Consider the following 63272-nt stretch of genomic DNA (forward strand, 5'->3'; position numbering starts at 1 on the left):
GAAACACGATGACCTGAAACATTTTGTAAAATGTGTGTGTGTGTGTGTGTGTGTGTGTGTCAGTGCAGCTCTGTCCTCGCTCTCAGACGTGTGCTTGCCTGGGTGCTGCCCTGTAACCGGTCCCCACAGAGACAGCAAGACAAGCGTCTTTAAGTTCAGACGTGTGTGCTCGGGCACCAACGTGGGCTCCGGGTTTCTTGGCTTGTCTGAGGCGTCACGAGCGCAAGCAGGAAAATCTGACTCTGATGTGAGGATAACGAGGAGGAGGCACTACCCGGCACGCTTGGCCCGGGGAGGCGCGTTATTTCTGAAGCCACTAATCGAGTTCACTTTACGAGCTTTCCATTCACTAAAAGCAGCTCGCTCAGGTGCTCTGCAGACCTCCAAACTCCTGAAGCCACAAACGGAAAAAACACACAGAGTTCAGCAAGAACAAAACATCTGAGCTTCACTTTCTCATGGTCACATGTCTCATGTTGGAAGTGTTGAACATGCTGTGCAGCTTCTGCTCAAGTCTTTGGTAGGACTTCACTCGCTTGGACCACATCCTCATTTTAGATTTGACAGCGTTTCTCGGAGATAATGAAGCATGAATTCAGGCAGTGGTTTGGGGAAGGCCTCAGAGAGGACTGGCTCCCAAGCCAAATCCCCACGCACTAATAACAAGTGAACGAGGGGGGGTCCCAATAAAGACAGAGAACTGTAAGGGCACATATGGAGGTGTGGTCCCACCCATGAAACTCGTATAAATTAAAAATCGCATGAAAAAAAGCAACAATAGCTAAGATACTGCTACATGTGCACAGTGATTTATTTATTAGTGCATCAATTTGAAATCTTAAAAATTCAGTTAAGAATTTTTTCACCACGTCAGTTCAAATACTCGAATACTAATAACGCTAATAAAATACATGCTTGAGACCTTGAAACCAACCTTTATGAATCTGCCAATAAAAGCAGGAGTCGGCCCGTCAGAGTGTCGACAGTCGCCACATGTTGTCGGTTTGTCTGTTAATCCTCTGTTTTCATCTGTACACATAATCCTCAGGAAAACCAGATTACAGGCTGCGGCTCGCCCAGCAGGAGACAGGTGAGGACACAACGACCACATAACACATGGTGTTTGATGAAGACTCAGTCGCACACATGCTCAGTGTTAACCTTTAAATCCAGACAGCAGCAAACACTCAGGTTGTCTTAAAGCAGTCCTGCTGTCATCATCAGGTGACGTCTTCAGTGTCAGCTGAAGTGTCACCTGAACTCTGCAGGACTCTGCAGAGGTTGATGTTCTCGGGTGGACTCGGATGGTCTGAGGACATCGTGGTAATGAAGATGTGCAGCAGACTCTGACGTAAAGCAGGATGAAGATTGATGGAATCAGAAAGAGGTGGAAACAGAGAAAAGGAGGAAATGGAATAATGAAAGGTTGTGGACAGACAGCGAGACGCCGGCCACCTGCTCCCAGCATGCATCAGGCCAAGGTTCATAGAATAGAATAGAATAGAATAGAATAGAATAGCCCCTTATTGTCATTGTACGTGTACAGCGTAATTGTGAGCACACCACAAAAACTGCCAGAATAAAATAGAATTAGTAGACTTATAGAAAATAAGAGAGAGGCACACATCAGGAGAGCAACTGAGGGGAATTCAGACCACATGAAGCCTCTCAGTGATTTACATTTATTTGTGTTTACACTTCAGCACTAAATCTTCATTAGAGATTAAATTTTATTTTGCTGCTTGTAACGTTGGGATGATTTGAATGAGTGCAGTCTTTATTGCTTCCACTGAGTCTCTAATTATTAAATTATATGCAGTACAAACGCTTTTTTGATGTGATTGTACAGTTTGGCTCCTCTGAAGAGATTTACAGCCCGACATGAAGCGCTCTTTGTGCTGCTGCCGTGTGTGCTATCACACTCGTCTCAGACTCTGTTTCTGTCTCGAGGTCACGCTGAGACAGAAAAACTGAACCTCCACCAGAATCCAGGACCAACTCGTAGTGCTAGCTCTGGGAGGTCTTCTGTTCATTTTCATGGTGGGAGTAAACCAGTTGTTTTATGATTCATGCAGCAACTTCTCAATCTGATTACCTCAGAAAACACGGAGCACAGCAGCAGCTTGTGTTCATGATTAAATCAGCACTAACAAGAGCTTATTAAATTGATGCGTTAGGCTCCACGGTGGCGTTCCTCTTCCTCTGTGCTGGCTAATGGGGGTTTCCACTCTGACTGTCCATCAGGGCCGCTTCCTGTTTCGGTCACACCTTAAGCACCTGGTCCCAGGCTCAGGAGTGAAGCGCTTTGAATGGAGTCTAGTTGTGTCTTTGTTCAGGTGTGACCCCGCAGAGGTCTGAGGATGATGACTCAGCACGTGCTAAAGCAGCTTTGTGAGTCGCTGTGAAGCACCTGCAGATTTCCAGGACATGCACAGTTATTCATCAGGCTGGTCTCGTGGTGACTGATGCGTGTCCACAGTACTCAGTCTTTGCTCTCTTGGAGTTAGGCACAGCTAAAAGTTTTTACTGTGACGAGTCACAGGGATCCAACTGTGTTGCTAACATTCACAGCCAAACCCACTCACGCACAGTAAACATAAGCACAGACAAACAGCATAAATGTAATATTTAAGTTCAACCATCCAGCATTAACAGTGGTTTGTAGCACAGAGTTCACCCTCTAACACAGATCTGAATGTAAAACAGCAGCATGCTGGGTTGCCTAGCAACATGTATTGTTTACACACATTTCACAACAGTGTGCCTGATGGATAAACTGATAAACACATGGAGTTTTTAAAGATGAATGCTGATGGGCTGTTGAGCCGGGTCAGAGGGCGCACGGAGCAGAGAGTGCGGAGTGTGGAGAACCAATCAGAGCAAATAAAGACAGAAAGGAGAGCAGGACAGCCAATCAGATGCACAGAGCAGAGCTGAGGAGCAGCAGAGTGGACAGTATCTTTGCAATAATTATTTTGTTTCAGCTGTGAGTTCAGTGTTAAAACGCAGACAGTGAGCTATTCACTCAGTTTTTATATCTTCTTTATTTTACTTTCACTAAAACTCATCTTTAGCCTCTCTGTAATGTTCTTTCTGCTGCTTACATTATTCAGATGTGTTACTGTATCATTTCTTTTAACTTTAAACTATTTTAACTTTACGATCTGTGATGTAATGATCTCAATTATTTGTGAAACGAATAAAACTTTGTATTAAATCTTAAATATAATCATTTGAAAACTCATTTTGGTCATTTGTCTCTATTGTATTTAAGGCTCATTACAGCTAGCCCAAGACGGTTTTGCTTCATCTGTCCACAGAGACTCAGAGTTTTACAGGAAGTTGGCTTTGAGCAGTGGTGCTGTTCTGACCCACTCTGCTACGCTGCAGGCATCAGCTGCTGCTCAAATTGACCTGAATCTGCTGATGATTGAGCAGTTTACAGTCTGAGTCCTCAGTGTTGGAGCTCCAGGAACTCGCTCTTTCTTTTCTCCACTGTTGCTGAGGCCGTGCAGGTCTGCTGTAACATCGCCAACAGCAGCAGATTCATCTTCCTCCTGACAATGAAAAGCTGCAGGCGGTCATAAAGGACCCGCAGGGCTGTGGAGGTCCAGAGGTGCACTCGGAGAAGAGGAGACCAGCTCGGGTTTTGGATTTTTCTGCACGCATTCCAAAGTTTGGGATTTTGTTTTGTGTTCTGGTTCCTGTTTTATTTTGGAATTCCCGTTTGTCTGCACCTCAGTTTCCTGCAGGTGTGGCCCTGCCTCTGGTCGTGTCCAAATTCATGGGCTGCATCCTCCTGAGGCCGCATTTGTAGACCGATTACGTCACAGCGACGCGCCGAAGGCTGTCCAAATTCATAGACTCCTCCGAATGCAGCCGACAAATGCGTCCTCCTTTTCCCCGAATTTGAAGGATGGGTCGGGTGTGTCCTTCTTGGCCCACCATATCCCAGAATTCATAGCGCGGCCCAGCCAAGCTCCAGTTTCCGGCAATGGCGGCCGCTACTAAGTTTTAAAATTACTCTTATTAATCTTTCTGGGCCACAAAATAAACTTTAAACATATTTTCAGGCGAGAATGTGGGTTAGCTCGTTGATAATTAAAAATGAACACAAAAACCGGAGAAAGATTTCGGGGTCCATTTTCGTGCCGTGGCGCTGACAACCGGAAATACTCTGAATTAAGGGCGGGATTAGATCGAGAAGGCTAGACCGTCCAATTCCATAGCCGTTTACTTCCGGCCTACCCGACCTCCTGAGGACCCGGCCCACGTAGACCGCGAAGGCCGGGTCCTCAGGAGGATACAGCCCATGAATTTGGACACGACCACAGTCAGGTGTTCAGCTGCTGTTCCTTGGCTGTGTCCCAATTCAGGGTCTGCACGCTTGAAGTATGCGCGCTACGCGTATTACGTACGGTGCGTACTATAAGTACGAGAATTGAGGAAGTGAGAGGCTTGTGAAATGGGACTGTCTAGCCTTCGTCGCGCTGTTCAGGTTGCCTAGCAACCATGATACTAACCGCGAGAAACGTTACATACAGCTTTATTTGACAGAAATGAAGGAGAAAAATGTTTTGTTGGTCAATCATTTTTGTCATGACACCACTGTGATTAGTTGAGTATCTGAGGCTGAGACCAAGGGACAGTAAAACATGATTGTTGGGCATTTCTGTACTGAACAGTCATTTCAAGAGTAGTTAGTAACTAACAATTAGCTCTTGTTGTTCATGAGACTAAAGTCTGTGGTAATGTAAATATAATATGGCCAATATTATAGTTATTGTCAGATTATTATGATATATAATATATATATATAAATATATATATATATATATATAATGTCACATAACTTTGCTGGCCACATGTCCGGCAATGTTTTGATTTTCTTCGTTATTAAACATTCACACATGAATAAGTGACATCATATTCAGTACTTACTTTTGACAGTTACTCTTCGGCCGCTCCCTTCTGCCGTATTTTGCGGCAAAATTATCCACACCCACCGCCGCGCTATGAATTGTGGGATATATGGGACCACGAAGCGTGCACCGGACCACGCTTGATATTTGGGGAAATCGACGGCGCATTTGGAGCATGCATTTGAAGTACACTTCGAATTGGGACAGCCGTCGTCGCGTGGCGGTGACGTAATCGCACTTGAAATGCGTACTTCAAGCGTGCAGACCCTGAATTGGGACACAGCCCTTGTGTCTCCTCTCAGATCTCAATGCCTTCTCTGTGACCTCAGCCTGGATCACAGATTTGGCCTTCCTGACTCCTGAGTTTCCTTTTAGAGTCAGGGTCAACTCACCCAGAAGAAACATCATGTTTGCCACTTACCTGTGAAGGTTTCCATCAGGCAGATGAGAGCAGATCACAAACACATGGTTCATAGTGCAGAAATTTTTATTTTTCACATAATTCAATCAAAGGGGCCTCGTTGGCTCGTGTTAATCGTGGTTAATTGAAGCGTCTTTCCATGTCAGCTTCCCGTTTGATCAGGAACGATGCAGAAATACAAACCACATGATCGAGCTGTTTTCTGTTGCCGGAGGGAAACAGTTTGTTCTTTCTGTCCCAGTTTGGCTCCACGCTGGGGTTTTCCTACCTGGCATCCCCACAGATCCCACACAGAGTCACAGCAGGTGAAACCAGGCCGGCGGGAGGCCGGCTGCCCTCCGTGTCCACGCTCTGTTTGAAGGTTAGTGTGAGTCGCAGTGAAACTAATTGTTCTGGCACTTCCTCCACATTTTCTCGTGCTTTTTTCACAGCTTTTTAGGCGCTCTTGTTGTTGTTTGCTTTGGTCCCGTGAGGAGTTCATGTTCAGGATTTTAACCCTCAGAGGGAGATTAACTGTTTCTGGTTCAGGGTTCAGGCATTAAACAGTAGAGGTCCGATACTGCTGGAATCTCTGAGGTCAGATGAGCCCATCGGAGGTCATCGTCCTCATCACGAAGAGCCCGTCCTTTGTTCCACTCACTATTTATCGTTTCATTCATCGTGTATGACCAGAGGCGCTCCAGAATTAGCAGAGCTGTGTGTATCTGTCATGTTCAGTCACTAAAGACCAGATGCCTTCTGAATCAGAGATCCCTGAGGCCAGGCGCAGTCCCAGTCCTGAGCCGAACAAAAGAGCGTCTGTTGGCAGTGTCCCCGCGTCCAGGAATGGCCGCGGGTCGCAGTAGTACTCTCCATTAGCATATCGACTCGGCTTTGGGGGGTTTCGCAAATCTGTAAACAAAGTTTGCAGCGGGAGCAGAAATAAAGTGTCCACTGTACGGCAAAGACGGGGAGCCACTCACAGGAATGTCTGAGCTCACAAAGGCCTCTTCTTCTGCATCTGCAGGTCCCTCGTGGTTTTACACCGGCTATCAGGAGTCATGTGACTGCAGGTGTGTCTCACGGTCACACGAGGTGTGACGTGTTCACAGCAGTTGGAGGTGGTTTCTCCTCCTCCTGCCTGTGAACCCGCGCTGATCTGAGAGCTGCAGGGTGACGTCTCCTGATAGAGGAGACACTGGAGCTCTTTCCTCCTTCAGGAGCACTCAGGGAGCCCTTCATGCTTGTTTCTGGATCCTCCTGATGTTTGGATTTGATTCAGTCCGTTATGCTCTCAGGTCCATGCAGCAGGACCGAGGGCCTCACAGACAAAGGTCCTCACAGGTTTAACCTGCAGGGGCTCATTAGGACAGCCTCACGCCAGCCTGCTCTCTGTGGGGGGTCAACGTGATGGCTGTTCTTTCAGCTAACGTGCCCGTGATGTGCGTCCTGTGTGTGCCTGATGTGGGATTCAGGTTCACAGGAGTGTGACGTGGAAATCTGATTCTTGGGCCTGATTTTGTCTCTGACGGATGTCGACGAGTGAAAACGCAGTCACAGCGTCTCAACTGCTGCTCAGCTTGAAGGAGCGACGGCTCTTCATGTCGTAATGTGTAACGCCGTCACATGAGCGGTCCTGTGACTGCTCCATCACGGCTGCACTGTTCCTCACCGCCGCGATGACAGTCATGCTAATTAGTGGTTTTGGTGCAGAGCACGAAGCCCCAGGAGGAAAGGTTACACACAGAGGAGTGTTGTTCCTGCTCTGCAATGGACACACACACACCCACACACACACACACACACACACACACACACAGTTAGTTACTCGCACTAAAGGAGTCTAAAGAGCTGCAGCCTGAAAAGATTTAACCCTGATGTGTTTGTGTGTCTGTTTGTTTGTGAGTTTGTTTGAGTGTTTACTTGTGTTAGTCTGTTTGTGGTTCAGACTAAGCGTCAGTTTGTGTGTCTGTGATCATGTAATCGTGTCCATTGTGAAGTCTTCTGTCTGTTATTTCCTGTTTTATTGTGTGGGTCAGTCTTCTTTCCTGTCTGTTTTTATTTGTTGCCAAGATCACTCGAGGCGTTACCATGACAACCATAAAACGAGAGTGTCTGATTTTTCATCTCAGACATGCGTAACGTTTGAGTCGCGCTGTGAAACACGTTCTCTGATGTTCTCTTGTCCTCTAACACATCTGCAAACATCTGCAGCTGAGAGGGCCAGTGAGCACAAACCGCTCATCAGACAACGCTTACCGAGGAGAGGAAGAGCTCCTCCTGCTTCCATCACTGACCAGACCCACTGTGTGTGACGGGTTTCTGGACCTGCTGCAGGCTCTGGGTCAACCTCAGATCGGACTGGAGCAGAGACCATGTGAGCAGCTGTTTGCGTGCTGCGGCTGCTTCCTTTCTGTTTGATTTGTGTTGGTTAAAATAAAGAAAACCCCGATTATTGATTATCAGTGATCAGCTGCTCATCTGATCACTGATAGTCTGCTGAGTCAGATATTCAATGAATTACTTTGCGGGTTTCATTTGCAGACTTCATATGAAAACTGCAGGTTTTCACAGTAGACTGACCGATCGCTGAATAATCATTGATCAAACTGATGATCAGCTGCATCTTTAAAGATAAAAACTCCTTTACTGTCACTGAAATTCTGCTCAAACCCCATTGTAGGTGACCTGGACCCCCCACCCCCACCCCCCGGTCTGGTCCTGTGGTGCACTCTACCCCCACCCGCCGGTCAGGTTCTCTGCCCCCGGTTTGGTTAATGATGGTCGATGATGGGGCCTGGGGCAGATCTCTGACTGCAGCACAATAAAGAGTCAGTGGTGGTTGTAGGGGTGGGGGCTGTGAGTGGGGGGGGGCTGGATGGCTGTGGATGCATGAAGTCCACATTGTGCAGCTCCCACAATGGCCACACTGTTGACAACATGTGTCTAATTCAATTAGCCGGGAGACGGTGCATAAATTCCGCAGAATTCCTCTGATGAACCACTGTTAGCCTCCGGGGAGGGGAAGGGCGGTCTGAGCGTGCTCAGTAACAGCCAGTCAGTCCGAGGACCTGAGCCCCGTCCCGCCGGGAGGAGTTCAGAGGTCAGAGAGGGGGATCTCCTCACACGGTCCAAACATCACTGAGCTCTGAGCGGCTGATCGCCTCTGAGCAGGAGGAAGATTATAATGAGATATCAGTGCAGACGTGATTTAGGCCAGCGCTCTCACGCGCCACAGACACGTCACGCTCTCTAACCTTTTTCTGCTGGGAACAGCTTCAAACATGTTTCATGAGAAAGATTCCACTCATCTTTATCCTGACTGACATCAACATCAGCACTTTAAAGCTGTCCAGATGTTGACGAATGAACGATTCTAACCGTACGTTCAGACTCGCAGGTGGGCGCTGAGATAACGGACTCCCTGACAGTGGCGAACACAGTCTGAGGGTGATGGTGCAGTTTGTAAGATGTTCTTCTCCAATACATAATATAAGAGAACAGTTTTATCCAACTCATACCAACATGGTGTTGTACACTTGAATTTTCTACAATAAACAATGTGTTTAAAATAAACTGGATCAAACGTTTCTCAGGAACACAACAAGGAACCAATTTGTTGAACTTTATTCCCAATTATATATTTTTTTAAAGTTGGTGGTCTTAAGTTAGTTTTACTTTGTAATTACAATGTTGATAAAATTCCCGTAAAACTGTTCAACTTTCCTAGACATAAGCTTTTTGGATCAACACAGACATTTTATACAAACACAAATCTTTATTTTTAGGTGACTGGTTTGTTCGTGGGATTCATCTTATCGTGTAACTTCTTAATCCAAATGGATGTTTATTTTCTTACTCTGAATGTTTGAGTATATATGGGCTTCCTGTCCCAGTGAAGGAGTATGCCATAGTGTTTGATACTGTCCTTCCTGGTGTTTCAAACTGCACAGAAACTGTTGTTAATGATCTGACCACCACTGGATCCTGCTGCTTCCTGTGTTGGACAGATCTGTTTCCCCTCTGTAAAGAAGAAAAACACCCGTGACATACGTACGACAGAACTGCTTACTGGAATACTTTATACCGGGACCTGGAGTGGAAGAAAATTTGGAACTTGCCATCGAAATTCCTGCTAACCATCAAAATACAGGAAATATATTTGATAAACATTCATCGTTTTTACCCCACCAGAACGTTCATTTTGTAACTGTCAGAAGGAGTTTCACTTATCTTAGTCCTGCTTACGTACTTTACGTACTCTGACTTCTCTCTGTGTTATGGAAAAATATTGTTTGGCTGTTTTGATTCCCCTGCAAACAGGGCAAACAAATTTTATTTGATTCATTTACTAATTTCACTTGCTAATTTTCATAGACATAAATCCAATGTTCTAACACCAAACTGTCTTTTTGATGTTTTATAAATGAAACCAGACAATATTTTTAACCATACAACATTCAAATAATGTAAAAGCAGGTAAAACTATAAGCTTATGCTTCTTTTGACCCCTAGTGTCATGGTCCAGAGTCGGGTGACTCTGTTCTGGGATTTTTGTGGGCTTTTCATGGTTTATTCTTTTATATTTCGTTAGTTATTCTTTAGCACCTCATGTAGTTGTTCACATGAAACCTCTGAAATTGTCTTTTGTTCATTTAATTCTGTAATTTAGGGGCCAGAGCAGACGAGGAAAATTTAAAACTGCTGGCTAAGGGTAAACGTAAATACAGTAAAATCATAATTCACGTCGGCAGTAATGACACCCGGTTACGCCAATCGGAGGTCACTAAAATCAATATTGAATCGGTGTGCAACTTTGCCAAAACAATGTCGGACTCTGTAGTTTTCTCTGGTCCCCTCCCCAATCAGACCAGGAGTGACATGTTTAGCCGCATGTTCTCCTTAAATTGCTGGCTGTCTGAGTGGTGTCCCAGAAATGATGTGGGCTTCATAGATAATTGGCAAACCTTCTGGAGGAAACCTGGTCTTGTTAGGAGAGATGGCATCCATCCCACTTTGGATGGAGCAGCTCTCATTTCTAGAAATATGGACAAATTTATTAAACCCCCCAAAATATGACTATCCAGAGTTGGGACCAGGAAGCAGAGTTGCAGTCTTACACGCCTCTCTGCAGCTTCTCTCCTCCTGCTACCCCCCCAAAAGCCCATCTCCATAGAGACTGTGTCAGCTCCCAAACGGACAAAAAACTAAATAAACCCACACACACACACACACACGCACACAGAGAGTCTGGTTGGACTGTAATCTGTGGCACACTCTGTTAGCGTTAGCGTAGCTACCTGCAGGCTCCTGGCACTCTGCCAGCTGCACTTCACTCCTCGCCCCATAAACCCGTCAGGGCGCTTGTACCTACCTCGACCCCTGACACCATTAAAGTCACATTATTTCCCTGTTTAACACACACACGCGCACACACGCTCTGCTGTCGTCAGCCATGATGGTTTGCTGTGGTTCTGAATCCTGTCAGAAGCTCGTCGTTCAGTTTCAATCACATTTATTTAAAAAATGAGAGGATGTGAGCCATCAGAAAAACGTAACCAGAACGATCCGATCCTGCCAAAAGTACTGAAAACATCGAAACAACCAAAGGAAAGTGAAGCAAACACTAAAGCCCTCAAAGCTAAAGAGAAGCGGCTGTTATTCACTCATTTGTGTCACTAACTTTCTGTCAGCAGAACATTATATGGTGGAGAAAGATTACCTCTACGCTCCTCTTCTGTAGCGCCAGCTCGTAGCTGACTACGACATACGGACACCTGCTCTCACTTTAACCCCCGGGCATAAACACTATTGATCAACCTGAAAGAACAAGTCTGCTTGGAAAATGTTAGGAATTGAACTATTGTGTTATAATTTAGGGACTAAAAGTAAAAATAAATGCTTAAGTAAGGTACAGATTCCTGAAAATTCTGCTTCAGGACAGTAACGAAGCAGTTACACTTAGTTATTGTACTGAAGGTAAGTCCAGGCACGTTTCTGTTTTTGGCTGATGAACCAATCACATTTCCCTGAGCCTGGATCTGCTGGAGGTTTCTTCCTGTTTAAAGGGAGTTTTTCCTTCCCACTGTCACCAAGCACTCACTGATAAGGGGCCATATGATTGTTGTGTTTTTTCTGTATTATTGTTTGGTCTCTACAATAAAAGCACCTCGAGGTGACTGTTGTTGTGATTTGGTGCTATATTAATGACACTGAAATGAATGTAACTGTGAGTGTATTTGTAAAGCAGGGCTGGAGGTTGTGGGGGGTGTGAGGTGCAGCCAGAGGTGGGGTTGAAGTCCAGCTGGGTGAGCCGTCTGTCCTGAGCAGCAGGTTTCTGTCTGGCGTCCAGAAGATTTTCAGCCTCTGTGTTTGTGCAGGAATCAGAGTCGGGTCCGGATGCCCGGGCAGCTTCGCGTTCGACCCCCTGACATGTTGTTTTAGCAGCGTTATTGAGCACGTGTCCGGGTCCCCAAGGACTGAACATGAACCATGAGAAATGAAGCGTCCACACATGCAGTGTGAAATCTGATCTGAAGCAGGGAGACTGAAAGCATGGAGTTACACAAAGTTCCAAAAGCCTTCCTCTTGTTTGTCGAAGCGCCCGTGGTGGTTCTTTCTCCACATGAAACACGTCCGCCCACATGCCGCTGTGGAAACAGTCTGCTGCAGACAATGAGGACATCCTACGTGCTGCATAAGCCTGTCAGCCTGTGGATGGAGGAAGAAAAGGAAAAGGGCTGCGTGTGACGAGGCTCCACACAAACCCAACTTACTGTAAGAGTTAATGCAGCAGAAGAAGAAGGTCCGCCCTCACGTTTACATGGCGTCACAGGATCTGTGTTTAAATCTGTGCGTGGGCACAAACAAAGGTTCACAAAGGTGGATTACCCCCAAGCAGAGCTGAGACAGAAAACCTCCCTGAATGACCCGCACACAACACACCAGCACCACCAACCTGCACATCTGATCATCTGAGCTGCAGCTCGCGCTACAAATGACCACACCTGGTGTTCCAGATGTTTCTGGGGTGATGGTCTGGCTGATTCAGGTCAGAGTCTGATCGTCCTGCACCTTTCACAGCCCTTTGCTGCTCCTGGAAACGTCACAGAGCCAGTCACGCGTCACATGGTAAATATCAGAGTCTGTGTCTGAGATGTGACCCGTGGAGTCCTCGGGGACAGACTGGATCAGAGGGGAGCAGCTGATATTTTTACTGCAGTGCTGAGTTTCTGTTGTTTTTGGAGTAAGGAGTGTTTTCCTGGATTTAGACTCACTGTGAGGGCGTCTGCACTCCTGATGATGTCACAGCGAGCTGCTCTGTGGTGTGAGAAGATCAGCTCGACAACCTGGTGTCAACAAAGCCCAAACGAAAGGGGGGGGGGGGGGGGGGGGTGCACACTCACACTCAGACACATACACTGTAAGTATTCCTGTGTGGGATCTGCTGTTTGCTGTGTTGAGTTGGAGGTCAGGTGGAGGCAGTGCCTAATTTGATCCTGTTAGAATCACAGAAGATTGTGGGTGGGGCTTCCTGTGATTGACAGGCCATCGCTGGATGATTTGGCTCAGAGCACCAACATGGTGACATCACAACCTTTGAGAGAGGACAAACACAACATCTTCAATGTTCTTCACAAATTAATTTCAAACAAACAAACAAACTGCAGGCTCTTCGGCCGAGATGGCTCTTTACCTCCTCCTCCTCCTCCTCCTCACAGTCATCTCTCTGGTGAAATCTATTGTATCTATCTATTTGAAATCTATACGAAATCTATTGTATTGTATTGTAGTGTATTTACTTCGTTTTTTTCATTCGGGTCCAAACTGAGCTCGAGGTAAACCAACCCCACAGGAGGCCAGCGGCGAGCTCTCCTCTTTGCTGCAGGTCGGTTCTGGTTCAGGTTCACGTGTTTAATTGTGATGAAGCCTGGCTGTCATGGCAGCATCTCTGAGCATCTGCAGCAGCGACTCTGAAGCTGTTTAAACAGCGCTGTGGAGGCAGCAGGTGGCGGCGCATGTGGCGTGCGACCTCGCCGGCCTGATCCGGGATCTGCTCTTTAGCTGCGTCACATATGGCGGTACCCCGGCGGCGCACGCACCCCTGAAGGGTCGCATTAAGTTTGACTCCACCATCTGCCCACCGCCTGCTGTGTCAACACGCCGCTCGCTGCCTGTGTGACTTCACCTGTTTGAAGCAGCTTCACCTCCAGCAGCTCAAATGACAGGAAGCTGTTTCACCACCGCATCTTTCACCACGACGGGCCGGCGGCAGCTTCTCACAGGTGAGGTTTCTCTAAGAGGAACTTCATCTCGTTTCAAAAAGCCACGAGGTGTCCCAACACACTCTGACACAGTGTGTGCTGGTTTCTGCACACATGTTCACCTCACACACGCACACGTGACCTAAAGTATGTGAACACACCCATAGACTAAAACAGAATAAAACGTCTGTGTGAAGATGAGTGGAGCAGAGGGCTGAAATGAGAGTCCAGATGTTGGTCTCACAGATGTGCTTTGGGTGCACAGTGACATGATTGGCTGATTGCTGTCACACGGTGCTGAGGTTGGTGTGAGTCCAGCTGATAAAGACTAATAAAGACTTTACAAAGGCGGTAAATAGCTCCATGACTCAGCTGATCAGTAACATCCAATCACATTTAAACTGAGGCCCGCTTGTCTCCGTGGAAACCTGGAAGCCTCCCGCAGCAGGCCGATGGAGCTCCTCAGCTGTGGAGGATCGATCCTCCCACTCTGACCCTCTGGCTCTGCAAGGAACACCTGAGCCTGTGACAGCTGCTAATCTGTGGCTGCTCCACCCACACAGACCTCCACCCAGCTGGATTCACCTGCTCATGCTTCCCTACACTTTATCTGCAGGAAACAGACTCCTCCACCTCCACCCACAGCCTGCTGCAGGACTTCTCACGGGCTCCAGACCTGCAGGTGAGATCATTATTTCATTATTTCAGAGATAACACAGAGTTCATCTCACTCCACCTGCAGCACAGCAGCTGCTCCGTCACCTCCACCTTCACTCTGCTGCTCTGCATTAAACTCGTTCTGGATGTGACCCGGGTTACCTGTTTGTCCCAATATCAGGTAAAGGTAAATGTGGTACAATTCAAAAAGTCCTCCAAAAGACACAAACACAAAGCAGTGAACAACCCGCTGGACTCGTCTGCATGCAGGAGGTGCAGCAGACGAGTCCAGCGGGACACTCACGAGTTTACCCAGTGTAAACAGTCCTAACCAAGTTACAGCGACAGCACTCCACAGCCTGCTAACATGAACACTTTAAATAAAAGGCTAGATTTAAAACTGCAGCAGGTTTGATAAAAGTGTCTGTTGTTCTTTTCATATAATAATTTAGTCCACATTAGTATATTATTACCAGCTACATCCACCCTGGGGGAAAACTAGTGAGGGGGACCATCAGGACCAGGCTGAGGTTCGGAGAAACTTCCTCCCTTTCTTTCATCACAGCTGTCCTGTGCCAGATGTTCTGTTGACCCACTGAGAGAGTCATCCTTTCAGAAACATCAGGAAGGCTGACGCTCATACACGGATCAAGCAGGACTCGTGATCTTCGCCAGCAGCTCCCTTAAAGGGAAATCTTCAGAACTCCACAGTGAGCCTGAAGTACTCAGATAATCCTCAGAGGCTCTGGACTTTTACATAATGATACTGGCCTGGCCGCTGCCCGACTCACAATGCACCCGACCCCTACAGAGCCTCCTGCGAGTGGTTGGCCTGCAGGAAGATGGGCCCATGTCCGTTTTTTGGCTGTGCTGGGCCGGGCCCCATGGACTAAGGCCTGGCCACCAGACGCTCACCCTCGGGCGTGGCTCCAGGGCGGGGCACCAATAATCCTATTCAGGCTGAACTGTTCTCTCGATGGTCTTCTAATAGAGGTCTTCTGAATCGCTCTTCGTCTGGTCCCTCACCCAGGAGGAGAGAGGGAGTTCTGGGCTTCTCTGCTTGGGCTGCTGCCCCTGCGACCCGGCCTCGGATAAGCAGAAGAAGATGGATGGATATTATATTTAGTCCTGCAGAATGACATATATTAAAAAATATATCATCCTCTCTGGTTATTCTGGTATGATGGACTCTGAATTACTTTATGGTAAATAACACACCACTGGCAAAAAACAGTGAAAGGATCCCAGACGTCAAGTTTTTAGTTCAACATACAAGTGACGACCTTTGACCTTCATCGGGTTTTATTTAATTGTGTCAGAGAAAACATCATGTGCTCTTCATGCAGCTGAGTACAGTCAGAGTTTAACTTTATCAATAAACAGCTGCAGCTTTCACTGACAGCACATGTGGTGCTTTAACCTTTGTACTGTTGTCATTAGTTTTGCAGTTAACATGTGAACATGATGGATGATCTGTCTGCTGTCACTGGGTGGTGCTGAGGTCTGAATCTGAGGACGGCTCCTGTAATCACAAAGACAACAGAACCATCACAAACTGAAATATAAGGTTTATCCCTCAGATCTGAAATACAGCTGATCCTCTCTGTCCTCACACACTCAGGATCTGAAGCTCTTCTCTTACATTTATTCAGTTCTACAGTTCTGCTGACAGAGAGCTGTTCATTAAAATAAGCCTTATATACTAACAGATTTTCCAATTTAATGTTTACCTTTGAGTTGTCGGTGCTGTATAAATGGAGATCTGCAAAGATGACATGATGGAGCAGGTTTGAGTCCTGGTTCAGTCTGCTGCTGCATCCTGGTCACAACATACGGAGGTGTTATCAGTAGTGATGTGCGATACCACTGATTTCCTTTCCGATCCGATACCAAGTAATATTCAGGGTGGAATCGACGATACTGATCCGATACCGATACTTTATACAAAAACTTATTTTATTTATTGTATCTCAAATTATAGAATCATAATGATTACAGGACATCAGAGTACTTGTTTCCAACAATGACGGCAGCTACTTAGTTTTAATATTACTCTTATTTCTCTTTCTGGGTCGCAAAAAAAACTTAACATATTTTCAGGTGAGAATGTAGCTGTGTAAACTTCAAATATCTGAGCCGACCGACACATCATTTTCAAACCCCCGCGGTCTTTCGCTACTTGGGTTAAACATGATATATAAGTCATAGATAACTAAAAAATGTTATTGTTTGGCTTTTTCAGTGTTTTATTTGTTCGTGAGTAAATCGGTTTGGCTGAGATTAAAGTTATTAGATTAGATTAAATTAAATTAAACTTTATTAATCCCTCGGGTGGGTTCCTCCGGGGTTTTCACACAGCTGAATAAACGTCAAACAGAAAACTGACTAAACAGAAGTGTGAGACGGTCGAGAGTTTGCGCCAGCGCCCGGTTATATTTTAGATAGCAAGGAGCAGACGGCAGTTTCACTCCACGGAGGGAGCTCGTGACGTACTACCCGGCTTTCTCGACCGCGAAGGCCGGGTCCTCAGGCGGAAGCAGCCTCTGAATTTGGACACCCCCGCTGTCTCCGGACATTTAACGTATTTCATCCGATAAATAAACACTATAAAATGCATTTATCTCCCCCAACAGCCTTTTTGAATGTCTCCCTAGTATGGCCACAACACCTCACGTTTTTGCCACATGTATCGCAAACCACGTCTCAGTTTTTGTTGAGGTAAAATAGGTTCGCACATGAGTCATGACTCCAATTACGCTCAGCCATTGTTGTGAGTGCGCACGCCAAGGGGCTGCGAGACAGCCTATTTCGCAAATGAAAGGCGGAAGAGGAAGTAGTTCCTTTGAATGTAGACAATCCGAATGTTATAGTTTCTTTCCACTGTGTTCCTGTTAATGATAATCTACAAATTTACCCTAAATTACTAAAATATCGATATTTTAATGTGAGAATCGATTCTAGAACATAAATGATTGGTATCGGAGGAATCGATATTTCAGGATCGATCCGCACATCACTACTGTTTGCACATATTTAATAATCAGCTCTGCACGAGCTGAAGCAGAGTCCTGTTGCTCTTACAGTCTAAAAGTACAGTAACGGTAGTTAGTTAGTAACTGAGCGGCTGAAGTTTCTCTTCATTTCCTTAGTCAGGGTAAATTCATTCACCTGCTCGGATTAGCTAAATGAACTTTACAAAACATGTTTCCGAATAGCCAAGTGCTCATCTTAGCTAGCTAGCTAAAGACGTTAGTTACGGATTAGCTTACAAACACATTTAACTTACCTCTGTTCTGTCGGGTAGTCCAGTTTACTCAAGAACACCTCAGGCTGTCTGTTTGAAACAGTCGGTCGTGGTTTTGTAACGTAAATGCTGTTAGATCATCCATGTTCTCCACAGTCATTGGTTTTAACCTGTCTGATGACCTCACAGCTCCTAATGACCTCACACCGTTGTGAAGGCAAACACATGATGATTAAACAGTGCAGGTGTTTCGTGTTCGTGCTCACGTCAGGTTTCCATGGGCAGCTGAACTTACACTGACTCAGATGTACACTGAGTCAGTGTAAGTTCAGGACTGTGATGGTGTGCCTGCAGATGAGAGGGGGATTCAAAGATCTGTCTGTATCACATGGTTAAGGTAGAAATATTTACCCCACGTGGGGGTCAGAGGTCAAAGAAGAAACACAATATAAGTCAGTAGACTAAAATAGAATAGAAAGTCTGTGTGAAGATGAGTGGAGCAGAGGGCTGAAATGAGAGTCCAGATGTTGGTCTCACAGATGTGCTTTGGGTGCACAGTGACATGATTGGCTGATTGTTGTCACACGGTGCTGAGGTTGGTGCGAGTCCAGCTGATAAAGACTAATAAAGACTTTACAAAGGCGGTAAATAGCTCCATGACTCAGCTGAACTGTTCTGCACAGTCTCAGTCTGGCTAAGCAGTTTACAACCTCTGACACAGTTTGTGATTCAAAGCTGCCCCTCTTGTATACAGGCCTGTTATTAAAATACATAAAACAAAATACACAGCAAATAAGCACTAGAAAATATATTTTTCCTTAACAGCTTCAGCTGCCTTTGCTGTGGTCAGTTATCCATCCATACCTGCTCTTCCTGTTCTCCAGTTCTCAGGTGGCAGCTTTTTAAGGAGATGCTTCCAGACATCCCACAGCTTCTCTAAGCAACTCCTGGATATTTTTTGTGTGGACACGCCTGAACTTTAACCTTTACTGTATCTGATGAAATGTTTCTTACAGTGTGCAGAGGTGAAATGAGGACCTGAGCTTGCACATCCTTCATCCTGCTCACTCTGCTGGTATTAAAGAGGAGCAATAAGACTCTCCTTTTCCTTCACCACAGCCTGGCGCTCTGTCTACCTGCCGGGCTTTTCACAGGTACAAGTTAATCCTCCTGCAGGCTCCTGCTGAGCCGCTCATGCTAATTGAAAGTCAAAGCGTCTGAAAAGCTCTGCAGCTTTTACTTGGGAGGACAAAGTAGGAGAGGAGGCTACAGTGATGAAGGTTAGAGCCCAGACAGAGGAGGTCCATCTGTAAACCTGCTCAGGGATTAATGGGACTGATGCTGAGGACTGATGATTGATGCTGTACAGGTCAGATATCAGAGGTTTGGAAGGTTAACTCCTCGTGTGTTTTATACTGTTTTTACTTCCTGTAACCCTTGTTATTGTCTGACTGAGTTCACCTCATCATTCACTTCAAGTCTTCAATTCAATTCAATTCAATTCAATTTTATTTTATTTATATAGCGCCAAAACACAACAACAGTCGCCTCAAGTTGCTTTATACTGTACAGTAGATCGCACAATGATAGATACAGAGAATAAACCAACAATCATATGACCCCCGATGAGCAAGCACTTTGGCGACAGTGGGAAGGTAAAACTCCCTTTTAACAGGAAGAAACCTCCAACAGAACCAGGCTCAGGGAGGGGCGGGGCCATCTGCTGTGATTGGTTGGGGTGAGAGAAGGAAGACAGGATAAAGACATGCTGTGGAAGAGAGACAGAGGTTAATAACAGATATGATTCAATGCAGAGAGGTCTATTAACACATAGTGAGTGAGAAAGGTGACTGGAAAGGAAAAACTCAATGCATCATGGGAATCCCCCGGCAGCCTACGTCTATTGCAGCATAACTAAGGGAGGATCCAGGGTCACCTGGTCCAGCCCTAACTATATGCTTTAGCAAAAAGGAAAGTTTGAAGCCTAATCTTGAAAGTAGAGATAGTGTCTGTCTCCTGAATCCAAACTGGAAGCTGGTTCCACAGAAGAGGGGCCTGAAAACTGAAGGCTCTCCCTCCCATTCTACTTTAAATACTCTAGGAACAACAAGTAGGCCTGCAGTGTGAGAGCGAGGTGCTCTAATAGGGTGATATGGTACTACAAGGTCATTAAGATAAGATGGGGCCTGAAAACTGAAGGCTCTGCCTCCCATTCTACTTTTAAATACTCTAGGAACAACATAACGCTTCCTTGTAACGCTCTGTGTTTCTGGATTTGCCTCCGGTTCCTACCTGTAACTATAACAGTATCTGCAACTGTAAATATAATTGTAGATGTAACTGTAACTGTAACTATAACTGTAAATGTAACTGTAACTATAACTAGAATGTATGTATATATATTTATAGAACTATAACTAACAGCATAACTCTAAATGCAACTGTAGATGTAAGTATAACTGTAACTATGCAGATGCAACTGTAACTATATAACTGTAAATGTAAATGTAACTGTAGATGTAACTATAACTGTAGATACGGTTACATCTACAGTTACAGTTACAGCTATAGTTACAGTTATACTTACAGTTATAGTTGCAGTTGTATGTGAATAGTTACATTTTATCTGAACAGTTACAGTTTTAACTATAACTGTAGATGTAACTGTAACTATGCAGATGCACCTGTAAGTATAGCTGTAACTATATTCATAACAATGACTATTGGAGGACAGAGAGTTAGAGAGGTCCAAACACTTCCCAGGAAGTTATCCTGTCTGCATTGAGGAACTCAGGAAATCAGGAAGTCTGTCCTTAGCCACAGGTTGACTTACACCTCCCTCAGGGCCCCTGGGGGCCCGCGTGCCTCACTTTAAGCACCGCAGGTTTTTATGTACAGAACAAACGGCTCAAACCTTTAACAGGTCACATGACCTGATGTTCACCTGTTCTCGCTGCCATGCAGCTGCAGATGATAACTGAAGCCAGATGTGACCACGCTCCTGCTGTAAGCCTAATGGGACATTTACAACTGTGATTAGTGTAATACCCCTTTAATACCCCCACCCCCACCCGTACTCAAACCACAAACTGAGGTAATCCACGTCTCATCACAGATTATTACCCACCTGTGTGACTCCGCCTCCCACACATCACATGACTAACTGGTGCTGGGACAAGAAAGGAAAGGTCAAAGTTCACCTGCAGGAACAGGCAGATGATCAGGATCAGGTGGGTGGGGGGGTCACGGGAGAGAGAGTGTGTGTATGTGTGTGTGTGTGTGTGTGTGTATACCATGTTTAGACATCTGTGTGAGGACCAAACACCGGCATGCTCCTATACTTGTGGGGACCAGCAGTCCTTATGGGGACAAAGTGCCCGTCCTCACAAGTTTGAAGGTCATTTTAAGGCTCAAAATGTGGTTTTAGTGACAGAGTTAGTTATGGTTTGGTTTAGGCTAAGAATTAGGGGTCTTTTTTGATGGTTAGGGTAAGGATTATGTCAATGCCCCACAAGGATATGAAAACACGACTGTGTGTGTGTTGAGCACAAAGATTGCGGATGGATTTCTGGTGGAGCTGCAGGACAACAACGATGATGATGATAAAGAATCATTCAGTTCTGTTTTTATTTCTTTTCTATTTTTGCTTTTTTATGATTCTTTTAACAACTGTAAACAAAATGTTTACATCTTTATTCCGTTGTATTTTCATCTCTTTTAAATAAAGTAAGTGCATTTTTACCAGATAATATAAATGTATACAAATATATTTCATGTTGAATTTAGCATATTTTTACCGGTATTAAAATAAAAGACATATTTTATTATCGTTATAAACGTATTTTTACATTTTCTTTCTTTGTAGTCAAAACTTCTTTAAAATATGATTTTACGAATTTAAATAATATTTTATTAATAAAGTTTTTTTTTTTCATTGTTGAAATGTAACGTCAGCTTCTTTCATCTGTTGGTCAAACTGAAAAAGAACCACGTGACCACTGTTCTAAGTGAGAAACACCTGCGGAGTTCGGAGCAGTCTGCGCGTGCTTGTGATCTGCAGCTCAGTGAGCGCAGCGCGTGCCTCTGCGTATAGCGACTTCACCTGTCCAGGTAATCTACCTGTGAGCCAATCAGGTGCAGGCTCAGGTGAGCGCGTATGGACACAGGAACCTGCAAATTAAAGTGTGTGTGTGTGTGTGTGTTTTGGGGGGGGGGGTCATTATTCCTCCTCGCGCAGATAGGTGGCGCGTGCTGCCGAGGCTCTCGCGCTGTTTGTGATGCGGACAGAAAATCGGTGACGGCGGGAGGAGCACGCGCACACCGGAGCAGCCCGACCCGCAGCCCGGACTCTCCGCTTCGACTCAGCGGGACTCTGTGGCCGGACTCTGGTACCGCTCTGCGGGAGGCTCTCCTGCCTCCCTGCCGCCTCCTCCCGGAACCTAGCAGCCTGCCGGTAGGTGGCCGTTCCTCCTCTCCTCCAATCAATGCGCTCTGCTCACCTGCCCGCTCTACCTGTCCAGACAGGTGAGCGCAGGCGGGCGCGCTCTCGCCACCAGGTATTATCCGGATGCAGGTGTTGAGCCTGCACTCCGGGGCCGGGAGCGGGTGGATGGAGGCAGGCTGGCCGGGGAGGATGAGGTCGTTCCCGGCGTGCCTGCGCTCCGCTCCCCGCTCTCGCTCCGGATGAGATGGGAAATGTTGACCTGCGCGCGCACGATTATACAACTGCAGGCCTGAATGTTGAGCTTATATAAGCGCGCTCTCGGCCTGATACTCTAATATCGATCATGTATCGATGAGTGATTGGTTTTAATTTTACACCTAAAATCAACAAGTTCACTGACAGGAGGAGGGACCGAGAGTGTATGTTTGACTTGTGTGTCAGTATGAGTGTTAGTCTGTGTGTGTGTGTGTGTGTATGTGTGTGTGTGTGTGTGTGTGTGTGTGTGTGTGTGTGTGTGTGTGTGTGTGTGTCTCCTCCTCCTCTGTCACAGCGGCACACACTCCGCTCAGATCAGGCGGACGGGCACGCGGGGCGGAGGTGCGCAAACTCCCAGAAAGTGAGCGCAAAGTGTGCGCACGTTAGTGTGAGCGCGAGGTCCGCGAGGAGCTGCTGCTCCGGGATTTACTGTGTGTGTGCCGCCGTCAGCAGGAGCAGCAGGAGCCGCGGACTCAGTGATCAATGAAGCCGGAGATCATGGCGGAGGGTCCCCGCTGCAAGAGGCGAAAACAGGCCAACCCCCGGAGGAAGAACGGTACGAATACACACACCGACTCACACACTGACTCACACATTGTCACGGCCCCGGGCACGGCGCGTCCCGCCGGCCTCAAACTTTCTGACGGGACCGGGAGGCGCTGCTCCGGGCGGGGCGGGTAACGGTCCTCGTGCCCGGCTGAGCGCAGACCTGCGGGTCCGCGCGGAGCCGTGGAGTTCATTTCCATGTTTATTTTATGTGAAAACAAACAAACGGACAGGTGAGAGGGACCGGAAGTGAAAGAGAGTTTGGGCTGTTTGAGTTTTTGTGTCACACTTTGTGAATTTTGGTTTAAACATTTAAACTTTAATTTCCTCGAAACACGTTTGAGCCTCACAAACGCAAAATCCGTGAAAATCAAATCATTTGTTTTCATTAGATGAGATACAAGATAACTGTTTACTGTCTCTGCACGGTGTATGTGTGTGTGTATATATATATATATACATGTACAATAGTACAACAAAATATTTTGTCTCCTGTGTTTTCACGCTGCTGTGGTTTGTCCCTGTCTCTGGATGTGGCTCGTCTCCTCTTCTCGGGCCCTGGGGGGTGGGTGGGTTGTTGTTGATGGGCTGGAGGTCACGGTGACGGTTGGGGGGGGGGGGGGGGGTGTAAGAGGATCTGAAGGGCCTCCTCCACCTCTGGCTGTCCCATCCAGCTGTGAGGCTGCAGCTGTTTGTCCCGCTGGTTTTTCTCGGAGTCTCCGTGGTTTCTTCTCCTCCTTCTGAGGAGAAGGAGGAGGTCACATGTCATAAAAGTGCATGGGTTTGTTTTTGGGACACGTTTAAATTTAAACGGAGCTGATGTGGTGAAGAAATCACAGGTTTGAGTCCAAGTCTGTCTGTGTGAGTTGAGGATTCCTGCACAGCCGAGCCGCCGTCAGCAACGACTCTGTGTGTGTGTGTGTGTGTGTGTGTGTGTGTGTGTGTGGGGCGACCCCCCCTGCAGCCGTGTCAGGCTGCCTGCTGCACCATTCATGCCACATGTCTCACAGCCGTGTCATTGTGCCGGCGGTGCAGGAGCCGCTTTAAAGCAGCATCTGTGACACAAACACAGAGCAGAGCCTGGACCTGAACTTGAACCAGGACCAGGATCTGGAACAGGACCAAAGGTGGACCTGGTGGTTTCAGCCTCATAGATGTGTGGACGCAGCAGTGTGCGGCTGATGGAGGTTTTTGTGGATTATGTGGCGAACGCTGAAGGCGTGGAGACGGCGAGCTCTGATAAACCTCGCCTCCACTTGCGATCCAACATCAGCAGAGGTCATGCACACTCTGCTGTGTTTGTGTGTGTCTGTGTGCATGTGTGTCTGCCGTCACAGCTGAGTGTTTCATGTTGGTAAGGTTTTTATTCAGAGACAGAGATGCTGTCAATTTACTGAAATGTGTCGGACACTGAACACGAAGCATGCTCGCCGCTCAAGACGAGCACCGCTGCAGACGAGCTGTAAATACGCACAAACACACAACTGTTCAGGAAATACTCAGAAACACGCTGAGGCTCAGACTGTCGGTCCTCACTGCAGGCCCGAACACCTGTAACGTTTGGAGTCAGCTGATTCCAGCATTCAGGCGCATCCCAGATCAGCAGGTGACCCCTGACAGGTCAGTGTGTGTGTGTGCTCAGTGCATGTGCCTCACCACTTCGGGGGGATTTTACTGACAGCTCTTCATCGTTCGGTCGTCAAACATTTTCACTTCCCGTGTTTTACAGTTGTGTGTGTGTGTGTGTGTGTGTGTGTGTGTGTGTAAACTGGCTGATGTGTTGACCCCCCCCCCCCCCCTTAGGACCTGCTGTGTGGCTGTCCATTGGTGACGGTCCAGGTTTACGTCCCCGTAAAGCTCCCTGGTCCGTTGCCGTGCCATCACTCTCCTCCTCCTCCCTGACCTCAATGTCTTTCATATCTGCCCCCTCCTCAGTAAGCGCCCCCCTGGGGGCAGGACAAAGAAAGCACTGCTCTCTTCATCCTTAATCAGCACTCAGAGGCTGCAGCGCCGTCGGGGACGCTCGCTACGCCGCCTCACATGAAAAGAAAGATGGAGGGCAGAGAAAAGCAGTGAGGTTAATAAAAGAAAGTAGGAAGGTGGATGAAGGTGTGTGTACGGCCTGCATTAAGCCCCTCCCCCTACGATTTGCGCTCAGCTTCGTTTTCCTCGCCCCGACTCATCCTCTGAACTTTATGGCGACCCTTAAACACGCAGCTGTCAGCTGACGGGGTCGGGGGATGTTTATTAAATATGTTCATGATGTCACAGCTTTAGTCCCGCCCATTACATTTGTTTCAGTCTTTTGTTTTTTGAATAGTCACGGTGGGATGTCCTCCTTTTCTCACCTTTACTTTTCTGTGTGACACAAAATATATTTTATTTTAAATGAATCCTGTTTTCTGACTCTAAATTTTCTTTTCTCATTTCTTAGGCTTTTCTAATTTACAATTAAAACATTTTCAGCTATTTTCCAACTTCTTCTTCTGTGTAAACGTCAGCTTTTAGCACTTCAGCACTTTTGTTTTCTTATTAAATTCTGTTTCTTTTCATCTCATTCAAACTTTTTAACTTAAAATTCAGCAATTAATTCATTTCAGTGCATACATTCAGATTCAAGCATTCACACTGCAGTTTCTTCAGAAAATGCACTTTCTAGTTTTAAATGAATCCTGTTTTTGTTTTTCTGGATTTAATTTTATTTTTCATGTTTTTCTTCTGGTTTTTGTTCAATTTTGATGTTCAACTCTCATCAAAGAATAATTTCTACAAGAACGACTAACCAGGATTTAGAGAGCAGCTTTAATGTGTTTAAATGAATGTGTGTGTGTGCGTGCGTGTGCGTGCATGTGCAGGATTGCCCGCCTGCCTCCCTCGTCCCTCCGCTGTGCTGCAGCATCAGCAGCTCCCTCACAGGTCAGGAATCAAGTTTAAAATGCAGCATGTGATATGAATCCCTAATTTTTGAGCCCGTGCCCTCCCAGTACGCTTTTATTGTGAAAGACAGCAGATTATCCCCCCCCCCCCCCGGCAGGATTTGAGCAAACACCTCTGGTGGGACAGGGAGGAGGAGCCTGGTTGGCTCGCTGAAGAACGGGCCCTTTGTTCAAATTGTATTAACAACACGGAGTCTGCTTAATGCTGTCCCGCCAAAATAAAACATCCCAATCACAGTGACATCACTGTCACATGACCAACAGAAACGGTGACTGCAGACTGATGCATTCATCGTGGATGAGTGTGATTAAAGTTCATTAAAAATAGAAAGTACCTGATTTCTGCTTTCTTCAGACTTTTGTCGTTCTGTCAGGCGTGTGTGACGTTTTTACATTTTTATTCAGATACTTTTTTTCAGATCTCTTTCTTGTTGTTCGAGGCAGGCGTTCTCCTGCATTTCTGTGGATCGTGTGGAAGTTGTAAAATAGGTCTTTACGAACAGTCCTGTGGACGTGTCTCTGAGCTGAGATCGGCCTCTCGGGTTCCTCACGCGTTCTGCTGGAGTACCGTCGGCCCGCTGTGGGCTGTAACTCCTGTCTGTGGTCGAATGAAATCCTGATGAGGTCAGCGCGTCAGTTTCTGAGATGAAGTTGCGCTGCAGCGTTTCTTGTTCTGAGGCTGATTTCTAGAAAAGGAAGAAGTGGGAGGTGAGACGTGCCGGCTCTGTGGAGGCCTGTTCGCTCTGGTGATGTCATCGCTCCTGAGCTCACAGTGGGACTTCAACAGGTGACTGTGATGCTCAGGTTGGTGTGCAGTGGAACAGTGCTGGTGGTGAACTTCTCTGCTGTTTGTCGTGTTTCAAGGTGACTGACGTGTGTGTGTGTGTGTGTGTGTGTGTGTCCAGAGTGTGCCATGTGCACATTTTCTTCATGAGTGAGCGATGAGCCGTCCGGTGACGCTTTGTCGCCGTTAGCCTAAACACACGTTCACCGCCAAGGTCACGGCCGAGGTCGCCGTGCAGATAACACACACACACACAGACATAGCTGGACTGGCCGGTGGACCGATGATTTTTTTTAAATTTTTTTTGTAACGGTATAAACAATGAGAGGTGGTGGATTGGCCAGATGCTGGCAGATGTGTAAAAATAACTCAGTTGTTTGGTGGTGGCTATGGCGGAGCTACAACAGCAGGTGGATGAGGGAAAGGGGAGGCAGGTGGAGCAGAGACCCGAGGCAGCCGCTGGTCCGAGTGTCAGGTGAACTGAGAAGTTGTGACCTGCAGTCTACCTGGGTCAGATATAAACCAAGTTTAGGTGGAGTTTATGTTCGTTATGCTGACTTTTTCGTACTGCGTGCTAGCTAGCATGACGAGTTTTTATACAGCTGGGTGGGTGCTATGATGTTACTGATAGTCAACTTTATTTTATTCATAAGGTTAATTATTAGAGTTGCCAACCGTCCCGTAAAAAACAGAATCGTCTGGTATTCAGAGAAAATATCACGCGTTTCTTACTGAGCTGAAAAGGAATAGTTTGTCCCGGACTTCAGCTACAATGAAAAAGACACAAAGCTGGATTTGTTCTGTGTCTTTGCTGCACAGCTGCCTCTTCTTCTCTCATTCCCCCCCCCCCCCCCTCTCCTGTTGCTACTTCAATCATGAAACTGATCAATAATCAGCTGATCAGCTTTTCTCTCTTGTTTGTTTATCGCCCACTTTGCGCCAGAAAGAGGAAACCAGCCGATGTCGCGTTAAACAACAGCAGCACGTTTAAGTTTGATCAGCTGTTGTTAGAATTTATTTAATATTAATTTCTAGTATCAGCTGATGTTTGCTGGAGCCACAGCTGCAAAGCTGCTGGTCATGATGTCGGTTTGGTTATCTGGTGAGAGGGAAACATGAAGATGAAACCAGGAGATGTCCTTACTGAATCATCAGAGCTGAACAGGTGATGGAGGAACAGGTTTACCTTTTAGGTGACATGAATGAGTTAAAGTTATGAACTGTTTCTGAGAGACAAATAACACCAGGATCCTTTTCTAAGTAGCTGACAGCTGGTAACTGTGCAGGGGCGGATCTAGCAAAGCTTTGCCAGGGGGACAGGTAGGGCATTAAAAGGGAGAGGGGGGCACAAAGAAATATTTTTCTTTCTTATTCTCATTTAAAATTTCTAGCTTTTAACTAGAAGGACGGCCAATTTTTTGTCCCAGTCCAGCCCTGGACACAGACACAAACAGACACACACACAGACTGTATAACAGGTGTGAGAATCATTAAAAGATTTAATGTTTTAATTTAATTTAATCTTTTTTAACATAATTAAAACACAAAAATCACCAAATTTTTGTTTTGGATGTTTTAACTTTAGTATTTTTTTATAATTCTGATCATTTGCTTTATTTGTTATAACTTTTATTTTTAAAAAGAAAGAAAGTTTCATTTTTGTAATGGTTAAACTTGTATTTATTTTTTGTTTGTACTTCATAATTTTACATTTTTTAAATATATTTATGACTTGAAAAATAATTTCATGATTTGTTGCTATAGGTGCTATGTGTTTAAGATTTTTAGTTGGATATTATTTTACGTTTCTTCTTATAAACTTTGTGTGTTTCTCAGTTTTTCTTTTTATTCTTCATTTATCTTGAATTTCACTTTTTTTAATTTTTGAATGTTTACATTTGGATGACACATGATCAAACCCATTCGCTCTGCTGCACTCACACTCTCATTGGCCCCTCCCTCACAGCAAAGGTTTGTTTGATTGGGTCCTGCGGCAAGGTCACACACACACACACACACACACACACACACACACACACACACACACACACACACACACACACGGGGAACAATCAATAACGGATGGCTGGATTAAGGTGTCAGGACATCTGTGTGCCCAGCCAGCGTACAGCTGAATAACTCTTGAACACACACACACACACACCCCCCCCCCCCCCTCCATATCCAGCTTTAGGCCCCGCCCAGTTCCTGTTGCCTGCTGTCCATCACCACGGCCTGCTCACGGTTCTGATTTAAACCACTGAGGCAACCAGAGCTCATCAGCACATTAAGAGATGGTACTGGTATGGTACTGGTATGGTACTGGCATGGTACTGGGCCAGGTGAATCCTGAGGCAGTTCAGACTGACTGAAGAGGCAGTGAGTTAAATTGTGGGCGGATGCTGATCTTCAGCTGAGTGGGCTGGAGGTCCAGAGCCTCAGGCAGAGAGTGTGAGAGACGAGCCCGGCAGCCGCTTGGAAATGAAATACTGAACTACGACTACCGAATGTTTGTGACTCCGATGGCCCGTCTCTGACCTCTAAACTGTTTTAAAGGGGCCTGGAAGGAGCACAGAGTTTGCTCTCCTACCCGTCTCTCTGAGTTTGTGTCTCGCGAGGACTTGGCTCACTTTCACCTCCAGAGTTCAGGAGGATTTTCCGTCCACTCGGACAAACGTCCTCGGGCCACGTCCCGGTCACTGATCTGCCAAGCAAAGTAATGAGGCGCTGCTCGGTGCGAGCTCACTGCCTCAGGCCCGGTCCTGGCGGATTGCCCTCAGAGTGTGAGATAATGGAGCTGACGCTCCTGTCAAAGCTGCTCGAAGAAGCTGGGCTGAGGGAAACTTCTCCACCTCTGCGGTGCTGTGAACACCCGAACGCAGCGAGCCACAAGAGGCGAGCCCGCTCAGTTAGAAGCACCGAGTGTGTAGGCAGGGACTGGGTGGGTGTACTGCAGGTTCATTACGTATCCCGAGCCTTCAGCTTCATCGGAGTCATCAACCTGGAGCATCGGGCTGAAGGTCATCGTCCAAACACACACAGACTAATGAACGCTCAAATAATAAATCTCTTACACTGTGTAAAAAATTTGAACAGGAAGTCCACCAAAAAACACAGAACATGAGTCTGAGTCCTTACAGTTCTCACCAGCATGTTAAATGATTGGCTGGATGAGTGGGCGTGGCAGTAAGTGTGGGCGTGGCCTCAGGGCTCATCTGACTCTATGTGTGTGTGTAGTGCTGTGACAGCTGATGAAACCTTCTCCTTCTTCTCTTTTGTGTCTGAGCGCCGTGACGGCACAGTCTACGTTCGCCTCGCTGCTGAGAGTATTCATACAGCCACGGGTCAGTGTGACGCTGAAGATGAAACATCGTCGCTTACACAGGAACAGAACGAGACCATGTGATCAGGGTGACATCAGACAACTTCTTATTTAAATAAAGATTGAGAACAGGACACATTCAGATCTTTTTGTAAAGTCTCGGTCTGCGTGTTCGCCGACACCACACCGCCTCCTCGCACCGATCCCACAATGCCTTTCACTGATTTCTCGCCTCGGTTCCCACGGTGACGGGCCGATCGGTCGTCCACCTTTGAGACGAGAGGCTGTGAGAAGTCTCGTGCACGGCTTCTGTTTGCCGTGGGATTATCAGACTTTGGTGTGGGTGGGGGGCATAAAGGTAGCCATGGGGAGGACCTCATGTGGGCCAGGAATGCCGGTCAGGTCAGGGGAGGAGAGGCCGGGGCGGCGAGGGACACTCGGGGATGGGGCAGGTGCCTTTGTGAGTCTGTCAGCCATCAAAGGAGCAGGCGCAGCTGAAAAGGTTAGGGGGAGAATAATCCCCCTCCCAGCCTGACAGACGCTTCATTCTCCCTCAGCCCGCCACCTTTGTCCACGCCGCCTCATTACAGCTCAACACACATGTGTCAGAATGCATCGGGCGACGTACGGTGGCTCAGAGTCATTGTGACGACAAAGTCACAGCAGCAGGATACACATGCAAGCAGAAATAACCTGCCCTCATAGATCCTTTTATCATCGTCCACGGGAAGTAGATGTGTGTTAGTGATCAGAGTGTGGAACGGTCCTGTAACCACGCTGAGCCGCGGCGCCGTTACAGTCAGCTGTGACCTCTCTGGCAGCACGGGAGAGCAACAGGAAGTCTGGCTGCTGGGGAGGAGGAGGGCGATGGGGCGGGGAACAGGTTGCGTCATGGGACCCGAGGTGTCCCTCTTCTGACCCTTTTGTGCAGCCTGTCAAACGTGGTTAACATGCAGCCATGCCCCCCCCCCCCCCTCCCCTCCATATGTGTATATATGTTGATCCTCGCACCACCATAAACAGCAGAAATCACAGGAAGCTTTCAGGCTGACACCAGATCAGTTCCCACTGTCTGCAGCCTGTTTCTGCTGCTCGGCCAGCTCAACAGTGGAGCAGAAAGCAGGTCGTCAGTCACTAAGTGCATTCTGGGTAAAGGTTCAGGATCATTTTTCCTGAGCTCGACTTCATCAGCTCACACTCATCAAAACGAGCTGAACCATCTCCATCCTCTGACGGATCTCACATCCTGTATGGATGGATTTCCTGGTGAGGCTGAGGCGAGTGCAGCGTCAGAAATAACAGCTCCTCTGAGGCTCAGTCGTGGACGAGTGAGAGGAAGCTGCGGGACGGGGTCTCATTGTGTCGGCGCCGAGCACAGGCGCAGCGGCTCGTCCTCGGCTGCTCGCCGCAGCCCTAATGTGGCAGATAAACCCCGGCTTTGATACGGCCTGCTCCAGTAAGCCCCTCAGCCTGCCAGCACCTGCCAGCGGGGAGGTATGCATTCATGCCCCTAACAGGATTATGCTGCTCTGTAATTGATTCGTTTGCAGTGAGGGGCGGAGACAGCACTTTGCAGGGCAGCGTTTAGGTAACGGCGCCCCAGAATTCATCCGACTGCATGTGTCAATTTTATTACATCAGTCCAGATGAACTTGAAAGGCCGGCTTTGCGAGCGCCCACTGGCTGCATGCGCCCGGCTCGGTCAATAGAGGTCATTGATGTAAGCGTGCTCTTTCTTCCCTCGCCGCTCGCCGTGTTGTGTTTGCGATCGATCGCTGTGACACACATGAGGCGTGTTACAGTCTGGGTGGCTTCACACATGGATGGAGGTACAGCAGCAATGGTGTGACAGTACGACGGGCGTAACCGGGTCAGTCGATGAGGCACTGTGATTGCGCCCGCGTCCGGTTGCACATGTAGGTTAAAGCAGCACGCTGTGATGGAGAGCGTGCTTGGGGACCACCGGTGACTCACTGAAGGCACCTCATCATCATCAGTGCTCTGAACATGATGCTCAGAGCACTGAACTGTGCTGTGCGCCATCATTCGCCATCAGACGGTGCGTCAGCTGGCTCATGCTAACCCTGACGCTACAGAGGCGTTGGCACAGGAAGTGACATCAGACGTTTAGCCTGCTGCTAACAGCGTTGATGCTAACAGGTTGGCTGATGCGTGGCTCTGTGGGGACGCCTGGACGCGAGCTGAACCTGCAGCTGGGAGCTGCCTGTGGTGTGAGTGTGCAGCTCTTAGTGGTTATATTGGGAGTCTGTCCAGTTGCCGGGTAAACCAGTTCACCTGAAACTAATGATCCCACCAGGCTGGCCTCCCCACACAACCCCACCCCTTGCTTTCACCACTCTAATGAGCCTGGGAAAAGCCCCTCCCCCCCATGGGGCCGAACTAGGTGACACAGTGGACACAGGCCGCCTCGGGGTATTGGGGGGGTCGCAGCAGCCTCTTTTGTCCTGGGCGTCTGGCACGCTGAATGTGAAGACGGTGATTTATGGCTGAGCGTAGACCAGCAGAGATGAGGCGCGCACAAAGAGTGCGTTAAGACCGCTTCCTGTCCCCGTTTCTATGACAGTCCTCTTTGGTCCCAGAATCTGGGTTAAATGCAAATTGATCTGAGCGATGGCAGACAATAATCGCTGTCGGACTCATGTATTCGTGCAACGGACCAGAAGAGAATTTAGTGAAGTCCCAGCTCGAGTCATCGCCCGTAGCCAAAGAAAGGCCGGCGGGTCGATGGGGATGGGCGGCAAGATTCTCAGAGCAGGCCGTGAGCTTTCTGCGGCCGCTGCGGCGAGAGGAGGAGGAGCTGGATTCTTCATGGTGGAGCTGTTTGAGCTTCACGCAGGATCACAGATGCCTCGAGTCGACTCGCAGCCTTCACTCTGCTGTCTGACTGCACAGAGCCGCCATCAGCCCGCCATGAGCTGTAAGCCGGGCTGTACCAAATCTGTCATGATTCATGTGTGACTCCTGTCTGTGACGGCGTTTACTGAGCGAGCTCAGTTGGAGCATGGCTGAGTTTTGGCATGTTAAAGGTGAACCTGACCTGAGTCAGCCTGGGTCACCGCCTGCTGTGGGCCACATCTGGGCCACGCACTCACATCTGTGTTTAAAGCCGATCTTCTCCTCTCACCTGTGCAGACCGGGTTTGATGAGCAGGTTAAAGATGCTCCTGAACTCACAGGAACTTCTCCCTCCACCATCCATGAATTACTAACATGTGGTCTTTAAACTCGATGGCGGTCCGCTCCCTGACTTCCTCAGGCTGACCCTCTAAGCCCGAGCAGGAAGTGCTGAAGGTCTGTGTACTGCTGCTGGCAAGACCTGAAGTCTGTCATGAGCCTCAGCAGAAACTCTCTGTGAGTGTTTGCAGTAGCTGATCGCTCTGTGGGTATTCACTGGGATGGGTTGTGGCTATTTTCTGGTGTTTGCAGTGTTTCTCTCTGCTCACACTCTAATTCTGCTTCTTCTTCTTCTGCTTTTGTTTTTCCGGTGCGGCGCGGCACTCGGACGTGTGAAAGCAGGTAAAAACGAGTGCAGATAAACAGTCACACGGCCGGCTTCCTCTTTCTCGTGTCGACACTCGGCTCGCCGGCCCTCACTTCCCTCTGCTGCGATGTGCTGACACACCGTTTCTCTGGGCTTTGGCGACCTCGTCACCGCACTGTTGCTTCTTTTTCTATTTCTGAGAACACACACACCTCCCGTTATGCCCTCACACTCTTCTTCTATTTCCTTTTCTTCTTTTACACTTCCCAATTCTGCTCCGCTCACCTCCGCGCTGAGGCTGAAGGTTTGAACCTTCAGCGCTGTGTGGGTCGTGTCTTAGAGCGCGCTCAGTGAGTTCACGCTGAGTCAGCTGGATGTGACTGATGAAACCTCGTGTTTGTCCAGCTCCTTTAAGTTAGAAGTTTCTGCTCAGCTGTCCCGTTCACAGACCGGAGCCTCAGTCTGGTTCCTGGGTGGTGTTGGCAGTGTTCAGCCCTCAGTGTGTTCGGACAGTTTTCAGACAATAGTGTTCCTGCGGATCTGCATGGACAGCATGTGTTTGTCTCTTTCCTGTTTTGCTCGGACAGTGAGGTTGTGACCTCAGGACCGCTTGGCAGCCATAGGCCGCCTCACGTCCCTGGAGTCGGGGACTGAGGGACATTCAGGCGTTTGAAGCCCAGGAACATCTGACGTGGTGGCTCGACTGAACTTGCGCATGCACTCATTCAGTCTGTGGGACTTTACGTCAGTGAGTAAAGAAGAAATATGTAGAAGTTCCTGTGAGCGAGTGAGGATGCCACACGTTTGAGTTTCACACTGTGAGCATTTATTCATGTGTGCACTCACCAGTAAAACTCAAGAGGCTTCACAGGCTTCTGCACTCAGCTCCAGCAGGAATACAGGAGGACGACTCTGTAACATCAGAACCATCAGAATCATTAGAAGCATCCGTATCTTTAGAGCCAATAGAACCATCCAAACCATCAGAACAATCAGAATAAACAGAACCACCAGAAACGTCAAACCTGCTGCCTCTGAGTCTTTGCTGCAGATGTCGTTTTAAAGTTCCTAGACTCAAAGAGTAAAAATGGTGACATAAACTATGAAGCTGTCACCTGTCAGAGTGACTCTGAGTATGTATTAGAATGCTTGAATATGACACTAAATGTTTTCATCCATATTTACGAGTTTAACTATGAGGGTAAGGTGACGCTGAGACGGATCAGGACAGGGAGGTGTGAAGGTCGAGCTCCCTGCTGTGAGTCACCTGGAGAGAACAGAGAAGCCTGTGGACTCTGGGCGTACCTGGGCAGGCCGAGAGCAGAGCCCTGCGGGACACCACCTCAGACTTCACATGCTCAGATGGAGGCGCTCGCTCTGACTTTCTGTAAATGTGCTCAGAGCAGGAGAAGAGCTGGAAATAGATCAGTAGTGTTGAAGCTGGGGTTTCGGTGACACACAGGGATTCCCCCGCTATCAGAGGGCTGCGGTGGTTTCTGGGCACAGGAAGGAAATTTTCAGTTATTTTAGGTTTTGCTGACATTTGTTAGAGTTTCCGTTCTCAGAGTGATGCCAGGGAGTCACAGGAACTGGGTTACCTGTGTGATGCCGACTCACCTGTCTCACCTGCTTCCTCTCTGTGGTTCAGAACTCAGCATCTCCTGTGTCCCTGCTTCTGATTGGTGGGTGTCCTCTGAGTTCGTGATTAGTGAGCGGAGCTCCTTCTCTCACAGCCTCTTTAGCTCGTTGACGAAGACAAACTCTGTTCTTCTTCATCCTCCTCTTGTTAACGTGGCGCTCTGTCACACGCTCCTCTCATTAGTGTGCTGTTGTCTCACACTCGGGGTGCAGAATGAAACCCGATGACGTATCAGAGATGAAGTCGCTTTGGTTAAACGCTTTAATTCGTTGACAGGATAAAGGACTTTTATTTTGAAGAGCAGCGAGAGCGTGACTGGGGAGGGATAGAATGATGAAGGCTGATGAAGGCTTTTCAGCCTCAAACTGAGGACTTGAGTCTGACCTGAGTGTCGTGAGCCTGCCCATGTGATGCTGGGCGGATGGAAGGATCGGGTGTTCCTAATAAACTGGTCTCTCTCCCCTGGTTGATCTGAAAGGGATTGTCCATTAGAGTTCAAAGGTCACTTCCAAACTGCGTCAGAACCTGAAATGATCAGGTCTCAGCTTTGCATGCAGTGTGTTTCACACTTGCTTCTCGCTGTGACTTCCTGGTGCGCTGTGGGGAGCGTCTCAGAGCGAGGAGCCATGACTCTGACACACGGGCGTCTCCTCACACCACGGACCTCATTCAGCGAGCGGGCTGGGCCTCAGAACCACCAGAGCTCTTTGAAACCGGTCCGCTGGCTCTAAGGGTCAGAGGAGGAAAGTGGATGAGCTGCTGTGATCACACAGAGCAGCCACATTCTTGCTTCCTGCAGGGAGGGGCTGGTGTGTGCGTGTGTGCGCGTGTGTGTGCGTGTGTGTGCGTGCGTGCGTGCGTGTGGACTGAAATAGTAGCTTGTCTCTCCATCTGTCTCTATTCATTCCTGACTCATGCTGCATCGTACTGGCTTTAGACCACACCTAACACACACACACACACACACACACACACACACACTGACACGCACACCTGTACGTGGCTCTGACAGAGAGTTAAGTGAAGTTTTCTCCCCCCACACTGGAATCAGCTGATCAGCAGATGAACCTTTGAGAGGCGGTGATGTCATCACTCTACAGTGACGTGTTACTGTTACCAGGTTACAGGAGTTCTAGTTTTCAACACCTGAGCATCAGGTGGTTAGTTGTGACCTCACACTGATCAGCTGATGCTCCTGTGGGCATGATATACACCACAGCGGACCAATCGGAGGCGTCCTCGTCTCTCTGCAGGTGTCGGGACAGCTGTTGCTTTGTTGCGTTCTGTAGTTACATCCAAGGATGTGACGGTATCAGAGGAGGCGGTCCTTGTGAACACCGGTGTGGCCTCAGATTCCAAAAACGGCTCCACGAGAAACTCAAAGTCTGGATGGTTTGAGTTATGGCAGATGTGTCCACAGGACAGCTGTCCACTGTGGGGACGTCTGGAGTCAGGTTCTGCTGGGTCATGTGAAGACTTTAAGAAAGAGGTGAATAAAAGGATTAATGATGAAGACGATGAACTCATTAACCCAAAAAGTTTTCAGCTGCTCCTCGTACATCTCCTCTCAACTCTAAGCCGAACTTTGAAATTGTGGTTTCAAGGCCCGGGTTCTGCGGGTTCTGCCTCGCTGCTCTGAGCGGGTGTTGCTCTCTCTGAGACCTCGGAGCAGAGAGCATTATGGGTCGTGGTATTGTTTGAGGTCTTCCCCGCCTCCCCGTTATTCACAGAAGACGGAAGTAGTTGTTTTTCAGCTGCGATCAGGTAATGAAGCAGACTTGTTGTGCAATCAGAGTTTTCAGGAAGTTGAGGCAATGCTCATCCTCGCCGCTCATCATGTGATCTGTGTGTGCAGGTTTGAGACGCACTGGGTTATTGTCTCTCGGGTCAGTGTCTAACCTGAGCTGGACCTGAACCCTGATCTGAGAACCAGTTAAAACTGGTCCATTACCATCAGAGAGTCACAGAGGAAGCTGCTCCACCTGCTCAGGTGGTCTTACATGACTGAACGGGTCTGTCGGTGTGAGGTGTGTCTGTGACGCTGCCAAAAACAGAAAAGTCTCCGTTTGTGAGCCCGGTGACTCCTTGACGAGTGTGTGCATCCTGATGAGGGCGGGGTCTTTCATTTCCTCTCTGATACAGAGAAATGGAGGAAAACGTCGTCACGCCGTCAGGTGATAACTGCGGAGGTTCTCAGACGTTTCTTCCACCGAGCGTCACGGTTCTTTCTCTTCAGGGAAATGTCACTTTCACTTTCCTCATTTTCTAACGTTTCTATCGGGCAGTGAACGCCTCGTCGCCTGTTGGAAATCAGCTGATAATTGATCTTTCTCTCATTTCCCACGACCACTTCCAGTAAAACACGCCGTCCACTTTGCAGCCGCTCGACCGCACGCTCGCCGTTAACGTCACGAGGACGAATAAAAGACGAGGAAGAGTAAAGTGCGGCGAGGACTTAAAGGCTCTGAGTGCCGCCCGGCGACTCGCTCAGCCATTTGTGGTTTTTAAGCAGACAGACGAGGGATGCTGCGGGTTCACAGCAGAGAGGCACCTGCTGCTTCATCACCACCACCATCATCATCTACATACACAAATATGGAGATGAAGGGAGCGTCTGTAGTTTGTTCGTGTTGTCTGAGGTGTGATGGTCATTTGCTGAGGATCAGCGGGTGCTGGGTTCGGTTGGAGTTTGGTTGGAGTCGAGTGTGTGACGGGAGCTCAGTTTGAGCGGTCGCCTTTTTCCTTGTAAATGAGGGCGTTTTTTTTCCTTTGAGCCGCAGCAGGAAGTGGAGACCCCTGAGAGGTCTAATGGAGACCACAGCGCCGTAACACCGGGCTCATTGTCCCGCCCCCACCCAGCTCCCGCTCAGGTCAGCAGCATCACTTCACTCGACTCTCTGCGGGCACGCCGGCGTGCAGGCTCAGGAGGACACAGGAAGTCAAATCACTTCTTGTGTAGTGATGTCACATTTTATTTAAGTATGTGGACAGTACGCTCCACCCACACTCCCTGCTGGTTGTAACTGGGACCAGTAAGTGTGGAGCACCTGATGATGACATCACAGGATGCTTAGGTGTCAGTCACCATCAGTCCTGTGATTGGTCGGTGATTCACAGTGAGGAGCGTGCGATGCATCAGAAGTCATTTCTTTGATTTGTGTGCCCCGCAAACGCTCGGCCACTTGAGTGGAAAGTTCGACCCCGAGGACAGAATGCCTGTCAGTTCCCGTCACCTCACTGGCTGCTCCTGGTGCCATCGATGGCGTGCAGTGAGAGCAACTGTATGGGGGTCGCAGGTCACGTGGTGGATGAGCACATCTGTGTGTCCAAAGGTGCGACCGCGAGCGCTGACCTGCTCTAATGACACCTCACTTCCTGTCTGTCCTTCACCCCTGAAGGCAACAATGGCGGCAGCTACTTAGTGTTAATATTACTCTTATTATTCTTTCTGGGTTGAAAAATCAAACTTTTAACATATTTTCAGGCGAGAAGTTAGCTGTGTAAACTTGAAATATCTGCTCGTTTATCAAGACATCGCATATTTGCAAAAGTGTTCCGACGTTTTCGGAGACGTCTGTTACCCACCAGCTCGATAGCTAGCCGGTGGTCACTCAGTGGTCTCTCGACCCGGCGAGAGCAGCGGACTCCCGGCTTCATCGTTTTCAGAATCCCGCTGTCTTTCGCTACTCAGGTTAAACATGATATATAAGTCATTAAAAAATGTAATTGTTGGGCTTTTTTTGGTGTTTTATTTGTTCCGCAAAGTTACTAGATTAGATTAGATTAAATAAAACTTTATTAATCCGTCGGCTGGGTTCCTCCGGGATTTTCACACAGCTGATTAAACAGAAGTGTGAGACGGTCGAGAATTTACGCCCGTGTCCTGTTATATTTTAGATAGCAAGGAGCAGACGGCCGAGTTTATTAAACTCCACCGAGACAGCGGTGACACAAATCTGAAGGCCAGACCGTCCAATTTCACAGCCAACAAACACACCATGGTTTCATTCTATAATACTGGACTTATTTTTCTACGAAGGTTTGAACTTTGAGAGTTTTTAAACAGGAGAGAAAAGTTTAATAATTGTAAAAAATAAAGCTGGCTACTTCGTACATTTCACAGATCGCTGGTTATGTTTAGAACGTAACTCCCGTGATAAACGAGGGACCAGTGTACTTCAGGGAGGACTCTGTCCCAGAAGTCATGTCTGAAAAAAGTAGTTCTCAATTATAAGTTAGATTTAACAAGTATGTAAGATTGAGTTTAGAGGTTCATTCAGTAATTTAATTTATTACAGATGATGAGGGTAAAATATATTTTATAACCAAGCAGGTAACAAAGAACACATGTAAATAATGTCATTATTGTAGGAGAACGTTCTGGAAAAGGTCAAATGACCTTTGGATTAAGAAGATTTAAAGACGGCGTTTAAACTGACCTCACAGCTACAACAATCACAAACACGTGTCCACGTCTGCCTGCAGCCGCTCTGCTCATCAGGCCTGAAACCGTCTCATTGGCTGCTCTTGTTTTGCTTCACTCTTTATTTGCTCTGATTGGTTCTCCACACTCTGGACTACTCTGCACAGCAGCACCCTGCATGCTTCTCTGCGTGACATGGATCAATGCTCCACCTGTGAGCCGTTCAGCTGGTATAATTATTCATCACTGTCGTGTACAGTTTACTATGTATGCCATTAAAAATGGACTGGAATCATTACTTCAGAACAAACGTGAGACAGTTTATAAATGTGATTTCTTTGTTGTTAGCTTTGTGTTTACTCTTTAACACAGTCGGTGTGTGGGCATGCTGTTCTGGCACCTACACTCATGTATAGAGGATCCGGTTACTTCATGATTTAGCTGTAGTTTACAGCTGCTTGGCGCTTTCTTCTAAGTGAATTAGTTGACTTACTATAAGAGAGCATAAAGTACGGTAAGTAGGTAGGTTTTAGCTGGTTACTCGTGCTAGCTAGTACTTAAAAGTTAACCATTATATGTTAGCTCTGCTACGTGCTAACATTTAACAATTAGCTAAAGGTTAACCGTTACATGTTAGCACCTTGCTACGTGCTAGCTGCTCTGGGTTTGGTTTTACTGTTAGCAGTCAGGAGCAAACAGAAGCCTGTGAAATGGTGACTCTGGGTGAACTGTGAATGTGCTGACAGCAGCGGTTTCTTCTTCTGCTCCGTACCCAGCGGTTGTGTCCGGCGGCAGGTTGTGGTGGACAAAGGTCTTGTGAGTCAAAGTTAAAGTGACTCCATCAGCAGTTTCACTACCTCAAACTGTTCCAGGAACGAACCTAAAATACCTCCGAAGTCCAGTCAGTCCGCAGTGAAGCAATACCTGGAACAGACGTCGCAGATGTGAGTCATGTGGTCGATCAGCTCGTGAAATGGCGGCCCGTGTTGTTACAATAACGGACTCGTGTCTCAGTACACCTGCTGACTTTACAGCCTTTGATTCATGTGATTGATCCCTTACCTTCTGTTGTTTACGGGTTTATTAAAGCGCCATTTTTTACTGTTTCACTTACACTGAGCTGACGGTCAGACTCGGCACAGGCCCCAAACTGAGCGTGGGTTTGATGCCGCTGCCTGCTGGTGGCAGAGGTTTGACTGGCTGGTGTTCAGCTGAGTGTTGGAGGGATGTGTTCGGGTTATGTTGCTCGAGTTTCAGGTGAGTGTTGGTGTGATGTGGGCTGAGGTAGGATCAGGTGTTGTAGTGAGTCCGGTCCCTATATGGGAGCTCTGTGATCCGGATTAGGACCGTTGCTGTGTGAAGATGGTCCTGATCCAGCAGCGAGTTGGTGAGTGTGACGGCAGAAACTGACAGCGAGCTTTAAGAAGCAATGAGACGGGCGCGCACCGCCTGTTGTTTCCCAGAGCGGCGGGAAGTTAAAATACCTGCAGTCGTAAATTATTGGAGGGAAAGTTTTAGTAACGCTGCTGTGAGAAGCTATTCATCGGAGGGATTTGATAACAGTCTTCTTCCTCCTCTTTGTCTTTTGTAAAGACTCATCCTCCACCTGGGAAGATGAATAATTCAGACACCCGCACCCCGAGAGGCTGCTGGGCTGTAAACCCTCAAACGTTCTCGGTGCTGCCTCCATCCATAATTCACACTGAAAGTCTAACTTTCTCTTAAGGTAACCTACATTTTACTGGTGGGGGCTCCATGTGCCCCCCCTCCTTCCCCAGCAGCCACAGGCTGATGATTAATTAAACACTTACACAGAAACATGAAGTTTGACAGGCTTCAAAATGCATGTAGAACAAGATCTTGTGTGTGTGTGTGTGTGTGTGTGTGTGTGCGCACTTGTACTTGAACTGTAGCAGAAACAGCAGTGAGGCAGAGCGCCGTTCACACCTCTGACCTCCTCGTCCTCCTTCGGTTGGTGTGGGTTGTTATCAGTGCTGCGCAGCCGCCGCCTCCTCTCTGCTGCGTCTGTAATCAGACGGCACGGCGAGGTGGAGCTGCTGATAGGAGTAACGTAAGCTGTCAGGTCGAGGCCGGCATCACCTTGGCACCTCCTCGCTAACCGTCAGTGAAGCTGCTGAACTGATGGAGCGAGGCCCGGTGTTTGTGAGTAACCGAGGCTGTGACGGCGTCACGGCTCTCGCACACTGAAGTCATAAACACCTGCTCATGTATGGATCAATCATCAGCACATCAGTCCGTGGCTCTGATTATTTCCTTTAACCTGAGGAGCGATCAGAGTTCCTTCCTTCAACTGTAAACATCATTCAGCTGCAGAGAAATGACCGACCGATCGATGAATCAACCGATCTCTCTGACTGACTGATCGATCGATCGAGAAAAGTGAAGGCTGTGAGCCTGGCACTGATACAAAGGTCTTTTAAGTTGTTACATTAAATTCACATGATTTACACAAACTGAATGTTTGATGTTATTTTTCTCATTTCTGTCTCTGTGACAGACAGGAAGTGACGTCAGCGTGCTGCAAGTGCTGCACTTATTCCACGTGCACTACATGTTCTATATGTTTGACATGTGACACTCGCTCAAAGATGAGTGTGTGTGTGCGTGTGCGTGTGTGTGTGTGTGTGTTATCTGCTGCTGTATCTGGGTGGAGGTCGACGGCCAACGCGCCGCTGTAACCGACCTGAACACTCAAGGTGCCAAAACTTGATTAACAGTTTCAGAACCGACGCTTCAAAGAGGAACTGCTGCTGTCACACCTTCACACTGATAACACACACACACACACACACACAGACATGTTTTCATATCCTTGTGGGGACATCTATTTGATATTTTCCCAAACCATCCAAATGAAGTCCCACATGTATTTTGATGGTTTGAGGAGTAGGTGGAGTTGCTGCTGGGCTTTGCTGACCACGATGCTGTGTCCTTTGACCAGGAACTTGGTGCTTCTTACCCTCTCCACAGCAGCACCATTGATGGTTAGTGCAGTGTGTGTGCGCGCTGACTCCTGCTGATAAATAAGAATGAATTTAATTCACACACACCCCCCCCCCCCCCCTCCAACAGCAGCAGCTCGGGTGGAGGTTTGCTTCGTCAGCAGAAACGTGTGAACCTACGGTGGGATTTTCACCGTTTGAAGCAGCCTCTACTGGGCGTTAGAGGAACTGCAGGGTTGGTGCTTCAGGTGATGATTGGTGCGTTCAGAGGAAGTCTGTGTGCAATGGACCGATCATGTAATCCACACAGGCGCCATCACAGCGTGTGAAACCAGTGTCATGTCGCACGGCCTGCTGTCCACATACTTTTGACTCGGCCATCTTTTGAATATATACGTGTTACACAAGCAAAAGTGTGCGTTCAGGCTTTGTGGTCGAATCCATACAGATGTTGTTAGCAGTGGACCATGTGTCACACAGAAACACTCACTCAAATATCAAAACTACGTGGACAGATCTTAGGCCATATCCTTTTAAACATTATATATGTGAGTCCTGAGCTGTCCACAAACTTTAGGCTCTGCAGTGTAATTATTAGCTGAAACTATTGCTGTGAGGCTTTGTCCATTTAAACCATATGTGAGTGTAACATCAGGTGTCCACTTACTTCTGCCCATATTCACCTATGTGCTCTCTCTATGATGATTCACTTCAGCTCTTAGCCGCTAGGCAGCGACCTCATTTCCTCAGCAACGTGTGGCTCCCCCCCTCCCCCGTTACTCAGGTGATCTGCTCTGAGCGAGCGAGTGAGAGAGAGTGAGAGAGGAGGCAGAGCTGCTTTCATTACCTCACAGCGAACGACAGGAACCGGACGCAGCACCTGCATGGGGACGCCCTCTGTGACCTCATTGATGTGGATCATTGATGGCTGGATGTTATGAGAGCGGCGGAGCGTGTCAGAATGATCAAGCCTGCAGGGATGAAGCAAACATCTAGAGGTCCCATTTCAGCCCGAGAGCTGCTGTGGAGGCACTGTGGAGCCCCGCCCACTCGTCACAACAGATGATTGACAGCAGATATATGTCTGTGAAGGTTCTCAGTCATCCAGGTCATTGTAGTCAAAGGAGCTTGCAGAGCTCCTTTGACTACAACTTAAAGAAGTCCAGACGCTGTTCTTTGCAAGCTCCTTTGACGACTGCAGATATAGAGCTGTGATTGGCTGCCAGAGATGACAGTCAGGTGGAGATTTCCATGAAGCTGTGACACTGCTGCAGGAAGTGATCAGTGGTCAATCAGTCTGATCATGTGATCAACAGCTGATCTGAGACACGTAAACAGGAAGTAGAACCTGCCAGGTGAGCGCTCCGTGCAGGCAGTTTGACTCCGTCATGTTTCTGTTGACATTTGTTCTTCTCTGGTTTTTTTTTTTTGTTTGTTTTGCTGTGTGTGTGCCTGTGTGTTGGGTCAGCTGACTGATGTCATCATGAATGATGTAAGTGTGATGTTCTGACATCGTCGTGTTTCGTGTGTGAGTCGACGGACACTTGAGCCAGTGTTCGATCTGTCCTTCCCCCCAGTCTGACAGAAATGTTGGAGCAGGAGGAAGATGAAACCCGGGGAGGAGGAAGAAGGCGGGGCTAATGTGTCTTTGTATGAGGAGGAGCAGCGCTCTGTGATGTGTCGTCTGTTTTGTCCCTGAATGGACTCAAAGACCCTCTGAAACCTGGTGGGGGGGCGCTGTCTGCGTTGCCCCCGGTGACATCTGCCACTCTGCCTCCGTCATGTGACCTGGCAGGCAAACAGCAGCGTGAATGGCCTTTGTTTGGGAGGTCAGTGCCTGCTGCCCACCGACCAATCAGGGCACGGGACCCTCAGCCTGCTGCGGCATTCTCTGCTTTAAGGTGGAATCATGGTGGGGAGGATTTAAGGTGGAATGTTATCCTTGAAGTTTAAGGTGGAATTCTAAGCATAAAGTGTTTATTTCCTTGCTCTGTGACGGTGTCCACAGGAAGTGGAGGAAGTGTGTTTGTGTGTTTACCATTAGCGCTCAAAGAAAACGAACGCTTTGGTTTTTAAAGTTTAACACGAGTGATAAAAGGCACTGGTGCTTATCTGCAGGTAACCAGACCATCAGCCACATATGTGGGCGGAGCTTTAGCCTGTCACATATGTGGTTCAGAGCTGAGAACAGGTAGACTCTTGCCCTGCCCATTCTGCATCACTGATGATGATAAGCTATTATTGAGGAGATATAAAACACACACACACACACACACACATGTTTAACACTGCAGATGAAAGTTTAGAATGGAAATCAGGTAAAAACTAAAAGTATATGGACACACTGGGCCTAATATAGAGTGTGACTGTCCAGATACTTTTGGCTCTCCTGTGTTTAGATATGTATTCATGGATATGGATGTGATGGCACCTCATCCATACAAGTGTTATTCGTGTCCAGGTGTGCACATACCTGGCTGGTACTGCTGATGTGCTGAATGAGGGTCTAAAGATAGACGTGAGCATATCCTGTGGACTCATTTAAGTGTCCACAGACTGATAGCAGGCCGGGCTGTGATTGGAGGATTCCTTCACACGCTGGTGTTTATATTCTGACCCAGAGGAGCATGAAGCTGCAGTCACGGTTTGTTGCCCCGCCCCTCCCCCTCAGACACTAACAGCTGAGCCAGCTTACACAGGCTTTGTTTGAATCCACCCCCCACCCCCCCACCGGGGTCCCCCAGTTAAGAGTCCTGGGGACACCCCTGTCCTATTGATTAGATGATCCTGGTTAGTGATCGATTGATTGTGTGCACCCAGTCTCTCTCTCACACACACACACACACACACACACACACACACACACACATTCTTTCACTCCAAAGGAAGAAAACACAATAGCAGAGTGTGTGTGTGTGTGTGTGTGTGTGTGTGTGTGTGTGTGGGCGGGGCCTGTGTCTGATGTCTAACGTGTCCTGGGACCACACAGCAAGCCTGTTTGATCACAGAGGGTTAACCCCCCCCCCCGTTCTTGGTATTCAGCCCGGGTCAGCAGATTTCTCCGTTGTGCTTTTTCATCTGCACCTGTTGTGCAGTTGTCGGGGAGGCTGCAGACAAAGATCATATTATGAACGGGCTAATCTGCGTGTAGCTGGAGGAGGATCTGCGCTCTGTGGGAACCCGCCGCCGCCTGCCGCAGGAAACGCCATCAGAGCCAGATTAACCCGTTCCCATGATGTCAGCGCAGTGTGGCCGCTCTCATCAGAGCGCAGAACAACTGCAGACCAATCACGGACACCCGATTCTCACTTCCTGTTTAATACTTGTTAAAGAACATACGCCGTGTTTACAAACACTCTAAGGTCAGAGGTCACCCCCTCTTCTTTTGTGTTTCAGTGCTAAACTATGAGAACGTTGTGGAAACTACCTCAGACACCGATGACGAGGACAGTTTCGGAGGAGGTGGAGCAGGAGCGGACGGGGATGAGGGCAGTCCGGCAGGCGTGCCCGCTCTGGAGGCGTCGCCCCGGGTCGGCCACGCCCTGCTGTCCCACCGTGACCAGGAGGGCGCCGAGAGCGGAGATGGGTTCCAGGACCCCCACGCCTGGAGACGCATCGGTGAGTCACGTGGTCACCTGTGAGTTGGTGAGGTCAGAGGTCAGCGTGTGGTGTTTTGGGCCATGTTTAAGTGTTTTGTAGTTTTTCTGTTTGATTTTAAATCTGGTTTCACGTTCGGTTTGTGCTTCTCATTTTCTCACTGTTGTCATGAATATTTTCATAGTGGTTTGTAGTTACTGTTATTAGTGTCGGGGGGGCTAAATAGCTAAATGATACTCATGACTCAGGAGGATACAGGAGGAAGGGACCAGCCCCGACCTCCATCAGAGGAAGAGCAGGGTAAATGATGTGCTCCTGTGTTGTGTTTGGACAGATGGGGGGACGGACGAGTACGAAGCCGTGGGCCCGGAGGCGTCTCCTCACGCTGTGGAAAACAGTGCAGGTGAGATCACACATGATCAATCGTCACCCATCAGCGTCATCGCCATCAGAAGAGGTTTTATTTATATTTGTCTTATTTTATTTTTAGCTCTGTCTCCATACTTTACTCCTTTGTTTTTTTATACATTTTTTAGTTAACTTTACTGTACGACTCTTTGGGATAATATTTTTTGTCTTTCTTCATCTTTATTTATTTGAGTAATTAAAACTAATTAATGATAATGACTAATGATAATTAGCGATCGTAATTAAAAGCTTAATGTAAAATGTCCTGCTGAATTTTTGTCTTTCACATAATTTCCTGAGTGATTAATACAAACTGTGGGATTGCTTATTGGTGTGGGCGTGGCCTACAGCAGGCTGACTTCAGTTGGTTCCTTCGCTGTTTTCGTAACTTTAGAGGAAGTAAACGACATCCCGGGTCATAATGGTCAATGGGCGGTCAGAGGACCCAGCAATGTTAGTTTAGGAGTCCCTCAGGGCTCAATGCCGGGTCCTCTGAGGTTGCAGTGTGATGATTGGTCCTCTGACCGGACGATCTTTGTCCCTGCATCCAGGGAAGCGACTAGAGGGCATCCCTGAGCTGGACGAGTACTTCCTGAAGCGTAAACTGGAGGACGGCGACAGTCACTCTGCGTGCATCGCTGAGTACCTGCAGCGCAGCGACACTGCCGTCATTTATCCAGAAGCCCCAGACGAGGTGACGCGCCTGGGCACGCCTGAGGTCACGGGGCAGGAGGAGAGCGAGCACGGTGAGAGACCGAGAAGACAAACTGAGGATCGATTATTCATTTTTAAAGAGATTAGTAGTCAAAAAGCTGGCAGCTCAAACATGTGACTCTGAAGCTTTGTAGAGAGAAGTCAACAAGCTGACTTGTTAACGAGATTATAGAAGATTCAGATTTCACTGGTGCCACTCCGACCGCGACCTTTAGTATGATGTGTGTTTCTGTGACCTTCAATCCCAGACTCATCATTTTGACTGTAAAATCATCTCTAAGTTCAAAACAGTTGGGGAGCTTCGGTCATGTGATTTTTCTGTCTAAATAAAGGGTTAAGCACATTGTCTCTTTCCTGACTTCTGACCTACAGACCTGGGACCCGACACGCAGGATGACTTCGCCCAGCTGCTCACGTGTCCGTACTGCGACCGTGGCTACAAGCGCCTGACGTCTCTGAAGGAACACATCAAGTACCGTCACGAGAAGAACGAGGAGAGCTTCCCCTGCCCGCTGTGCGCCGAAACTTTCGGCCACCGTGCTCAACTGGACCGTCACATGACCACGCACAAGCCTGCCAGAGACCAGGTAACGCACACCTATTACGTCCATTTAAACCTTCAAACTTTATTTAAAAGTCTATCACAGGAGTTCCAGTATGAAATCCATAAAGACACAGTCTTCAAACGTTAGGACTGACTCCACGCTGGCTTCACTAACAGACAGAAAACTGCAGTGATCAGAGAAGAAGCTGCCGTCAGGTGCTGACACTGCACTGCATCAGCTGTGGATGCTGAGCAGCGGAGGAGGGAGGCTCGGGGAACTCCATCAGTACATGCGATGACTCAGATTAGTAATTAATCAGCGGTTGTGGTCCCTGCAGGGTAAAAACAGATAAAAATACACCAAGGCTGGAAATTTAAGCTGCGTTAAAAGGAGCAGAGGACCGCAGACGGAGCCCTGAGGAACGCCGCCTCATTCTGTTTGTTTAGAAGGGTGAGAGATCCACGTGGCTTCCTGCTGTCTAACACATGAATGAAGTTCCTCCCAGTTCTTCCAGTCTGCCCAGTCGCTCCATTATTGACCACCTCCGTTCTGGGTGTTTCTCTCAGCAGCTGCAATGTGTCGTGCGTGGGAGGTGTGAGTGCGTTGACTTCCACCGGCCATCAGACTCCACATCAGCTGCTGTTGCTGGAACCGATTAGATTCACGGCCTTCCTCTGATGCTCGGGCAGCCTTGGTGACAGGCAGGGTGTCACACAGTAATGTAATCATAAGCTGGTGTTAAATGTTTCCTGCACACGCCTGTTTGCTGGCCCTCATGATCAAAAACTCACATTAGAGTCGGTAACTAAGCACTGAGTCATTCAATTTTCCAATTATGCTGTGATCATAATGAGATTTCCTGAGTTTAGACCTCGGGTCTCCTCACAGAAGCACAAATAGCTTTCATACCTGACCCCGCCTCCACCAGCCTTAACCAGCACCAGATGGTCTTCTCCCTGCTGGATTGAAGACTCATAATCCTCTAAGTGGCCGTTTATTTGTGTACTTCCTGAGTTAAACTGTTAAAGAGAGAACAGGCATGTGTGCGTCGGTGAGGAGGAAGCAGATCTGTCTGTTCAGTCTTCACGGTTTGCCCCCGACAGCAGCGCCTCACTCAGTAATCATTGTTCACAGGCTTTCTACTGTGCTGCCATGAATATTTTTATAGTTGCCATACAGATGTAAAACATCTGTATGGCACAGCCTCACAGCTGTTCAGGCTGTGCTTGCACACCCGGGACTGCTCCTGAGTATGCAGCACAAACACTCACAGCTGTTTGCTTCTTGCCGTGATGTGGCTGCTTCAAGCAGTGGCCACACTAATGCAGTTAAATATATATATATATATATATTTATATATATATATATATATATATATATATATATATATATATACAGTTAATCTTCACTGCATGACAGTGTGATAAGGAACACATGACAGTGCTCAGTCAGCACAAACTGCCCAAGCCCACTTTTATCCAGTTTAACCAGTCCTCAGTTCCTGTGTGGATGGATGGACAGGTGGATGGGTGGGTGGATGGATGGATGAATGGGTGGATGGGATGGTGAACGGACGGATGGATGGGTGGGTGGATGCTGGGAGCAGCAGTGTTTGGTTAGGATGGACCTCGTGCAGGTTGTGTTTGATTTGAGTCCAAACAGGTAGGATTTGCAGACAAAGACGTGATCATTAACGACGGTGGTTAAGAAGTTTTGTTGGCGATTCAAAAGCATGTAATTTCTTTCAGCGGTAATTTCAGTTTAAACAAAAACATTTGTGTTTGCGTGTGAGGGACTGGGACAAGCTGGTTCATGTTGGAATAACGAGGTCCTGGCAGAGGTTCCCTGCTGGATCCCAGGAGATCTGCTTTCCTGCATTTGTGGACTCGAGTCTCCTCTGGGGTTGAACTCATGGTGAATGAGTGCAGATCAGAGCAGAGAGTAGAGCGTTTACTTGAAGCTGTTTTCTCTGCTGTAGACGACAGAAACAAGTCTTCAGGTTTGTGTTTCCTTCACCGATCATCTGCATGTGAGACGAAAGGATTTGAGCTCCCACTCAGCAGAGGGGGGAGGACGCTCCCCGACTGTTTGTGTTTGTTTATCTCTGTATTTGCATTTCAAATGTTGGGAATGCACCTCCACCAGAAAGTGTTACCTCTGCACAGCGCCACCCACGCCGTTTCTCAGAATGCCTATCAGATCTGCTTCACTAAATACTATTAAATTCCCCGTTAGCTCATGCTCCCTCTCTGCAGCGACTCCCACTCCTCCTCCATCACTTCAAATCTGTTTTTCTTTCTGCAGCCACCACTGCTTACTGAAGGAACTGGAAACCGCAAGTTCAAATGCAGCGAGTGTGGAAAAGCCTTCAAGTACAAGCACCACCTGAAGGAGCATCTTCGTATTCACAGCGGTGAGTGGAGTTCTGAGGGCCGGATCAGAGCTGAAACTTTCCGCAGACACGGGTCTGATCCGGTCCTCCTCGCGTTTACATCGACTCTGATAAAACGCTGATTGTGTTTCCACATCTGACTGTCTGGCTTCTGCTTTAGCCACAGTATTAATACATCTGACAGTCAACAGTTTCACTTCCCATCTTCGTATCTGATCACAAAGCAGTTCAGCTCCAAAAAAGGAACATTTTCATCATGATGGTTTCTATTTTTATTGAAGATTCATCCACTGATTTTTCCATTGATTTGATTATTAAAACCAAAACCCAAAGCGTCAGTTACTGTATCATACATAGTAACGTGAAGCATACTCATAAAGCACCTCATTAAAAAAAAGTTGTTAAAAAGAAAACCTTTCTAAAATAGAACATCTGGACCGCCTCCAAAATCTCGCTGCTGATCTGTTTGTTCATTTCAATTTTTGTTAGCCAGCAAACAAACAACTATTCAAACAGTTGCTGGTTATCGTTGTTGAATTGTTTTAATCAGCGAATGAACCGATATTATGAGCTCTGAATAACAGTGGGGGACACGTTAGCTAAAAGATGTGCCAGAGGGTCAGTTCATAGTTAATCCTGGACGTCAGCAGCTGAGATGGTGAATGGATAACATACACTTTGCTGGTGTTGAAGGAGGAAAAGCACCAGCTCCAATTCTGGATCAAAGGTGTAAAGCTCACACTGGTGACTAACTGTGGACGAATGATGATGTTTTTTTTAAGTAAATATCTGACGTTAAACTATAGAGCATGTTTGTGGGCTGAGAAGTAATCCAGACGTTGGGCTGTGTTTCAGGTGAGAAGCCATATGAATGCTCCAACTGTAAGAAGCGCTTCTCCCACTCCGGCTCCTACAGTTCCCACATCAGCAGCAAAAAGTGCATTGGCCTGATTGCCCTCAATGGAAGAGTACGCAATGGAAATGGTGGCAAACTCGGCTCCTCCCCCAGCTCTACAACCTCATCACCTGGAAGCCCCGCCATGGCCCAGCTTCGCCACAAACTTGAAAACGGGCGCCCGCTGGGGCAGCAAGACCAGCCACGTCAGCTGGACATAAAACCTGAGCCGATGGACTTCAACGACTACCGGCTATTGATGGCCTCACAGCATGCGTTTGGGGGACCCGGGGTCTACCTGAACGGGCGGGGGGGGAGCCCCTTGGGTTTTCACAACTCCTCCCAGAGTCCCCTTCAACATCTGGGAGGCATTGGGCTGGACCTCCAAATGCTGGGCTACGTGAGATCCCTTGGCAACAACCTGAGCGAGGTGCAGAAGGTGCTCCAGATTGTGGACAACACGGTGTACAGGCAAAAAATGGATGGAAGCCCTGAAGACAAGCTCAGGTCCTACATGAAGGAGTTAGGTGCCCAGATGGAGGAGACCAAGGCAACTCAGGGTGGCTTCCTGGTGACGGGCGACGGCAGTCCCACCAAGAGCATCATAGATTACACACTGGAGAAGGTCAATGAGGCCAAGAGTCTGATCGACGAGTCTAAGAGGCAAGAGGATGTTAAGAAGGAGAAACCAAGCCATTCTGTGGATCTCAGCAGTGAGGAAAAGAAACATGAAAGCCAGAACCAGTTCCTGCCATTCTCCTGCCAATACTGCAAGGAGACCTTCCCCGGGCCAATCCCCCTGCACCAACACGAGCGCTACCTGTGCAAAATGAACGAGGAAATAAAAGCCGTCCTGCAACCGGCAGACGGCTGTCCCGCTAGCCACCAGGGAGGGATGTCCTCCGAGGTCTCCAGCAACAACCGAGCCACCAGCCCCGTCAGCCCCTTCAAGGATCACGTGTCGTTGCTCAAAGCTTATTTCGCCATGAATACTGAGCCAAACTCAGAGGAACTGCTCAAAATCTCAGTTGCTGTTGGCCTCCCTCAAGAGTTTGTCAAGGAGTGGTTTGCCCAGTGGAAGAGCCAAAACCACCACGGTAAAAGGTCACCACCTCCTGACTGCAGTGGACCAGAAGTCAACCACAGCTTGAACCGGTCTCCAATGTCACTTCCAGCTACAGATTTACACCGAGGCTTCACTAATGGCTTTTGCGAGTCCTCCCACCAGTTTACAACCAGCCGGCAGACAGCAGGGCAAAAACCACTAGAATCATTGGACCACTTGAGAAGCAACACACCATCACCCCTTAACCTTTCCTCTACTTCCTCCAAACACTCTCAGAGTAGCTCTTACACTCCGAACAGCCTGAACTCGGAGGAAGCCCGCGGGGACACACCGCTGGATCTGTCACTACCCAAACACATGGCGCAGAAGTTCTCCTCCGCCGGAGAGAAGCGGCCCAGACCCAATGGTTTAATCAGAGAGCACAACGGGGAGGCTTTGGGGCGAGAGCAGGGGTCTGGGCCCTTTGATTTGGTCAACATTAAGAAGGAGGTCCTGGGATCTGATGGTGGAGGGAATGCTATTCACCAACTGGAGAAAAGCACCAGTCCCATCTTTGGGATTAATGCCTTTGCTGGTGGACCTGTCTACACCTCCCTTCCACCTCACGGAGCATTTCCCCCACCCACCTTCATGACTCCTGCCCAAGCGACCATCCCAGGCCTCAGGCCCTACCCGGGTCTTGACCCCATGAGCTTCCTGCCTCACATGGCCTACACCTACGCCACCGGGGCAACCACATTCGCTGAAATGCAGCAGAGGAGAAAGTACCAGCGGAAACCAGGCTTCCAGGTAAAAATCATGTAAAGTAAGGGCAATGCGTTTTGTTTTGTTTTTTCTTTCTTCTAAACAGAGCCAGCCAGGAGCCATGGAGGGTCAGTATTCCCAGGTTTTAGTAACCCTGACCTGCTCAGACTGGAGTGTGTTGCACTGAAAACCTGCAAACTGGCCGTGCATGGCTCATGGTTGGACAGATAACAGCAAAGACAACAGGTGGCTGCTAGTTTTCAGGGCTTTTGTCATCTCCATCACACAACATGGCGGCTGGCAGTCCAAACCCGCCGTCAGCTCCGTTAGCTTTGATCATGATGACGTGTTTGCTCCACAGCACAGAAGTTAGATAAAGGGATTGTTTGTTGGGCTTGGGGCTTACAGCTGTCTGTATAGTGATGTGTTAAAAATATTGTTGACCCAGCCAGTGCTGAGCGTGGAGAATTTTAAAGGGTCTCCCTGCCACGGGACCTATGAGCTGAGCTTCAGCGTTTCCACTGTGGCATCTACATTTAACTGGTCTCATTATGGGGCGGGATGTGTTTGCTTCGACTGAAAGTAGTCAGAGTTTTCCAGGTTTCATGTCTGAGTATTTTTAAAAATGCAAAGTGTGGAAGTAATGCCAGAGAAAAAGAGGCTGGTTCCACGTAAGACTCGAACGCCTCCAGATTGAGAATTTTTTGCCCTTTAAAGGAAAACTTCACTTCCTGTAAAGAAGGGAAATTCATCTCCTGAAAACAGATCACAGATCAAATCTGGATTTAGTGAAATGCTGGGAGTTTTTCACTGTGCCATCATAAATACCGTTTGTCAGCAGCACCAAAGGTAAACAGCTCATAAGTCCCGCCCCTTGAAGCGCCAGTCACCGCTGACTCTTGGATGATTTGTATGAAAGCAGCTGCGTGGACTTTTTGGCAAAGTTCCTGAAATTGAAACTAAAAATGATGGTCAGCGTTTTGTTCCGGTCTCGTGGTAAACCTCTGACCTCAGCTCACCTGCTGTCAGCTGTTATCTGTAAACACACGCCTCTTTCTCCGAGTCTCCTGGGTGAGGGGGACTTACCGGGTTGGGCCTTTAAGCCCTGTCCAGACTTGGGATCACAGAGGCGGTGGGGGGGAGTCTCGTGGCGTGAGGCCGACAGGTGTGGGATTATCGGGGTACTGAAGCTCTGTCTCTGTCTCAGGGGGAGCTGCTGGACGGCACGGCGGACTATCTGTCAGGCCTGGACGACCTGACAGACAGCGATTCGCTGCTCTCCAGGAAGAAGATTAAGAAGACTGAAAGTGGTATGTACGCGTGTGACTTGTGCGACAAAACATTCCAGAAGACCAGTTCCCTCCTAAGACACAAATATGAGCACACAGGTATATATAACACTTGGACACTTCTTTTTACCCACCCAATGCCTCCTTATTTCCTCTGTCCTCACTCTTCTGTTTCCTCACGTAGCTCCCCACTCGTAGCTCTGCTTCTCTCTTTTGTTCTCTGCAGGCCGTGGCCTTTAACATGCGCCTTTCTTTTCAGCGGGGGGTAGGCAGCCTTTAATACAGAGAGCAGTACAAAAACATTCAGCGCCCCAAATATCAGCAGCACCTCATTCACACTGAGAGAGGAGGAGGAGTGCATGTTTGCATGACTGTGTGAAGATCAAAAGGAAATATTAATTACAGCCGAGAGATGGTCCATTTTTTTCCATTTTTAAACTGGAAACAAACAACTTATGATAACACCACAGCAGGAAAGGTGAAGCAGCAAACACTGTTCTTATTAAAGCGTCCCAGTTTACCGAGTCGCCCCGCAGGAGCCGAGAGGCTGAAATGTGATGAATGTGGAGGCTTCAGTAAGACTGCAGCATTGTGGGGTTTAATGCTTTCATGAGATTTCTCTGCAGGACTCTTCTGATCCAAATCAAAATCCTAAACGACCCCCCAGCATGTCCTGAATAAAATCAGTGTTTCACTAAAGTTTGGTGTCTCACCTTCACGCCTTTCGCTGCGTCACGGATAAAGGTAATCTGTGGCGTTGAGCAGAGCCACGCCCTCAGACGACTCTGGCTGCGCGGCGTCAGCTCAGTTTGTCATTTTCTCACTGCTCTGGAGATAAAATCAGTGCTTTTTAAATGAAGTTTGGTTCATGTCCTGCCTCACACATTAACCCACAGCACTTCCACTTAATGACCCATTAACATGGAGCCTCCTTTCAGCTGCTCGTTATTAAAGGTAGTAACACATGGTAATGACTCGTTTTCTGTCCTTGAACACTCACATTCATCTTGATTTTACTTGTGTTTTTTGTTTTCTCGTCATTCTCATGATTTTATTATTTAATATCAAATAGTAATTTTTCATTGACGTCAGACTGATGCTTCCTGTCGTCAGATTCGCTGCTTGTCCTGGTGTTACAGTAAAGTGGGGTTTATGATTTGGGAGTTGGGGGCTCATGGAATGATAATCATGTGTTGTTTGCATTCCTCTGATATGTGATAGAACAAAAACTGAACATGAGAATACGTCTTTGTTGTTCCCATTGATACAGGAAGTCAAACCTGCGTGTTTGTGCTAATATTGGAGTTTGGTTGATCTTACCTGTGTGCCATCCTCACAGACTCAGACCTGCTCTACCTTCATGTCTTTCACTCAGTTGCATCACCCTCATGTTCTGCTCCCACCTCCAAGACTCGAAGCAGGAATCTACCGTCTCAGTTATTTCTGCCGCTGTGTGTATGTGTGTGTGTGTGTGTGTTTGTGTGTGTGTGTGAATGCCAGCTATGGTGGATGTTACAGGCGCTCCGGGTCTATTTGTGGCTATGATCTGCCTGTGTGTGTGTGTCGGGGTAAAGCCATGTTCTTGGTGCATGTGTGCGTGGGACGTGTGATTGGGCAGCATTCAGCCTGCCAGTTGGCAGCAGCTGAAGCATCCTGTTCAGTCAGACATAAGAAATTTCCGCCTGTACAGTCGTAGTAAACCAGCTCTGTGTGTGTGTTGGGAGCTGTTACAGCTGTTAGGGTTCCTGCCCCTCCTTAAATTTAAATCCGGAGCTGTGATGTCATCGCAGCTCACCGCAGGCCGATGAAGGTTCGCGTTACCTCGTGGTGTCTCAAGCATGCCTCATTGTTGTTATGGCAACAGACAGACACCGAGGGTGTGATGAAATGTTAAAAGGATGAGTTGAAGATTGTAGTTCAAACCCGTCATGTTTTTGTTTTTTACCGTCAGCCAATCACCGCACAGATTTCAAAGATCTGTAGTTCAATCTTCTGATTGGTGATTGTTTCAGCTGTGTCTTTGAGTTAAGAGATTTTTTTCTGGTCCAGCTGTAGATTTATGTCTCTTTATGAAAAAACACGTGAGAGTTTTCCATGTAGATCAGAGCTGAAGCGATAAACCGTGGAAATAATCAGCAGACGGGTTGATAAATGGACAACATCACTTCCATTTTTCATTTTTTTTAATTTCATTTTTATCACGCCCACATTTCATTCAGCCTAGTCTGGATTAGTTACTGCACTTCATGCCCAGTTACAGCTGTTGTGCTATGGACCAGATGTGGCCCAAAGATAATTAACATCTGGTTCCATAAAGGTGGAGCTGCGCCTGAGTTTAGGCCAGACTTCACGGAGTCGAACACCTGAATGTTTGCTTCAAAATAAAGTCTAAAATCTTCTTATCTGATTAATTAATAAACACCATCCACAGAGTCCAGACAGTTTCCAGGTCTTCATGTAGTTGGAAAACCTTGGAAACACAAATGTTTCCTGGTTCTTTGTAGTGTTTGTACGTCCTCAGTGTCTGTAGCTGTTCAGAGTTTCTTGTTCCTTCGTTGGGTTTGCAGCTGTCTGTCATGTGCTGATTCACTCTGCTGTGCGTCTCCGTGTCTAGCTGTGTCCGTCCTGACCGTGTCCCACCTTTCATTGTGTTTCTGCAGGTAAACGTCCCCATCAGTGTCAGATCTGTAAGAAGGCCTTCAAACACAAGCACCACCTGATCGAGCACTCACGCCTGCACTCTGGAGAGAAGCCCTACCAGTGCGACAAGTGCGGCAAACGCTTTTCGCATTCGGGCTCATACTCGCAGCACATGAACCACCGCTACTCATACTGCAAGAGGGAGGCCGAGGAGCGTGAGGCGGCCGAGAGGGAGGCCAGGGACAAGGGAGGCGGAGGAGGCGTTGCAGTTGCAGGGCTGGAGCCCACCGAGCTGCTGATGAGGGGCTACCTCCAGGGGCTGGGGCCACTTGGATACTCGGACCCAGAGGACCAGCAGGAGGATGGCGGCAGTGCGATGCTGAGGGTCAGCGGTGAGGGAGGAGGAGGACGGGAGGAGAGGGAAATGGACGGCAAGATGTCTGAGGAGGTGACAGAGCGGCAGGAGGGAAGTTTCAGAAAAGGAGAGGAGGAGCAGGAGGGCGACAGCAGGAGCCAGATGGACTTGATGGGGGACGTTGAGGGTAAAGGCTCGCCGCTGCCGATGGACGAGAGCTCACGAGAAGGGAAAACAGACGGCAGGTCAGACCAGGAGGACTGATGAGGAGCAACAAAAGCTTTGGGACGCTGGCTCGATGCAGCTGCTGCTTTATGAGGGGCTGAAAGGAAGACGAGGGCCGGAGGGGACGGCGGTCATCTTCTCACACCAAATTAGTGTTTACTTTAGACTTCCTGCTGAGACTGATGGGTCACAATTGTGTTTATGGTCTGATTCAGCTTCGTTCACGTTCAGCCGACCGAAAACATAAATGATTTTAAAAAGGCTGTAATGTTAACTTAGTATTATTAACAAAACTCTGGCCTCTGATTTATCAGGTTCAGTCTGATTATTTTCTCCTTCAAAGTGTTTGTTGACAGCTTTTTTTAATGGACTCCTGTTTCTTTAACATTTTAAAGTTTAAGTTCTGCCGTTAGCTAAAGTGCTGGGATAGTTTCACAGCCAGAAAGGCCGAACTTTGAACCTCGGCAGTTCAGTCTGAAGCTCTCAAACCTTGAAGTTTAAGGTTTCTGCTGAGCTGATGTTAGATTTGATTTATAGATTTTTAGATCTTGGGGGCAAAACCCCAAGACCCCAAGGCACTAGTTTTCAACCTTTAAGTAAAAACACTGAAAATAGAGCCCAAAAAGCTTCTACTTAAATCGGACAAGCAAGCCTGTACAAGTATTTTTTATTATTGTGTTTGTGAATCCAAGAGAAGACAGGTTTACCTTGAGACCTACTGAGAAACCAGTTTTGTTGTAGCAGAACACCATTTACTAAAGACACTAACAGCAACCTTAGCAACTCTCAATGACGTGTTAGGGTTAGCGATGGTCTCGGTCTAATTAGGGACTCTGTTGAAGTTGTAGTTCTCTGAACACCAGGTGTGGTCTTTGAGGCGTAGCGTCATATACGCGGTCGTTAATGATCCCTGCTCGATTTTGCTAGGTTAGCTTGTTTTCATCACCATGATACCTAAACACACATTCAGACCTGAGGGAGGTTTTATGTGAATAAAATGATGCTAGCAACATTATTTTGTATTATTTTGAGCGTTTGAGGGTAAATCTTTGGAATCACAGCCTGAACCTGATGAGTCAAAGTTCATGAGTGTTTTATGTGAAGTTTGGTTTGATGAGCCCAAACGGAGAGGCGGGTCCACAGGAAGTCTGAATAACACTGGGATCTATTATTATCAGTGTTAGTGTTTAACTTTTAAAACGTCTCCACGCCCCAGGTAACCTCCGTCAGTCCCTGAGCGGAGACTCGACCCCATGAGCGCCCCCCCCCCCAAGCCGTGTGGGACCGTTTAAAAATCCACATTATGCAAACAACAAAAGAAGAAGAAGAAGTCGTAATGAGTATCACTATAATGAAATGAAGCTGTTTTTAATGTACAGTATTATAAGGCCTAAAAGCTGTGTGGTGCTATGATGTTCTTAACTTTCGGTGTGTTGTTGTGTTCGAACCTCACTTCAGGAAATTGCACTCCACTCCCTGAATCACTACAAAATAAAAGAAAAAGAAAAAAAGAGGGTATACAGCCTCGAACACTCGGCCACTTCCTGTCAGTGTTATTGTCGTATTTTATCTCCTTTTACTGTGATGTTTTTATTTTTTATTCGACTTTATTATTTTGCCAACTAACCACATGACTTTGGGCCTCCTGATTTGTTTTTTTTTTTACGTGAAGGAACATTTAAACCTGTGTGATTTTCAAAATAAAACGTGGAGTCTTAAAGCGCAGAGGAAATGAAAATGAAAGGCAGAGCCCTCTGAGTGTGTTGAATTTTTCTCCAGAGAAAGCCTTATTATATGCAAACCTTTCACCTGTGCCATCCCTGTACAGCGCCACCTGTCCTCTGCTTCAGTATTAAAGTGACGAGCTTACCTGTCCGATGCGTCAGTGTTAGCGTAGCAAGGCGTCAGTTTCTTAGTTTACACGTTTGTGCAATTTTCTGTGTTTCTGTTCACCTCAGTATTTCTGTCAGTATTACTTTTGTTTTTAATTTGAGAGTTTGCCATTTTATTTATGTGACTCATTTTATATTTCCTAATTTTATTTATTTCATACTGTAGTGTACAGTATTAGAGTTCCTCACAAACATCTATTTTAGTAAAATGATCGGAGCAAAACTCTGGAGCTTTTCTTGTTGCTTTCTTTGTTTTTTCCAAACTACTGGAAATTTTAAATTTGGGGAACTTTGGATACGAAGCTTCTGGTGAAAACACTGTATTAAAAAAAAAATCCACTTTATTCATCCCACTAAAGAGGTGATGAAAGACTGGTGAAGACGATGAAGGAATTCCTGAAATGTTTTATGATTTTTCATTTTTAATTTCCATGCTCGAATAAATGTAGCCAAAATCAATTTTAATAAAGCTGTGTTATTCTTCTTGTAGCACCGGGGTCTGATTCATTAACGCTACAGCGACGAAGACGAGCGCCGTTTTTAGCTTCCTCGTGTTACCGTCACATTGCTGCTCGCTCACATCATCGCTCCTCACACACACACACACACACCTGACCGCAGTACACACACCTCGCAGCACGCTGGCTTCAGGCTGGACCTTCGTCCGGAACATGAGCTCAGCACTGACGGATAAACTTTATTTAAACTGACAAACTCGTGTTCCGGGAGCTTAGCCTGTGACAGCATGGACCAGAAAGGAAAAGAAACACTCTGTAAATTTTACTTCCAGATGATTCGTGTGGTGGAGGAAGACTGCGCAGCTCTCTCGTTTCTGGTTCAGGCTGAAATCATCGGTTTTCTCCACATTAGCAGGACGCGCGCTTACAGCCTCTGATTTATGGCTTTTATCTGCAGATGCAAACAGGTGTGGTTCACACACAGTGCAGAGAAGAGCTGATCTGAGACCAGCGAGGACCCACACAGCCTGAGGAGAGCTGACACGGATTAAACTGCTCAGAATAAACTCGGGGCTTTTAATTTAGGCTCGTTTCTAATTGATGATTTCCTGAATAAACTATGACCTTTTTGGAATAAAGGTTGTGGTGTGAGTGCTGTCTCTGCACATCTGACAAACAAACATGTCGTCAGTAACTGAAGATGTGATCGTTCCCACTCTCCGTTCACACCTTCATCCACACCTGCCGAGCGGCTCACGTCCACCCCCGCCTCCGCCTCCACCGGGCGAGCCAACGGATGCTGTCATGAGTCCTCTTACCTGAATGATGCTGGACGTCCACACGGCGCTTCACAGCTTTCACTTTAGTCCTGCTTCAGGTGTGTGACGGGGTACGTCCATACTGGGTCCTGTAAGCGTGGCACGCGGACGATAAAGTTTGACTTTGACGTGGTTTTAAATCAGTGTTGGTGCAGTGATCTCTGCTCTGAACCATTCGTCGGAGCGCAGCACAGCCTTCAAACCACCTGAAACCAGCTCAACGTCACACCTGTATCACAAGGTTTATTAATAAAGATTTATGCAATTTAATACAACAGCCAGACAGCAGTCAGCTGACCCGTCATTGCCCTTTGATCACTGGTTAATGACTGTTAGTGAAGCAGAGTGGCTCATGCAGGTGAGAACAGGTGTGTCTGGTGAGTGTGAGCTGCAGGGTTTTACCTGTGTAAACACAGTGCAAAGGATTCCTTTACTGAAGCATGAAGTACATGTATTCATGAGACACGCAGATGTGTGATGAAGATAGTCAGAGAACATCAAGTGACCCACGGACATGCAGCATCATGTGACTACAGTTGAACCGTTTTATAAAACAGAGAAAAAGACTTTATGCAAACATGTAGGCGTGACACTCACAGAGGTCAAACGAGCCATCATACCATTTTTCAGCCACAAGGTTAACCAGGTGATCTGCTGCCTGCTTCTTAAAGCTGCTGATTTTCAAAAATGTAGCCACATCTGTCCCCAGGACAACAGGCGTGAGTGTCCTCTGTAACTTGTGTGAAAATTTGGGCGTGAACAGAAACTGTTGTCCAGGTAAGATAGCACCTGGTCACACATGCTGGTGTGTTCAGGTGAGTCTCAGGCAGGGGCGTAGTTTCCAGGGGGGTTAGGGGGGTTATGACCCCCCCAATAATCAGACCCAACCAATATAACCCCCCCCCCCCCCCCCCCCCAATAAAATTATGAATTATCATGCATAAATAGGCTGTTGATTTTCTTTACTCATTTCAGGAATTCCCAGCAAAATAGTTGCATGTTTAATCATCTGGGAATTTAACTAGATTTATTTATTTATTTAGACAGATCTCAACCCCCCAAATGTTCAGCACAAAGTTACCCCGATGGCTCAAGTATATTCACATAATAATTAAACTTGGATTAAATTACTGTAAATCCCCGACTGCTGCTAACTATACTAATGCAGTATTACTGCGGTAGTAGCAGTACTGCTGATACTTTACTGCTTACAAAAACCGCAGGCTGGTGTCTCTGAGTGTGTAATACTCTTTAAACTGCAGTTTTTAACCTCTGACTTTAAAAATTTAGCCCTGCGACTGGCGACTGGCGACCTGTCCAGGGTGTACCCCGCCTCTCGCCCCTTGACAGCTGGGATAGGCTCCAGCACCCCCGTGACCCTGAAAAGGATAAGCGGAAGCGAATGGATGGACTTTAATTTACATTTAACTATTTTTTCCACTCAGAAGAAAAGCAGGTGTTGTGCCAAAAAGTGATTGTCTGCCAAAAAGTGATTTCCGGTATTTGCCAAAAACTGATTGCTCGTATTTAAACTGCTATAAGTAACTTGTTGGGCTATAATATGTGAAACATATGTTAAATGCATCCCTCATGGATGACATAAAGTCATATTGAGCCACAAACAACATTCGTGTAACAAGGTAGAAGCCGCAATCAGTTTTTGGCAGTGACTTTTATATAACCTTTATTTATGCAGTTAAAAAAATCTCATTAACATTAAAAATGTATTTTGTCAGAGTAAGCTGGCCAAGAGGACAGCAGAAATGGCAGCAAATATGACAATAGTTCTGTAAAAATATTTTAAACGAGGATAAAGGACCGGATTGGTTATAATGTAAGTACAATAACACAGAGCTGTAAAGATACTTGAAAAAACTAATAATAATAATTTTTTAATTCTATATATAACTCCTTTGTAAACGCTGTTCACCGAAGTCTATTTTAACCAACTTACATAAAGATATTACACATAAAAAATACACGGAAACATTGGAAATCAGTTTTTGGCAGGCAATCACTTTTTGGCACAACACCGGCTCGGCTAAACCTACGTGATGACGTCAGACCGTGCGTATTCTGCTGTGATCCAGGAGATGCTGTCAGAGGTGAGTGTCCCGCTGTCGGTGAACTGGCCGTTCGTATGAGGGTCCTCGGTGGAAGCAGACCGGCGGGTTCTCCGGTCCTCCTGCCGGCTGCCAGTGGCGGGGAGTGGGGGGGAGGAGCGGACTTTGCACCGGGGAAGGAGAGCTACCTGATAGCGGCTAGCTGTTAGCCGCTATCAGCTAACTGAGTCCTGGTGATACGCTTTTAGAGCTAACGATGCTAACGGTGCTATTAGAGCTAACGGAGCTGAACACGTTGCAGGACGTAGAAGCCTAGAAACAGTGCTACTCCAGTACGTAGACAGAGCCCTGACTCGGTGCGTGGGAGAGTGTTCGGGTCATTGCACTCACCACCAACAAACACCGTACCTGCGCTCAGACGCACACTGAGGTACAGGCGATGGATACCTGTGCAGGTGTTTGCTCTGAGAAACCAGACTGTGGATGAATCAGCTGATGGGTGCACTAGTGACAGGTGACAGGTGAAGGCTCTGGGGTGTCTCAGGTGTGTTTTCATTTTCAGTAAGAAACATGTACCTGTTGGTGTTACTAAGGTACAGCTCCTCCACCTGTGAGGTCCAGGTGTTCTTATTTCCACCCCATCAGTGTCCAGCATCACGTTCAGGTCATCCCATCTCAGATCACAGTGGGTTTTTACTTCCCAGCTCCACAGTAAACTTCCTGTCAAAGCGAGTTTTTACTCCCCACTGTTGTCAAGTGCCTGCTCACAGGGGCCTGACAGCATTATTGTGGGGTCTGTACCTCACAGTAGAAAGCACTGTGAGGCAACTGATGTTGGGATTTAGTGCAACATAAATACATCAGAGTTGAA

General features: G+C 47.5%; 2 protein-coding genes across 4 annotated transcripts in view; both read left to right on the plus strand.

The window, feature by feature from the left end:
- The first annotated feature begins 22449 nt into the window (after window positions 1–22449).
- On the plus strand, window positions 22450–59545 carry zeb2a (zinc finger E-box binding homeobox 2a). 2 transcript variants are annotated; one of them, XM_087853189.1, is made up of 9 exons: window positions 22450–22742; window positions 45697–45918; window positions 46232–46300; window positions 46857–47051; window positions 47392–47606; window positions 49869–49977; window positions 50812–52706; window positions 53869–54049; window positions 56611–59545. In XM_087853189.1, exons 1-9 carry the CDS (start codon window positions 22670–22672, stop codon window positions 57207–57209), a joined length of 3558 nt encoding a protein of 1185 aa, XP_087709315.1. In that variant the 5' UTR covers window positions 22450–22669; the 3' UTR covers window positions 57210–59545. The 2 variants fall into 2 exon arrangements, with proteins under 2 accessions (XP_087709315.1, XP_087709316.1); XM_087853190.1 differs by having other exon boundaries at window positions 53869–53971.
- Window positions 59546–62384: 2839 nt separating this feature from the next.
- qtman (queuosine-tRNA mannosyltransferase) overlaps window positions 62385–63272 on the plus strand; it is a 21235-nt gene continuing 20347 nt past the window's right edge. For both annotated transcript variants that reach the window (XM_087829817.1, XM_006799128.2), the window contains exon 1: window positions 62385–62443. In XM_087829817.1, coding sequence (XP_087685943.1) covers window positions 62393–62443 — 51 coding nt within the window. In that variant the 5' untranslated portion in view covers window positions 62385–62392. The remainder of the gene's footprint in view (window positions 62444–63272) is intronic.

The sequence above is a fragment of the Neolamprologus brichardi genome, chromosome 16 (genome assembly GCF_056152115.1).
Source record: "Neolamprologus brichardi isolate AB-2024 chromosome 16, ASM5615211v1, whole genome shotgun sequence".
In the NCBI taxonomy this organism is placed as follows: Eukaryota; Metazoa; Chordata; class Actinopteri; order Cichliformes; family Cichlidae; genus Neolamprologus; species Neolamprologus brichardi.

Excerpts from the sequence above, each read along its gene's own strand:
- zeb2a (XM_087853189.1), top strand. The coding sequence starts at position 22,670 with ATGAAGCCGGAGATCATGGCGGAGGGTCCCCGCTGCAAGAGGCGAAAA. Across the intron at positions 52,707-53,868 it reads AGCGGAAACCAGGCTTCCAG|GGGGAGCTGCTGGACGGCAC; the intron begins GTAAAAATCATG and ends TCTCTGTCTCAG. Across the intron at positions 54,050-56,610 it reads ACACAAATATGAGCACACAG|GTAAACGTCCCCATCAGTGT; the intron begins GTATATATAACA and ends GTGTTTCTGCAG.